The 72,089-nt window shown below is 43.3% G+C and overlaps 1 pseudogene across 1 annotated transcript; it reads right to left on the bottom strand.

The window, feature by feature from the left end:
- Positions 1 to 49,372: 49,372 nt before the first annotated feature.
- On the bottom strand, positions 49,373 to 60,121 carry LOC125515207 (uncharacterized; annotated as a pseudogene). The gene is made up of 13 exons (XR_015609432.1): positions 59,717 to 60,121; positions 59,446 to 59,560; positions 59,265 to 59,367; positions 59,124 to 59,165; positions 57,498 to 57,685; positions 54,937 to 54,958; positions 51,265 to 52,474; positions 51,079 to 51,185; positions 50,784 to 50,987; positions 50,531 to 50,675; positions 50,309 to 50,413; positions 50,132 to 50,234; positions 49,373 to 49,650 (listed from the first exon to the last, which is right to left on the bottom strand). The product of XR_015609432.1 is annotated as an uncharacterized LOC125515207 (transcript).
- Positions 60,122 to 72,089: the final 11,968 nt, after the last annotated feature.

The following is a 72,089-nucleotide window of genomic DNA, read 5'->3' as shown; positions in this document are numbered from 1 at the left end:
TGTCCAAAACAGTAGATAATATAGCATGGAGCAATCAAAAATTATGGATACGTTGGAGACGTATCAAGCATCCCCAAGCTTAATTCCTGCTCGTCCTCGAGTAGGTAAATGATAAAAACAGAATTTTTGATGCGGAGTGCTACTTGGCATAATTTTAATGTAATTATTTTTAATTGTGGTATGACTATTCAGATCCGAATGATTCAAGACAAAAGGTCATATTGACATAAAAATAATAATACTTCAAGCATACTAACAAAGCAATTATGTCTTTTCAAAATAACATGGCTAAAGAAAGTTATCCCTACAAAATCATATAGTCTGGCTATGCTCTATCTTCACCACACAAAATATTTAAATCATGCACAACCCCGATGACAAGCCAAGCAATTGTTTCATACTTTTGACATTCTCAAAACTTTTTCAATTTTCACGCAATACATGAGCGTGAGCCATGGATATAGCACTATAGGTGGAATAGAGTGGTGGTTGTGGAGAAGACAAAAAGGGAGAAGATAGTCTCACATCAACTAGGCGTATCAACGGGCTATGGAGATGCCCATCAATATATATCAATGTGAGTGAGTAGGGATTGCCATGCAACAGATGCACTAGATCTATAGGTATATGAAAGCTCAAAAATAAACTAAGTGGGTGTGCATCCAACTTGCTTGCTCATGAAGACCTAGGGCAATTTGAGGAAGCCCATCATTGGAATATACAAGCCAAGTTCTATAATGAAAGATACCCACTAGTATATGAAAGTGATAACATGAGAGACTCTCTACTATGAAGATCATGGTGCTACTTTGAAGCACAAGTGTGGTAAAAGGATAGTAACATTGTCCCTTCTCTCTTTTTCCCTCATTTTTTTATTTTTTTATTTGGGCCTTTTCCCTTTTTATGGCCTCTTTTCTTTTTTTATTTGGGCTTCTTTGGCCTCTTTTATTTATTTTTCGTCCGGAGTCTCATCCCGACTTGTGGGGGAATCATAGTCTCCATCATCCTTTCCTCAATGGGACAATGCTCTAATAATGATGATCATCACACTTTTATTTTTCTTACAACTCAACAATTACAACTCGATACTTAGAACAAAATATGACTCTATATGAATGCCTCCGGCGGTGTACCGGGATATGCAATGATGCATGAGTGACAAGTATGAAAGAATTATGAATGGTGGCTTTGCCACAAATACTATGTCAACTACATGATCATGCTAAGCAATATGACAATGATGGAGTGTGTCATAAACGGAACGGTGGAAAGTTGCATGGCAATATATCTCGGAATGGCTATGGAAATGCCATAATAGGTAGGTATGGTGGCTGTTTTGAGGAAGGTATATGGTGGGTATATGATACCGGCGAAAGGTGCGTGGTATTTAGAGAGTCTAGCAAAGGTGGAAGGGTGAGAGTGCGTATAATCCATGGACTCAACATTAGTCATAAAGAACTCATATACTTATTGCAAAAATCTACAAGTTATCAAAGCAAAGTATTACGCGCATGCTCCTAGGGGGATGGATTGGTAGGAAAAGACCATCGCTCGTCCCCGACCGCCACTCATAAGGAAGACAATCAATAAATAAATCATGCTCCGACTTCATCACATAACGGTTCACCATACGTGCATGCTACGGGAATCACAAACTTTAACACAAGTATTTCTCAAATTCACAACTACTCAACTAGCATGACTTAATATCACCATCTCCATATCTCAAAACTATTATCAAGTATCAAACTTATCATAGTATTCAACACACTCATAAGAGAGTTTTATTATTGATCTTGCATACCAAGCATATTAGGATTTTAAGCAAATTACCATGATATTAAGACTCTCAAAATAATCTAAGTGAAGCATGAGAGATCAATATTTTCTATAAAACCAATCCACCACCGCGCTCTAAAAGATATAAGTGAAGCACTAGAGCAAAATTATATAACTCAAAAGATATAAGCGAAGCACATAGAGTATTCTAACAAATTACAAATCATATATGGCTCTCTAAAAAGGTGTGTACACCAAGGATGATTGTGGTAAACTAATAAGCAAAGACTAAAATCATACAAGACGCTCCAAGCAAAACACATATCATGTGGTAAATAAAAATATAGCTCCAAGTAAAGTTACCGATAGAAGTAGACGAAAGAGGGGATGCCTTCCGGGGCATCCCCAAGCTTTGGCTTTTAGGTGTTCTTAGATTATCTTGGGGATGCCATGGGCATCCCCAAGGTTAGGATCTTGCCACTCCTTGTTCCATAATCCATCAAATCTTTACCCAAAACTTGAAAACTTCACTACACAAAACTTAAAGTAGAAAATCTCGTGAGCTCCATTAGCGAAAGAAAACAAAAGACCACTTCAAGGTACTGTAATGAACTCGTTATTTATTTATATGGGTGTTATACCTACTTTAGTCCAACTTCTCTATGGTTTATAAACTATTTTACAAGCCATAGATTCATCAAAATAAGCAAACAACACACGAAAAACAGAATCTGTCAAAAACAGAACAGTCTGTAGTAATCTGTAGCTAGCGCAAGATCTGGAACCCAAAAAATTCTAAAATAAACTGCTGGACGTGAGGAATTTATATATTAATCATCTGCAAAAAGAATTAATTAAATAGAACTTTCAAATAAAAATGACAGCAGTTCTCGTGAGCGCTAAAGTTTCTGTTTTTTACAGCAAGTTCAACAAGACTTTCCCGAAGTCTTCCGAACGGTTCTACTTGGAACAAACACAAAAAACACAACCAAAACAGAGGCTAGATAATTTATTTATTACTAAACATGGTCAAAAAGCAAGGAATAAAAATAAAATTGGGTTGCCTCCCAACAAGCACTATCGTTTAACGCCCCTAGCTAGGCATAACAAGCAAGAATAGATCTAGGTATTGCCATCTTTGGTAGGCAATCCATAAGTGACTCTCATAATAAATTCATAAGGTAATTTAATTTTATTTCTAGGAAAGTGTTCCATGCCTTTCCTTAATGGAAATCGGAATATAATATTTCCTTCCTTCATATCAATAATTGCACCAATCGTTCTAAGGAAAGGTCTACCAAGAATAATAGGACATGAAGGATTCCAATCTATGTCAAGAACGATAAAATCTACGGGCACATAATTCCTATTTGCAACAATAAGAACATCATTAATTCTTCCCATAGGTTTCTTAATAGTGGAATCCTCAAGGTGCAACTTTAGAGAGCAATCATCAAAATCACGGAAACCTAACAAATCACACAAAGTCTTTGGAATTGTGGAAACACTAGCACCCAAATCACATAAAGCATAACATTCATGATCTTTAATTTTAATTTTAATAGTTGGTTCCCACTCATCATAAAGTTTTCTAGTGATAGAAACTTCCAATTCAAGTTTTTCTTCATAAGATTGCATCAAGGCATCAACGATATATTTAGTAAACGCTTTATTTTGACTATAAGCGTGAGGAGAATTTAGCACAGATTGCAACAAGGAAATACAATCAATCAAAGAGCAATTTTCATAGTTAAATTCCTTGAAATCCATAATAGTGGGTTTAACAACATCTAGGGTTTTAATTTCATCAATCCCACTTTTATCAAATTTAGCATCAAGATCAAAAGATTCAGAATTCTTGGAACGCCTTCTAGGTAAAGGTGGATCATATTCAGTCCCATCATTATCAAGATTCATATTTCAAAACAAATATTTAATAGGGGACACATCAATAACTTTTAGATCTTCATCATTATTTTCATAGAACTAGAAGAACACGCTTTTATAAAGGCATCTTTCTTTGCACTCATCAATGGAAATTCTCATGGCTTTGAGAGACTCATTGATATCATGCTTAGGTGGAATAGATCTAAGTTTCAAAGAATCAACATCAAGAGCAATTCTATTAACGTTCCTAGCCAAATCATCAATCTTAAGCAATTTTTCTTCAATCATAGCATTAAAATTCTTTTGCGAAGTAATAAATTCTTTAATATTAGAATCAAAATCAGAGGGCATCTTATTATAATTTCCATAAGAATTGTTGTAGGAATTACCATAATTATTAGAGGGATTACTAGGATAAGGCCTAGGATTGAAATTTCCTCTATACGCGTTGTTACCAAAATTGTTCCTACCAACAAAATTCACATCCATAGATTCATTATTATTCTCAATCAAAGTAGACAAGGGCATATCATTAGGATCAGAAGAAACACTCTTATTAGCAAATAATTTCATAAGTTCATCCATCTTTCCACTCAAAACATTAATTTCTTCTATCACATGCACCTTTTTATTAGTAGATCTTTCAGTATGCCATTGAGAATAATTAACCATAATATTATCTAGGAGTTTAGTAGCTTCTCCTAAAGTGATTTCCATAAAAGTGCCTCCCGCGGCCGAATCTAAAAGATTTCTAGAAGCAAAATTCAATCCGGCATAAAAGTTTTGTATAATCATCCATAAATTTAAACCATGAGTAGGGCAATTACGTATCATTAGTCTCATTCTCTCCCAAGCTTGTGCAACATGTTCATGATCAAGTTGCTTAAAGTTCATAATATTTGTTTCTAAGAGAGATGATCTTAGCAGGAGGAAAATACTTAGAGATAAAAGCATCTTTGCACTTATTCCATGAATCAATACTGTTTTTAGGCAAAGACGAAAACCAAGCTTTAGCACGATCTCTAAGAGAAAAAGGAAATAGCTTCAATTTAACAATATCATTTTCCACATCTTTCTTCTTTTACATGTCACACAAATCAACGAAGCTATTTAGATGGGTAGCGGCATCTTCACTAGGAAGGCCGGAGAACGGATCTTTCATAACAAGATTCAGCAAAGCAACATTAATTTCACAAGATTCAACATCGGTAAGAGGAGCAATCGGAGTGCTAATAAAATCATTGCTGTTGGTATTGGTGAAGTAACACAATTTAGTATTATCTTGAGCCATCGTGACAAGCAAGCAAACTAACACACAAGCAAACAAAAAGCAAGCGGACAAAAAGAGGCAAATAGAGGGAGGATAGAGAGAGAGAGAGGGCAAATAAAATGGCAAGGGTGAAGTGGGGGGGGGGAGAGGAAAACGAGAGGCAAATGGCAAATAATGTAATGCTGGAGATAAGGGTATGTGATGGGTACTTGGTATATTGACTTTTGCGTAGACCTCCCCGGCAACGGTGCCAGAAATCCTTCTTGCTACCTCTTTTAGCACTGCATTGGTTTTCCCCGAAGAGGAAGGGATGATGCAGCAAAGTAGCGTAAGTATTTCCGTCAGTTTTTTAGAACCAAGGTATCAATCCAGTAGGAGGCTACTAATACGTCTCCAACATATCTATAATTTCTGATTGCTCCATGCTATATTATCTACTGTTTTGGACTATATTGGGCTTTATTTTCCTCCTTTATATTATTTTTGGGACTAACCTATTAACCGGAGGCCCATCCCAGAATTGCTGTTTTTTTTGCCTATTTTAGTGTTTCGAAGAAACAGAATATCAAATGGAGTCCAAACGGAATAAAATCTTCGGGAACGTGATTTTCTTACCGAACGTGATCCAGGAGACTTGGACCCTGCTCCAAGGAACAAAAGAGGTGGTCACGAGGGTGGGGGCCCCCCCTAGGGCGCGCCCCCTGCCTCGTGGGCCCCTCGTTGCTCCTCCGGCGTACTTCTTCCTCCTATATATACACACGTACCCCCAAACGATCAGAACAGGAGCCAAAAACCTAATTCCACCACCACAACTTTCTGTATCCACGAGATCCCATCTTGGGGCCTGTTGGGGATATTACTACTGGAGGTAAACCGGCCTTATGTAGCCGGGTTTACTCTTTGAAGATTAGAAGCCCATGAAGATGTAAAGATGATGGCGCTTTACGGAGGGCCCAAAGGCGGGTTACAGCCTGTAAATGTAAACCGGCCTAGTCATGCAACTTGTATAGTAAGATAGAGAGAGAGAGAGGCCGAACCGGATACGTTTATGATCCGGCTTCGGGACTCTGTAGCCCGGCGGGCGTCAACCTATGTATATAAAGGGACGACCCGGCCGCGGTTTAGGGACAGACAACAACAACTCGAGAGCCAGACAAAGCGGATTCGCTCCCTGGCCTTCGAAACCCTAGCAATACCAATCACAACTAGACGTAGGCTTTTACCTTCATCGAAGGGGCCGAACTAGTATAAACTCCCATGTCCCCTTGTCCGGTTTAACCCCTTTAAGCTAACCCGTTGCGATGGCTCCACGACTAAGTCCTTTAATGAGGACATCTGCCGTGACAAACCCACGACAGTTGGCGCCCACCGTGGGGCTATCGCACGATGGTTTTGAGTTCTTGAAGGGCAGCTTCGATGGACTTAAGGGATATGCTGTGGGCCGGATGACGAAGAGTCGTCGCGGCAAGCTCTATATCGACAATGCAGGATGGGGTCCCGAGGCTGATTCAATCGAATACGGGTACCGGGTCCCCTTTGGTGGGATTCACGTCTTCATCGGCAAGATCGGCGAACCGGCCCCCGAGCCAGACATCTGCACCGACATCATCGAAACGGCTCGGCGTGCAAGTTCTTCGCTGGTTCAGCCCGAGGCAAGGCATGTTTTCGTAGGTGTCGTCCATGGATCGGGGTACGAGGATGGACCGGTGTCCGATGGAGAAACCGTAGTCCGCTCTGATGACGAGTCTTCTGGAGAGACCGAATCGCTTTACCAGTTGCAGGACGGCCGGATTGAGGGAGGATCCGAGGGCAACAGTATTCCGGATTCCCCCGGCCTGCCAAACCGGGCCGCCATCTTCATGGCCGGCACACAATCGGCGCCTCATTCATCTACCGCCCCAGCAATGCTCTCCGGTTCAACGACGGCCACACCAGCAGGGGCAGGAAGCTCGGCACCACCTCCGGCCCAAGTCTTGTCTGATTTGTTTGACGCTCTGGCAACATTGATGTCCGCGGAGGTGGACGCAGCAACCAGGGATCAGCACAACGCGGAGATTGTAAAAGTGAAAGATTAGATAGCCCAGGCTAAAGCGGACCTGGCAGCAGAGAATGCTAGGATGGCTACGGAGTGGACCGAGTTGGAAGCACAGGCCTATCGGATTAGACTGGATCAGGATGCTTTAGAGGAAGTCATGAGAAGAAGGTATCGATCATGTCTCCCGTCGGTTTATGAGCTGCAAAATCTTTTCAACACGCTAGGGGCAGGAGCTGGTAACCAACCCACGCTAAACAGGGCGGGGGCGCCGGGAGCAGGAGCGCCGGTTCAGCCACGCACGATGGACCTGCCTCGCTAGAACAACGTTGTGCCATCAACGCCGCCCGGGCATTATTCCAACCCATTGGACAACATTGTGGCCGCCGCTTCACGCCTGGCGGCCCTCCCAACCGACGACGAGTCCCCGGTTGCAGTGGAAGCGCATCGGGCCAGGGATCTCCTTCAAACAGCACTAAGTCAACAGCAAGCATATTCACACAGCCGTGAGAGGATTCATTCCACTCCCCGTCCAAGCTGGAGTTATAGCAGACACGTGGAGGATGAACCGGCCGTGTCCAGTAGTGCACGTCGCCGAAATTCGCCACGAGGGAACAACCCGGCCGGGGGAGGTGCTAATGCGCAAGATGTTGTGGACCATGGCCGTGCACGTCAAGAGGCCGAGTTGACAGCTTGACACGGAGCACGGTTGCATACTCCGGTTCACCCCACGGCCTCCGTGGAGCCAAGGGTGATGTTCAGTTCCTTAGGGGTACCGTGTTTAACTCCCGCTTTGCGTAATGTGAGACTGCCCAAAGATTTCAAGGGACCTCGTAAGGTACCGAATTACACCGCCGATTTGCAGCCAGAGGCGTGGGTGGAGAGCTATGAAATGGCAATGGAGATGTTAGATGTGGATGAGGCGGTGTGTGCTAAATATTTCACCATGATGTTGGAAGGAACAGCTCGCACTTGGTTGAAGAGCTTGCCGACCAACTCTGTTGGATCATGGGCTGAATTGAAGCACCGGTTTATCCAAAACTTCAAGGATACGTGTAAGCAGCCAATGTCAATTGTAGATCTGGCCGCTTGTGTCCAAGAGGAAGGGGAGTCCACGACCCATTGGGTCAAACGGGTCTCGAAGATTTTGCATTCATCAGATCGTATCAATGCAGACACCGCAGTGTTAACGTTAGAGGGCAATTGCTGTTTCAAACCGTTAAAACAGAAGTTGGGAAGGCTCAAACATCACTGCAATGACATGTCAACACTCATGGCCGCTTTGGTTAAATATGCCGATTCAGATAATACCAAGGATCCGGATTCAGAGGAGGACAAACCGGAGAAAGGTAAGAAGAATGGCAATGCCAAAGGCCAACAACATAATCCGGCAGGCCATGGAAACGCTGGTAAGCGCAAGGCCGACAGCAGCTTGGACTTTGTCGCAAATACCAACGCGCAGGAGAATGGCCAGCGCCGTAAAGGCAAGCAGCCCCAGAGAGGTGGAGGTCCAGGCAACAATTTGGAGCATTTGTTAAATCAGCCCTGTCCAAAGCATGGATCGAAGGAGAAACCGGCATCACATCTCTGGAAAGATTGTTATATCATGCAGGATTTCAAGAATTCCAATATGTTACAATATGACAACGGCCCGCCCGGCAGTTCAGGAGGAGGTTTCCACGGGCCGGGTTATGGAGGTGGTGGTTCCGGTTCAGGGTTTCCAGGCAACCAAAACGGACACGTCAATCAAGGACACCAAGGCAACCAGGGAGGCTACAACCATCAGGGGAGTCAGCAGCAGCAGCAGTCGGGTTATCAGAGCAATCCCAAACAGCTGAACAATGGGCAATATCATGTCTTCACTACTAGTTTGTGCAAACATGATCAGAAGCTTCACAAAAGGGCAGTCAACTCTGTTGAGCCGGCAGTACCTCAGTATTTACGCTGGTCTGAGCAACCGATTTTGTGGAGTAGAGATGATCACCCGCCCCGGGTTGATAATCCAGGTCATTTGGCCTTGGTGGTAGCCCCTCAAGTCGGGGGATACAAGTTCACTAAAGTGCTCATGGATGGGGGAAGTAGTATCAATATTTTTTATTATGATACGTTCCGCCGTATGGGGTTGACAGATAAGGATCTTAAACCATAAAATACGGTCTTTCATGGTGTGGTGCCTGGTAAGTCTGCATATCCTGTTGGTAAGATAGCTTTGGAGGTAGCTTTTGGGGATGACTACGATTCAAGGTCATAAACTTTGACATTTGAGGTGGTAAAGATCAAAAGTCCGTACCACGCCTTGTTTGGGCAGCCGGTTTATGCTAAGTTTATGGCAAGGCCATGTTATGTTTATCTACAGCTTAAAATGCCAGGTCATAAAGGGACTATCACAGTACATGGAAGTAGAAAGATTGCTTTGGAGTGCGAAGTAGGCGATGCTGCTTATGCGGAGTCGGTTTGTGCCACGGAGGAGTTAAAATTCTATAAGGAGAAAGTTGATCCGGCAGACATGACCTCTTTAAAAAAGCCAACCATGGAACATGATCCAGCGTTGAAGTTCAAATCGGCTACAGACGTTAAAATGGTTGACTTTGTTCTTGGAGATTCATCCAAATAGTTCAGCATCAATGCTAACCTGGATCCCAAATAGGAAGGCGCGCTCATCGAGTTCATCCGTGAGAATTGGGTCATCTTCACATGGAAACCTTCTGACATGCCAGGTGTACCGAGGGAACTCGCTGAGCATACACTCAACATTGATCCTAAATTCAAACCGGTCTGGCAGTTCCTCCGCCGTTTCAACAAAGAGAGACGCAAGACTATAGGTGAAGAGGTAGCCCGTCTGTTGGCTGCTGGGTTTATTGTCGAAGTTTTTCATCCAGAGTGGTTAGCCAATCCGGTGCTGGTTCTGAAGAAAAACGGCACTTGGCACATGCGTGTGGACTACACGGATTTAAACAAGGCTTGCCCTGCAGACCCCTTTGCTCTCCCTCGCATTGATCAGATAATTGATGCTACGGCGGGTTGTGACCGTTTGTGTTTTCTGGATGCTTACTCTGGTTATCATCAGATCAAAATGGCGGTTAAGGACCAGGAGAAAACAGCCTCATAACTCCCTTTGGAGCCTTCTGCTATGTTTCTATGCCCTTTGGACTCAAGAGTGCCCAGGCGACTTACCAGCGGTGTGTTCAGAATTGCCTACATAAACAAATTGGGCGCAATGTTCATGCGTATGTGGATGATATTGTGGTCAAATCCAGAAAGGAGGAGACATTGATAGATGATCTACAGGAAACCTTTGACAACCTCCGGGTTTACAAGATGATGCTCAATCCGGAGAAGTGCGTTTTTGGTGTCCCGGCAGGCAAGCTCTTAGGTTTTCTGGTTTCAAACAGAGGCATTGAGGCTAATCCAGAAAAGATTGCAACAATTACATCCTTGGCTAAACCGGCGTGTATTAACGATGTTCAACGTCTGGCCGGCCGGATTACAGCCTTGAGCCGGTTTATCAGCCGCCTTGGAGAAAAGGCCATCCCTTTATATCAGATGCTCAAGAAAACAGATGACTTTGTCTGGAGTGAGGCAGCGGATAAAGCGTTCGAAGATCTGAAGAGGCAGCTAGTTGAACCGCCCGCGCTTGCAGCGCCAATCGATAAAGAGCCATTATTATTATATGTGGCTGCTAATGCCCGGGATGTTAGCGTAGCCATTGTGGTAGAGCGCAAGGAGCCTGGCAAGGAGTATCCGGTTCAACGGTCGGTTTATTATATCAGTGAGGTGCTCATTGAGTCAAAACCGAGGTATCCACATTGGCAGAAACTGGTGTATGGGGTGTTTATGGCAAGCCGAAAGCTTAAACACTATTTTCAGGGCCATCCCATCACAGTGGTTAGTTCAGCTCCTCTGGGCGACATCATTCAAAACAGAGAGGCAACTGGCCGGGTTGCCAAGTGGGCTATTGAGCTTGGACCTCATGGGCTCAAATATATAGCCCACACGGCGATAAAGTCCCAGGCACTCGTGGATTTCATCAACGATTGGACGGAGTTACAGGCACCTGAAGAGAAACCGGATAATACATATTGGACTATTCATTTTGATGGGTCCAGACAATTGGAGGGCTCGGGGGCTGGAGTCGTATTAACTTCCCCACGAGGTGACAAGTTTTGTTATGTCCTCCGTTTAATGTTCCCTTGTACTAACAATACAACTGAATATGAGGCTTTACTCCACGGGCTTTGGATGGCTAAAGAGATGAATTTGAGCCAGGTTAAGTGCTTCGGCGATTCAGATCTAGTGGCCCAGCAGGTGTCTGGCACTTGGGATTCTAAAGACCCACTCATGGCTGCATATCGGCGAGAGGTAGACGCAGTGGCTGGTCACTTTAAAGGTTACCAGGTGGGCCATATAGACCGGCGGAAGAATGAAGCGATGGACGCTTTAAGTCGTCTTGGTTCCCAACGTAAACCGGTTCCGCCCAATGTCTTTCTTGATGTGTTGCACAATCCGTCAGTCAAAGTACCAACTGAAGAAGATTTGGCTATTCCTGATCCAGAGGCTCAGTTGGTGGCAGCTTTGCATGCCATACCGGATTGCACGATCCCATATCTGGATTACATGAACCAGGGCGAGTTACCAGATGAGGAATGTTGGCCCGACAGATAATCCGGCGTTCCAAATCCATGACCATACTCAACGGGGAGTTACATCGTTACCGTGTTTCAAGAGCAATTCAGCGCTGTGTTTCTCCTTAAGAAGGTCGTGAGATTTTGCGAGAAATCCATGAAGGGGATTGTGGTCACCACGCCGGTTCAAAGTCGTTGGTTTCCAAAGCTTTTCTCCACGGTTTTTACTGGTTGACGGTGCATGCTGATGCGGAGGATTTAGTCAAGAGATGTGATGGATGTCAAAAATTTGCCCGCCGTGCGCACGTTCCAGCTCAAGAGTTGCGGATGATTCCAATTACGTGGCCGTTTGCAACTTGGGGGCTTGATATGGTTGGACCCTTCAAGCGCTCTAAGGACAAGAAGACCCACCTGTTAGTAGCAGTTGATAAATTCACTAAATGGCTGGAGGCAGAGCCAGTCAGCAAGTGTGATGCAGCCACGGCGGTTCAGTTCATCAAAAAGGTGATATTCCGATTTGGTTTTCCACACAGTATTATAACAGATAATGGCACTAATCTTTCCAAAGGGGAGATGGAAGAATTCTGTCAACGTGAGCACATCCGGCTTGATCTAGCATCAGTGGCTCACCCCCAATCTAATGGTAAAGCGGAAAGGGCAAATCAAGAGATTCTAAGGGGTATCAAACCAAGGCTTATGGTTCCCTTAAAGCGGACGCCGGGTTGTTGGGTTGAGGAATTACCTTCTGTGTTATGGAGCATCAACACCACACCCAATAGGTCTACGGGTTACACACCTTTCTTCATGGTGTATGGGGCGGAGGCAGTTCTTCCTAGTGACATCCGTCACGATTCGCCCCGTGTTGCAGCTTATGTTGTGGCTGATAATGAGAAGGCACGTCAGGATTCTCTGGACCTGTTGGATGAAGACTGTGATCTTGCAGCAGCACGTTCGGCGATTTATCAACAAGATCTTCGACGTTATCACAGCCACCGGGTTAAAACTAGAACCTTTCAAGAAGGTGATTTGGTGCTCCGGCTCATCCAGGATTAGACTGATATGCACAAGTTATCCCCCCCTTGGGAAGGACCTTTTGTGGTCAGCAAAAACCTGCACAACGGATCTTACTACCTCATTGATGTTGGAGAGCATGAAGACTCACGTCAATCGGAGGAGACAAAGCGGCCATGGAACATAGCTCTCCTTCGGCCTTATTATACTTGAAGCCATAGGCTCTTCATCTGTACATATTTATCACAGTGTATATATCATATAATAAACCAGAGCCTCCATTATAAGCGGGGTATCTGTTCTTTCTTATATCATGTGTGTGCTTTTTCACGATGACTAACAAAGCGGAGTCTTTGTTAAACCGGCTTTAGCAGCTGCATGGAGATAAAGAAAATCACTAGGGGGCTTGGTCATGTTTGAACCTCAGCTACACCTCTTGATAGGCATTTTAAGCCATACAAGGAAAATTTGTGGAGCCAAAGAGAGTGTTGTACATAGTGCAGACTCAAACATAGGCACACACTGAGCATCACTCGCAAAGTTACTTGGGGGATCTTTTTTGCAAAACAACAAAGAGTTTGAAAGGACCCTCGTAATTGGCTATCAAGCCACGACTTGGAAGCCTGGTGTATTCACCTAAAAACCCGGGTTAGCCTGCCTTCATCAAGTAAGCCACTCCTATCCAGGTAATCCTGGTATGACCCATCGAACGTTTGACAAGTCAATCTTTTACAGACCCTGAACTTGTCATAGTTAAAACGATGATTGGTTAATTGGAGGCCCATCTTAAAAGGCTTTGATAAATGGTTTAACTCAGAGGCCTGGCAGCCCATGAAAAGCCTCGATTTGGAGCCTGGCAGCTCGTAAAAAGCCTCACATATTTTCCTATTTGAATTTTGTTTGTTGAAAATCATAAGTATTTTTTGATAAACCGGCGTCCTTGACCCAGCTTGCTTTCCAACTACCAGTTGTTGGCACATGATCAATTATAAACCGGTGGTCATTGACCCGGTCTGGTTTGACTAAGTCACCAGTGTTATAAAGAAAATCCGGTAGTTATACCTGTCTGGTTTGATATATATACCGACATTATGAAGATAATATTATCAAACGTATCGGGTTGGTGTTAAACACCTTTGTTGTATACACGTTTGGTCAATCAATGAGGTATGTTCTGTACATTATTTTTTGTACAAACACTTGATTATTCAGCTAAAGTACTATATACTTCTTGGATATTATGACATGTCTAGCGGTAAACCGCTAGACACTTTTAAGTTTTTTGGACCCAGGAAGGCAAGTCATCATAGGCTATGCATAAAATATATCCTAAAGGGCGGCACAGATTGTCACAAAGCGTTATGAAACATGCTCGATGGCATGGTAGATAAACAAAGTTTCAGCTATCCTATTACATGAAGCTTCAAAGCGGCTCAAACACTGCCATGGTTTTTCACAGTAGCCATATAAACCGGCGATCGGATCAGGACTCTTCATCACGACGGTTTGACGGTTGCGGATCAGTTGGTGTAGGCACTTCTTCATCCCTCCCCAGCCGCTGGAAATCAGTCGTTGACCAATCGATTCCGGTTAAAGCTTGGAACACTGGTTCCTCATGCATAAGATCATAAGGGTTAATATCAGGGGCATAAGTGTGCTTACGAATCGGAGGCACAAGTTCTTCGACTTCATGGATATCGGCCGGCTGTCTTTTCCCTTCTGCATCATAAAACGGTTGAAAATGGGACAAATCGGTGTCCTCAGCCAATTTGCTGGCCGCTGGCCGCATCTGTTTGGTCAGCCGCCGAAGATCATCATTGTCAAAGTTTGAACCGTCTTCTTTAACGCCTGTATATCCTTTAATGATATCCTCCGCTTCAAGGTCCGGAATCCAGGCCTTGGCTCGAATAAGGGCGGTTAATGCTCCTGCTCTTGCAGCGGCTCTCTTCAACTCGACAATACGCGCTGGTAACATGCCCAGCTTCTCAAGGGTCTCCTTAATCAAAGTTGGCGCCGATTTGTTATAAGCTGCCGTACTGATGGCTCGCTGAGACCCAGAGTATAGCTGCTCAACCAATGTATATGCCGCTTTGAGCTTCATCCGCATATCTGCACTAAGATGAGTGATCCAAGTTCCTGCCAAAGATTTTATCAACATTTTGGTCAGTTTTAAGATTCATTGACTGGCGCAACATAAAAAGCAGACACTTACCAAAGATAGCAGAGGTCATAGCATTGATTTGGTGCTTCAAACTGGCTAGTTCTTCAACCACCGGTTTCAGGGCTTCCTCGGCATCTACAGCTCTTTTGGTTAAACCGGCTTTTTCGGTTTCCCATTCAGCACGATCTTGGTTGAAGGATTCTTTCAGCTTTTCCATTCCAGCCAGGGCCTGGGTCAGCTCTTCTTTGGCTTTTGCAGCTTCGGCTTGTTGAGACTTCACATTTTCTTGCAAATCAGAGTTTTGGGCATCTTTGCTTCTCAGTTCAGCTTGCAACATTGAAGGTATATTCAACAAAACAACATATTTATGCACTAAGTATAAAGCATATAACAAGTTATCCACTTCATACTTGGGGGCTAATGCCTATTTGCTCTCAAATACTAAACTCTATACAAGTCTCTAGAACAATGCAAGCATTATCCTTGACACTTGGGGGCTAATGTACGTTTGTTCTAAACCGACGGTGTGGATTAAAAACCGGATTAACTTGCCAAGTTAAACCGGCCTTTGGGGGCTATGCTGCATAAAGTTATCTAATTTTTTCAAACATGAGTCTTATCTATAATTGAGGACACGCCTTTACAAGGATCAATGATGGGATGCTTGAAGTGTTACAAAGACCCGGTTTATGATTAAGTCATAAAACGGCTCTTGGGGGCTACTTGGAATAGTATTTCAGCTATTAATCAATGTACAAGGGAGAAGAATTTACCTCATATCATTCTTTCATCAAATTCACCAAACCGGCTTCATAATCCCGGTTTGAGTGCAGACGGTTCAAGAAGCCGGAATGAAGCTCATCAGCGTTAAGATGAGCATAGTTTGATAAGTGGCTGCTCCATTTACCTTTATCCCTGGCAATTTGCTCTTCTTTGGCACGATGCTGAGCCAACATGACGGGATGACCAGGAGAGCTGTGGCCTATTCCAGTAATAATAACGTCATCACCTTGGCCTTCAGGATTTTTGGTGGATGATGATGGAATTTCAGTGTTTTTCATTGGACTAGCCCGGTTTGGTTCTGCCGGTTCAGTATCAGGGGCGGCAGGCTCAGCATCTGTTGGTCCGTTGGTATGTTGGCCGTCAAGGGGCGGATCATCAAAAGTTGTTTTAGGATGGAGGCCTTCCGATTCACCAGTCTGTTCCGGTTCACCTCTTGGTTCTTCTTCTTCGCCGACAGGGTCTTCTGGCGGATTGGTGACCCGAGCTTTCTTTCTAGGTCTGGCTTTGGCCCTGCAAACAGAATAAAAAAGGATTAACATCCTGTTCAAAAGATGTAGGGCGCATTGAAAGGAAAGGTTTTTCATAACTCACCCGGCCACAGTTTTCAAAGGGGGGAGTTGAGTTGCTGTCGATTCACCAAAAGAGGAAGGAGGTGTCACCTGGTAATTTGAATCGGACGGATTAAGAGGCTGTCTGAAATAACCTGCCTTGGGGTAAGAATGGTCAGAAGTAGGAGAGACCTCAGACCGGCGCTTCCGAACCGGAGTATTAGGTAAACCGGCAGAGGTGACCTGTTGGCCACTGTACCGGGTTGTCCGGCGAGCTTCATGCTGTTGAGTCTTCAAAATAAATGTTGGATCCAAGTGAGCAAGAGGATGAGAAAAGCTTACTTTCCGGATTGCTTGGCGAGTTTTTTGTGTTGGCATAGAGTCTGAACCGGAGGAAAGGGTAATTACCTCTATGTCATCAGCCTGACTAGCTTCTACCTCCTCCTGAGGAAGATCATTGTTAACAAGATGCATAAAAAGAGAGCCAAGTGAGTCAAGTTCTACCTCAACTTCTGGGTCATCAGTATCGTCATCAAGCTACATATTAATCCGGTCAGCCGTTTTCCGCTTTGACATCCGCTTTATGGCTTTGGTCTTCGGGCGGGTTGGCTTGACCACTTTGTCTCAAGTTGGCTTTGCTGCTTTCTCTATGGATTTCCGTTTCTAGAAGGGATCATCACCACATATATATATATATATATATATATGAAGAAGAAGGGTTACAGATTGTATAAGTTAAAGATATTAGAGATGAAGAAGAAGTGTAATACTTACAGCAGGCGGTTTGTTCTTGGCATAGAAGGGACTCAGACCGGTTTGACTACAGACCAGTTCCGATTCATTCAGAATTTTCTTTACACCTTCAGTAACTTCTTCCTCAGATAATTGGATATTGCAGTGGCGTTGAGGATCGTCAACTTCACCGCTATATTCGCACATTAAACCGGGGCGCCGACTTAGTGGCAAGATGCTCCAGGATATCCAACAGCGCACAAAATCCACGCATGTTAAACCGTTTGCCATAAAGGCCCGGAGCTTGGCGATTTGAGGAGCATATTTTTCCCTTTCTGAAGAGCTCAGGCGTTGTGGCATTGGGTGAGTGTTGGATAGTCTATGATCACGAAAGCCGGGGAGGGGATTTTCATCCTCAGGCGAAGTGTCTCTGCAATAAAACCATGTTTGGTTCCATTCCTTTGGGTGGCTATGATGTTTGGCATGAGGAAATTCCACTTCTTTCCGCTTTTGAATTGAGACACCACCAAGCTCTGTGTTCGGGCCATTTACAAACTCTGTGCGCTGGTTTAAGTGAAAGAAATCCCGGAACAGTTCTGCAGTTGGTTCTTCTTGTAAATAGACTTCACAGAAGACTTGGAAGTTGCATAAGTTGGAGACTGAGTTGGGACCAATATCTTGTGGATGCAGTTGGAAGCTGGCAAGCACATCTCGATAAAATTTTGACCCTGGCGGTTTGAAACCACGGCCTATATGGTCCACAAAGACTACTACCTCGCCTTGCCTTGGGGTTGGAGGATTCTCTGTTCCTGGAACTCGCCTTTTGATCTCAGTTTTCTTAGGCAAAGAGCCGATGCTAACCATCTCATTCAATTGAGCCTCGGTAACCCGGGAACGAGCCCAGTTGCAGGCGGTGAATTGTTTGGCCATTGCAAAGCGAGCAAACTAAAAATGAAAGGCCGGTTTATAAATTACGCATGGTTATACACAAGAGACAAGGGAGTAAGAAACATACTGATATGATAAATGGTACAACCCGAAGACTAGTGTAATGAGAGAAAAAGGTAATTCTAGCACAGGATTGATCAGACACTGTTAAACCGGAGCATAATTATGAAGGTAAAATACTCTTTCGGTTTATCAGAGGGCTAATGGCAAAGACTACTTATACAAAGTTAAACCGCTTATATTGGTGCGAGGAGAAACGGATCTCACAGGAACATAGAAACAGATCTCACTGTGATGTATAAAACTTTCGAATCTAAAGCTAAGACAGAAAAGCAAAAATAATTGGATCTTGAAGGGGTGCAGAACTGAAGCAATTTTTGACAGACTAGATTAGTTCTTTGCGCATAAAGATTTGTGATGACCATGGTAGGTAAGCTACGGCAAGAGATGCGTCAGGTATGAAGTGTCCATCTATATATTAAAGGAAGAACAAGGAAGAACAGCACTGATGAACTTCGGAAGAACTGCGAAGAATCTCGAAACCCTAGAACAGATCTATGGTGAAAAAAGCAGAGAGCTTACCGGAGCTGGTGAGGAAGCAGAAGGGCGCCGCAGTATTCTGGTGCGTTCAGGGTGATGCAGCAGCCAAGGTCGGAGCAGAGGCGACGGTCGACGGTGGCGGCGGAGCTCCAGAGCCTGAGCGGCGCGAGGAAGACGACGCGAAGAGGCACAGGGGGGAAAATGGTGAAAATGACCCCTCAGTCCTATTTATAAGGCGAAGTGATAAAATGGCAAGTACGGGAATCGAGGAGCCCAAAAAATGGATAAGTGAATAAAGGTGTCGCCTCGATGACTGGATATATATTAAATGAAGGAAATCTCCGACATCAACGGATGGATGACGTCGGGGCAGTTTATTGTAACCTTGAAGTATGACGTCACGGCGGTTTACAAGATCAAAAATGAAGATAAGAGAGAAGATTTTTTGTAAGTGTGGAAGATTGACGTGAACAAGTTCAAACCAATTTGGGGCCTAATGTTGGGGATATTACTACTGGAGGTAAACCGGCCTTATGTAGCCGGGTTGACTCTTTGAAGATTAGAAGCCCATGAAGATGTAAAGATGATGGCGCTTTACGGAGGGCCCAAAGGCGGGTTACAGCCTGTAAATGTAAACCGGCCTAGTCATGTAACTTGTATAGTAAGATAGAGAGAGAGGGGCTGAACCGGATACGTTTATGATCCGGCTTCGGGACTCTGTAGCCCGGCGGGCGTCAACCTATGTATATAAAGGGACGACCCGGCCGCGGTTTAGGGACAGACAACAACAACTCGAGAGCCAGACAAAGTGGATTTGCTCCCTGGCCTTCGAAACCCTAGCAATACCAATCACAACTAGATGTAGGCTTTTACCTTCATCGAAGGGGCCGAACTAGTATAAACTCCCGTGTCCCCTTGTCCGGTTTTACCCCTTTAAGCTAACCCGTTGCGATGGCTCCACGACTAAGTCCTTTCATGAGGACATCTGCCATGACAAACCCACGACAGTGCCTGTTCCGGAGCTCCGCCGGAAGAGGGCCGTCATCACGGAGGGCTTCTACATCATCCTAGCCTCTCCGATGAAGTGTGAGTAGTTTACCTCAGACCTTCGGGTCCATAGTTAGTAGCTAGATGGCTTCTTCTCTCTCTTTGAATCTCAATACAAAGTTCTCCCCCTCTCTTGTAGAGATCTATTCGATGTAATCTTCTTTTTACGGTGTGTTTGTTGAGACCGATGAATTGTGGGTTTATGATCAAGTCTATCTATGAATAATATCTGAATCTTCTCTGAATTCTTTTATGTATGATTGGTTATCTTTGCAAGTCTCTTCGAATTATCCGTTTTGTTTGGCCAACTAGATTGGTAGTTCTTGCCATGGGAGAAGTGCTTAGCTTTGGGTTCGATCTTGCGGTGACCTTACCCAGTGACAGAAGGGGCAGCAAGGCACGTATTGCATCATTGCCATCGAGGATAACAAGATGGGGTTTATTTCATATTGCATGAATTTATGTCTCTACATCATGTCATCTTGCTTAAGGCGTTACTCTGTTTTTAACTTAATACTCTAGATGCATGCTGGATAGCGGTCGATGAGTGGAGTAATAGTAGTAGATGCAGAATCGTTTCGATCTACTTGTCACGGACGTGACGCCTATATACATGATCATGCCTAGATATTCTCATAACTATGCTCAATTCTATCAATTGCTCAACAGTAATTTGTTCACCCACCGTAGAATACTTATGCTCTTGAGAGAAGCCACTAGTGAAACGTATGGCCCCCGGATCTATTCTCATCATATCAATCTACATCACTTTAATCTTGCTTTGCTTTTTTACTTTGCTTTTACTTTTTTACTTTGCATCTTTATACCAAAAATACTAAAAATATTATATCTATCAGATCTCACTCTCGTAAGTGACCATGAAGGGGTTGACAACCCCTAATCGCGTTGGTTGCGAGTAGCTATCGTTTTGTGCAGGTACGAGGGACTTGAGCGTGGCCTCCTACTGGATTGATACCTTGGTTCTCAAAAACTGAGGGAAATACTTACGCTACTCTGCTGCATCATCCCTTGCTCTTCGGGGAAAACCAACGCAAGCTCAAGACGTAGCAAGAAGGATTTCTGGCGCCGTTGCCGGGGTCTACGCAAAAAGTCAACATACCAAGTACCCATCAAAATCCCTATCTCTCGCATTACATTATTTTCCATTTGCCTCTCGTTTTCCTCTCCCCCCAATTCACCCTTGCCGTTTTATTCGCCCTCTCTCTCTATCCTCCCTCTCTATTTGCCTCTTTTTTCCCGCTTGCCTTTTTGTTTGCTCGTGTGTTAGATTGCTTGTTTGTCGTGATGGCTCAAGATACTACTAAATTGTGTGAGTTCACCAATACCAATAATAATGATTTCCTGCGCACTCCGATTGCTCCTCTTACCGATGCTGAATCTTGTGAAATTAATACTGCTTTGTTGAATCTTGTTATGAAAGATCAATTCGCCGGCCTTCCTAGTGAAGATGCCGCTACTCATCTGAATAGCTTCGTTGATTTATGTGATATGCAAAAGAAAAAAGATGTCAATAATGATGTCCTTAAATTGAAGCTATTTCCTTTTTCGCTTAGAGATCGTGCTAAAGCTTGGTTTTCGTCTTTGCCTAAGAATAGTATTGATTCATGGAACAAGTGCAAAGATGCTTTTATCTCTAAGTATTTTCCTCCCGCTAAGATCATCTCTCTTAGGAACGATATTATGAACTTTAAACAACTTGATCATGAACATGTTGCACAAGCTTGGGAGAGAATGAAATTAATGATACGTAATTGCCCTACTCATGGTTTGAATTTATGGATGATTATACAAAATTTTTATGCCGGATTGAATTTTGCTTCTAGAAATCTTTTAGATTCGGCCGCGGGAGGCACTTTTGTGGAAATCACTTTAGGAGATTCTACTAAACTCCTAGATAATATTATGGTTAATTATTCTCAATGGCATACTGAAAGAACTTCTAATAAAAAAGTGCATGCGATAGAAGAAATCAATGTGTTGAGTGGAAAGATGGATGAACTTATGAAATTATTTGCTACTAAGAGTGTTTCTTCTGATCCTAATGATATGCCTTTGTCTACTTTGATTGAGAATAACAATGAATCTATGGATGTGAATTTTGTTGGTAGGAATAATTTTGGTAACAACGCTTATAGAGGGAATTTTAATCCTAGGCCATATCCTAGTAATCCTTCTAATAATTATGGGAATTCCTACAACAACTCTTATGGAAATTATAATAAGATGCCCTCTTAATTTGAGAATAGTGTTAAAGAGTTTATGAATTCACAAAAGAATTTTAATGCTTTGCTCAAGGAGAAATTGCTTAAAGTTGATGATTTGGCTAGAAACTTTGATAGAATTTCTCTTGAGGTTGATTCTTTAAAGCTTAGATCTATTCCTCCTAAGCATCATATCAATGAGATCTCAAAGCCATGAGAATTTCCATTGATGAGTGCAAGGAAAGAACTGCTAGGATGCGTGCTTCCAAAGATGCCTTTATTAAAGAGTGTTCCTCCAATTCCTATGAAAATCAAGATGAAGATCTAAAAGTTATTGATGTGTCTCCTATTAAATCTTTATTTTGCAATACTAATCTTGATGAACCTGAATATGATCTTCCTTTACCTAGAATGCGTTCTAAAATTCGGAGTATTTAGATCTTAATGATCAAATTGATGAAACTGGGATTGAAAGAAATAAAAATCTAGATGTTGCTAAACCCACTATATTGGATTTAAAGGAATTTAATTATGAAAGTTGCTCTTTAATCGATTGTATTTCCTTGTTGCAATCCGTGCTAAATTCTCCACATGCTTATAGTCAAAATAAAGCCTTCACCGAACATATTGTTGATGCCTTGATGCAATCTTATGAAGAAAAACTTGAGTTGAGAGTTTCTATCCCTAGAAAACTCTATGATGAGTGGGAACCAACTATTAAAATTAAAATTAAAGATCATGAGTTTTATGCTTTGTGTGATTTGGGTGCTAGTGTCTCTACTATTCCCAAGACTTTGTGTGATTTGCTAGATTTCCGTAATTTTGATGATTGCTCTCTAAACTTGCATCTTGTGGATTCCACCATTAAGAAACCTATGGGAAGGATTAATGATGTTATTATTGTTGCAAATAGGAATTATTTTCCCATAGATTTCATTGTTCTTGATATAGATTTCAATCCTTCTTGCCCTATTATTCTTGGTAGACCTTTTCTTAGAACGGTTGGTGTGATTATTGATATGAAGGAAGGGAATATTATATTTCAATTTCCATTAAAAAAGGGCATGGAACACTTTCCTAGAAAGAAAATAAAATTACCATATGAAACTATCATGAGAGCCACTTATGGATTGCCGACCAAAGATGGCAATACCTAGATCTATCCTCGCTTTTATGCCTAGCTAGGGGCGTTAAACGATAGCGCTTGTTGGGAGGCAACCCAATTTTATTTTTATTCCTTGCTTTTTGCTCCTGCTTAGTAATAAATAAATTATTTAGCCTCTGTTTTGGTTGTGTTTTTTGTGTTTAATTAGTGTTCGTGCCAAGTAGAACCGTTGGGAAGACTTGGGGAAAGTCTTGTTGAACTTGCTGTAAAAAACAGAAACTTTAGCGCTCACGGGAACTTCTGTCAATTTTATTTGAAGAGTGATATTTAGTTAATTCTTTTTGCAGATAATTAATATATATATTCCTCACGTCCAGAAATTTATTTTAGAATTTTTGGGGTTCCAGATCTTGTGCTATCTACAGATTACTACAGACTGTTCTGTTTTTGACAGATTCTGTTTTTCTTGTGTTGTTTGCTTATTTTGATGAATCTATGGCTAGTAAAATAGTTTATAATACACAGAGAAGTTGGAATACAGTAGGTTTAACACCAATATAAATAAAGAATGAGTTAATTACAGTACCTTGAAGTGGTCTTTTGTTTTCTTTCGCTAACAGAGCTCACGAGTTTTCTATTTTGAGTTTTGTGTTGTGAAGTTTTCAAGTTTTGGGTGAATTCTTTTGATGGATCATGGAACAAGGAGTGGAAAGAGCCTAAGCTTGGGGATGCCCATGGCACCCCAAATATAATCCAAGGACACCAAAATTTCAAAGCTTGGGGATGCCCCGGAAGGCATCCCCTCTTTCGTCCACTTCCATCGGTAATTTACTTGGAGCTATATTTTTATTCACCAACATGATATGTGTTTTGCTTGGAGCGTCTTGTATTATTTGTGTCTTTGTGTCTTAGTATGCCACAATCATCCTTGCTGTACACACCTTTTGAGAGAGCCATACATGAATTAAAATTTGATAGAATACTCTATGTGCTTCACTTATATCTTTTGAGCTAAGTAGTTTTGCTCTATGTGCTGCACTTAGATCTTTTAGAGCACGGTGGTGAATTTGTTTTAAAGAAACTATTGATCTCTCGTGCTTCACTTAAATTATTTTGAGAGTCTCTTAAATAGCATGGTAATTTGCTTAATAATAATATGCTTGGTATTCAATATTTGTGAAACTTTCTTTTGAGTGTGTTGAATACTAAGAAAAGATTGAAGCATGATAATTGTTTTGAGATATGGAGGTGATAATATTAAAGTCATGCTAGTTGAGTAGTTGTGAATTTAAAGAATACTTGTGTTAAAGTTTGTGATTCCCGTAGCATGCACGTATGGTGAACTGTTATGTGACAAAGTCGGAGCATGATTTATTTATTGATTGTCTTCCTTATGAGTGGCGGTCGGGGACGAGCGATGGTCTTTTCCTACCAATCTATCCCCCTAGGAGCATGCGCATAATACTTTGCTTTGATAAATTCTAGATTTTTGCAATAAGTATATGAGTTATTTATTACTAATGTTGAGTCCATGGATTATACGCACTCTCACCCTTCCACCTTTGCTAGCCTCTCTAATACCGCGCACCTTTCGCCGGTATCATACACCTACCATATACCTTCCTCAAAACAGCCACCAAACCTACCTATTATGGCATTTCCATAGCCATTCCGAGATATATTGCCATGCAACTTTCCACCATCTAGTTCGTCATGACACATTCATCATTGTCATATTGCTTAGCATGATCATGTAGTTGACATAGTATTTGTGGAAAAGCCACCGTTCATAATTTCTTCATACTTGTCACTCTTGATTCATTGCATATCCCGGTACACTGCCGGAGGCATCCATATAGAGTCATACTTGGTTTTAGAATCGAGTTGTAATCATTGAATTGTAAATAAATAGAAGTGTGATGATCATCATTCAATAGAGCATTGTCCCAATAGAAAAAGGCCAAAGAAAAAAAGAAGGCCCAAAAAAAAGGGGCAATGCTACTATCCTTTTTCCACACTTGTGCTTCAAAGTAGCACCATGATATAGCAAGTCTCATATATTGTGCTTCAAAGTAGCACCATGTTCTTCATATAGAGAGTCTCATATGTTGTCACTTTCATATACTAGTGGGAATTTTACATTATAGAACTTGGCTTGTATATTCCAGTGATGGGCTTCCTCAGAATTACCCTAGGTCTTCGTGAGCAAGCAAGTTGGATGCACACTCACTTAGTTTCTTTTTTAGCTTTCATACATTTATAGCTCTAGTGCATCCGTTGCATGGCAATCCCTACTCACTCACATTGATATCTATTGATGGGCATCTCCATAGCCCGTTGATATGCCTAGTTGATGTGAGACTATCTTCCCCTCCTTTTTGTCTTCTCCAAAACCACCATTCTATTCCACCTATAGTGCTATATCCATGGCTCACGCTCATGTATTGCGTGAAGATTGAAAAAGTTTTGAAAAATTTAGAGTATGAAACAATTGCTTGGCTTGTCATCGGGGTTGTGCATGATTTAAATACTTTGTGTGGTGAAGATGGAGCATAGCCAGACTATATGATTTTGTAGGGATAACTTTCTTTGGCCATGTTATTTTGAGAAGACATAATTGCTTTGTTAGTATGCTTTATGTATTATTATTTTTATGTCAATATAAACTTTTGTCTTGAATCTTTCTAATCTGAATATTCATACCACAATTAAGAAGATTTGCATTGAAATTATGCCAAGTAGCACTCCGCATCAAAAATTCTCTTTTTATCATTTACCTACTCAAGGACGAGCAGGAATTAAGCTTGGGGATGCCTGATACGTCTCCAACGTATCTATAATTTTTGATAGCTCCATGCTATATTATCTACTGTTTTGGACTATATTGGGCTTTATTTTCCACTTTTATATTATTTTTGGGACTAACCTATTAACCGGAGGCCCAGCCCAGAATTACTGTTTTTTACCTATTTCAGTGTTTCGAAGAAACGGAATAGCAAACGGAGTCCAAACGGAATAAAATCTTTGGGAACGTGATTTTCTCACCGAACGTGATACAGGAGACTTGGACCCTGCTCCAAGGAACAAAAGAGGCGGTCATGAGGGGGGGAGCGCCCCCTAGGGCGCACCCCCTGCCTCGTGGGCCCCTCGTTGCTCCTCCGGCGTACTTCTTCCTCCTATATATACACACGTACCCCCAAACGATCAGAACAGGAGCCAAAAACCTAATTCCACCGCCGCAACTTTCTGTATCCACGAGATCCCATCTTGGGGCCTGTTCCGGAGCTCCGCCGGAAGAGGGCTGTCATCACGGAGGGCTTATACATCATCCTATCCTCTCCGATGAACTGTGAGTAGTTTACCTCAGACCTTCGGGTCCATAGTTAGTAGCTAGATGGCTTCTTCTCTCTCTTTGAATCTCAATACAAAGTTCTCCCCCTCTCTTGTGGAGATCTATTCGATGTAATCTTCTTTTTGCGGTGTGTTTGTTGAGATGAATTGTGGGTTTATGATCAAGTCTATCTATGAATAATATTTGAATCTTCTCTGAATTCTTTTATGTATGATTGGTTATCTTTGCAAGTCTCTTCGAATTATCCGTTTGGTTTGGCCAACTAGATTGGTAGTTCTTGCCATGGGAGAAGTGCTTAGCTTTGGGTTCGATCTTGCGGTGTCCTTACCCAGTGACAGAAGGGGCAGCAAGGCACGTATTGCATCGTTGCCATCGAGGATAACAAGATGGGGTTTATTTCATATTGCATGAATTTATCTCTCTACATCATGTCATCTTGGTTAAGGCGTTACTCTGTTTTTAACTTAATACTCTAGATGCATGCTGGATAGCGGTCGATGAGTGGAGTAATAGTAGTAGATGCAGAATCGTTTCGATCTACTTGTCACGGACGTGATGCCTATATACATGATCATGCCTAGATATTCTCATAACTATGCTCAATTCTGTCAATTGCTCAACAGTAATTTGTTCACCCACCATAGAATACTTATGCTCTTGAGAGAAGCCACTAGTGAAACCTATGGCCCCCGGGTCTATTCTCATCATATCAATCTGCATCACTTTAATCTTGCTTTGCTTTTTTACTTTGCTTTTACTTTTTTACTTTGCATCTTTATACCAAAAATACCAAAAATATTATATCTATCAGATCTCACTCTCGTAAGTGACGGTGAAGGGATTGACAACCCCTAATCGCGTTGGTTGCGAGTAGCTATCGTTTTGTGCAGGTACGAGGGACTTGAGCGTGGCCTCCTACTGGATTGATACCTTGGTTCTCAAAAACTGAGGGAAATACTTACGCTACTCTCCTGCATCATCCCTTCCTCTTCGGGGAAAACCAACGCAAGCTCAAGACGTAGCAGCTATGCGCGAGTCCCTCGCACCTGCACACAACAAATAAATCTTCGCAACCAATGCAAATAGGGGTTGTCAATCCCTATAGGGCCACTTACGAGAGTGAGATCTGATAGATATGATAAGATAATATTTTTGGTATTTTTATGATAAAGATGCAAAGTAAAATAAAGGAAAACTAAATGGCAAAGTAAATAACTAAGTAGTATGAGATTGATATGATAAAGATAGACCCGGGGGCCATAGGTTTCACTAGTGGCTTCTCTCGAGAGCATAAATATTCTACGATGGGTGAACAAATTACTATTGAGCAATTGACAGAATTGAGCATAGTTATGAGAATATCTAGGTATGATCATGTATATAGGCATCACGTCCGAGACAAGTAGACCGACTCCTTCCTGCATCTACTACTATTACTCCACTCATCGACCGCTATCCAGCATGCATCTAGAGTATTAAGTTAAAAACAGAGTAACGCCTTAAGCAAGATGACATGATGTAGAGGGATAGACTCATGCAATATGAAGAAAACCCCATCTTGTTATCCTCGATGGAAACAATACAATACATGCCTTGCTGCCCTTACTGTCACCGGGAAAGGACACCGCAAGATTGAACCCAAAGCTAAGCACTTCTCCCATTGCAAGAAAGATCAATCTAGTAGGCCAAACCAAACCGATAATTCGAAGAGACTTGCAAAGATAACCAATCATACATAAAAGAATTCAGAGAAGATTCAAATATTATTCATAGATAGACTTGATCATAAACCCACAATTCATCGGTCTCAACAAACACACCGCAAAAAGAAGATTACATCGAATAGAGCTCCACAAGAGAGGGGGAGAACATTGTATTGAGATCCAAAAAGAGAAAAGAAGCCATCTAGCTACTAACTATGGACCCGTAGGTCTGAAGTAAACTACTCACACTTCATCAAAGAGGCTATGGTGTTGATGTATAAGCCCTCCGTGATCGGTGCCCCCTCCGGTGGAGCTCCGGAACAGGCCCCAAGATGGGATCTCGTGGATACAGAAAGTTACGGCGGTGGAATTAGGGTTTTGGCTCCGTATCTGATCGTTTGGTGGTACGTGGGTATATATAGGAGGAAGAAGTACGTCGGTGGAGCAACAGGGGGCCCATGAGGATGGAGGGCGCGCCTGGGGGGGGGGGGGGGGTAAGCGCGCCCCCCTACCTCGTGGCCTCCTATTACGTGGCTTGAGTAGGGTCCAAGTCTCCTGAGTTGTATTCGATGAGAAAATCACGTTCCCGAAGGTTTCATTCCATTTGGGCTCCGTTTGATATTCCTTTTCTTCAAAACCCTAAAACAGGCAAAAAACAACAATTTTGGGTTGGGCCTCCGGTTAATAGGTTAGTCCCAAAAATAATATAGAAGTGGATAATAAAGCCCAATAATGTCCAAAATAGTAGATAATATAGCATGGAGCAATCAAAAATTATAGATACGTTGGAGACGTATCAGATGACATGATGTAGAGGGATAAAGTCAAGCAATATGATATAAACCCTATCTTTTTATCCTCGATGGAAACAATACAATATGTGCCTTGCTGCCACTACTGTCACTGGGAAAGGACACTGCAAGATTGAAACCAAAGCTAAGCACTTCTCCCATTGCAACAAAGATCAATCTAGTAGGCCAAACTAAACCGATAATTCGAAGAGACTTGCAAAGATATCAAATCATGCATATAAGAATTCATAGAAGAACCAAATAATATTCATAGATAATCTTGTTCATAAACCCACAATTCATCGGTTCTCGGCAAACACACCGCAAAAGAGCATTACATCGAATAGATCTCCAAGAACATCGAGGAGAACTTTGTATTGAGAATCAAAGAGAGAGATAAGAAGCCATCTAGCTAATCACTATGGACCCTAAGGTCCATGGTAAACTACTCACGCTTCATCGGAGAGGCTATGGTGTTGGTGTACAAGCCATCCGTGATCGATTCCCCCTCCGGCAGATCGCCGGAAGAGGCCCCAAGATGGGATCTCACGGGTACAGAAGGTTGCAGCAGTGGAAAAGTGGTTTCATGGCTCTCTGCGATCGATCTAGGGTATAAGAGTATATATAGGTGGAAGAAGTATGTCGGTGGAGCTACGAGGGGCCCATGAGGGTGGGGGCGCGCCTACCCCCTGGGCACACCCTCCTGCCTCGTGGCCGCCTCGTGGTGTTCCAGACTTCAACTTCAAGTCTTCTGGTTTGCTTTCGGTCCAAGAAAGATCAATGCGAAGGTTTCATTCCGTTTGGACTCCATTTGGTATTCCTTTTCTGCTAAACTCTAAAATAGGCAAAAAAAACATAAACTGGCACTGGGCCTCCGGTTAATAGGTTAGTCCCAAAAATAATATAAAAGAGCATATTAAAGCCCATTAAACACCCGGAACAGATAATATAATAGCATGGAACAATAAAAAAATTATAGATACGTTGGAGACATATCAAGCATCCCCAAGCTTATTTCCTGCTCGTCCTCGAGTAGGTAAATGATAAAAATAGAATTTTTGATGTGGAATGCTACCTAAAATAATTATCAATGTAATTTTCTTTATTGTGGCATGAATGTTCAGATCTGAAAGATTCAAGACAAAAGTTTAATATTGACATAAAAATAAGAATACTTCAAGCATACTAACAAAGTAATCATGTCTTCTCAAAATAACATGGCCAAAGAAAGTTCATCCCTACAAAATCATATAGTTTGGCTATGCTCCATCTTCGTCACACAAAGTATTCAAATCATGCACAACCCCAATGACAAGACAAGCAATTGCTTCATACTTTAGTATTATCAAACTTTTTTCAATTTTCACGCAATACATGAGCGTGAGCCATGGACATAGCACTATAGGTGGAATAGAATGGTGGTTGTGGAGAAGAGAAAAAGGAGGAAGATGGTCTCACATCAACTAGGCATATTAATGGGCTATGGAGATGCCCATCAATAGATATCAATGTGAGTGAGTAGGGATTGCCATGCAACGGATGCACTAGAGCTATAAATGTATTGAAATCTCAACAAAAGAAACTAAGTGGGTGTGCATCCGACTTGCTTGCTCACGAAGACCTAGGGCATTTTGAGGAAGCCCATTGTTGGAATATACAAGCCAAGTTCTATAACGAAAATTCCCACTAGTTTACGAAAGTGACAAAATAAGAGACTCTCTGTCATGAGGATCATGGTGCTACTTTGAAGCACAAGTGTGGAAAAAAGGATACTAGCATTGTCCCTTCTCTCTTTTTCTCTCATTTTTGGGCCATCTCTTTTTTTTATTTGGCCTTGCCTCTCTTTTTTCCTTTTTTTATTTCCTCACACGGGACAATGCTCTAATAATGATGATCATCACACTTCTATTTATTTACAACTCAAGGATTACAACTCGATACTTAGAACAATATATGACTCTATATGAATGCCTTCAGCGGTGTACCGGGATGTGCAATGAATCAAGAGTGACATATATGAAAATATTATGAATGGTGGCTTTGCCACAAATACAATGTCAACTACATGATCATGCAAAGCAATATGACAATGATGAAGCGTGTCATAATAAACTGAACGGTGGAAAGTTGCATGGCAATATATCTTGGAATGGCTATGGAAATGCCATAATAGGTAGGTATGGTGGTGTTTTGAGGAAGGTAAATGGTGGGTTTATGGTACCGGCGAAAGTTGCGCGGTACGAGAGAGGCTAGCAATGGTGGAAGGGTGATAGTGCTTATAATCCATGGACTCAACATTAGTCATAAAGAGCTCACATACTTATTACAAAAATCTACAAGTCATCAAAACCAAGCACTACGCGCATGCTCCTAGGGGGATAGATTGGTAGGAAAAGACCATCGCTCGTCCCCGACCGCCACTCATAAGGAAGACAATCAAAGAAACACCTCATGCTTCAAATTTGTTACACAACGGCTACCATACGAGCATGCTACGGGACTTGCAAACCTCAAAACAAGTATTTCTCAAATTCACAACTACTCAACTAGCATGACTCTAATATCACCATCTTCATATCTCAAAACAATCATAAGGAATCAAACTTCTCATAGTATTCAATGCACTTTATATGGAAGTTTTTATTATACCCATCTTGGATGCCCATCATATTAGGACTAGTTTTATAGCCAAAGCAAATTACCATGTTGTTATAAAGGACTCTCAAAATAATATAAGTGAAGCATGAGAGATCAATAATTTCTATAAAATAAAACCACCACCGTTCTCTAAAAAGATATAAGTGAAGCACTAGAGCAAAATTATCTAGCTCAAAAGATATAAGTGAAGCGCATAGAGTATTCTTAAATTCCGATTCATGCATGTCTCTCCCAAAAGGTGTGTACAGAAAGGATGATTGTGGTAAACTAAAAAGAAAAGACACAAATCGTACAAGATGCTCCAAGCAAAACACATATCATGTGGTGAATAAAAACATAGCATCAAGTAAAGTTACTGATAGACGAAGACGAAAGAGGGGATGCCTTCCGAGGCATCCCCAAGCTTAGGATTTTGGTTGTCCTTGAATTTTACCTTGGGGTGCCTTGGGCATCCCAAAGCTTAGGCTCTTGCCACTCCTTGTTCCAAAATCCATCAAATCTTTCCCCAAAAGCTTGAAAACTTCAAAACACAAAACTTCAACAGAAAATCTCATGAGCTCCGTTAGTATAAGAAAATAAACCACCACTTTAAGGTACTGTAATGAAGTCATTCTTTAGTTATATTGGTGTAAAACCTACTGTATTACAACTTCTCTATGGTTCATACTGTTGGGGAACGTTGCAGAAAACAAAAATTTTCCTACTCGTTTCACCAAGATCATCTAGGAGTTCATCTAGCAACGAGTCATTGGATGCATCTACATACCTTTGTAGATCGCGCACGGAAGCGTTCAAAAAAACGGGGATGATGTAGTCGAACACAACGTGATCCAAATCACCGATGACCAAGCGCCGAACGGACGGCACCTCCACGTTCAACACACGTACGGGACGGGAGACGTCTCCTCCTTCTTGATCCAACAAGGGGGAAGGAGAGGTTGATGAAGATCCAGCAGCACGACGGCGTGGTGGTGGATGCAGGGCGTCACAGTAGCAGGGCTTCGCCTATACTACACGAGAAAGACGTAACGGGGAGAGAGGGAGGCGCCAGGGGCTGGTGTATGAAGTCCCTCCTCTCCCCCACTATATATAGGAGGGCCAAGGGGGGTGGTGCGCAGCCTAGGAGATCCAATCTCCTATGGCCGGCGGCCAAGGGGAGGTTTCCCTCCCCCCCCCCCCAAGGCACCTAGAGGTGCCTTCCACCACTTGGACTCCTCCCCCATGGAAACCCTAGGCGCATGGGCCTAGTAGGGCTGGTGCCCTTGGCCCATGTAGGCCAAGGCGCACCCCCTACAGTCCATGTGGCCCCCGGGACAGGTGGCCCCACCCGGTGGGCCCCCGGGACCCCTCCGGTGGTCCCGGTACAATACCGATGACCCCGAAACTTGTCCCGATGCCCGAAACAGCACTTCCTATATATAATTCTTTACCTCCGGACCATTCCGGAACTCCTCGTGACGTCCGGGATCTCATCCGGGACTCCAAACAACATTCGGGTTCCTGCATATACATATCTTCACAACCCTAGCGTCACCGAACCTTAAGTGTGTAGACCCTACGGGTTCGGGAGACAAGCAGACATGACCGAGACGACTCTCCGGTCAATAACCAACAGCGGGATCTGGATACCCATGTTGGCTCCCACATGCTCCACGATGATCTCATCGGATGAACCACGATGTCGAGGATTCAATCAACCCCGTATGCAATTCCCTTTGTCAATCGATATGTTACTTGCCCGAGATTCGATCGTCGGTATCCCAATACCTCGTTCAATCTCGTTACCGGCAAGTCACTTTACTCGTACCGTAATGCATGATCCCGTGACCAGACACTTGGTCACTTTGAGCTCATTATGATGATGCATTACCGAGTGGGCCCAGTGATACCTCTCCGTCATACGGAGTGACAAATCCCAGTCTTGATCCATGTCAACCCAACAGACACTTTTGGATATACCCGTAGTCTACCTTTATAGTCACCCAGTTACGTTGTGACGTTTGGCATACCCAAAGCACTCCTACGGTATCCGGGAGTTACACGATCTCATGGTCTAAGGAAAAGATACTTTGACATTGGAAAACTCTAGCAAACGAACTATACAATCTTGTGCTATGTTTAGGATTGGGTCTAGTCCATCACATCATTCTCCTAATGATGTGATCTCGTTATCAATGACATCCAATGTCCATAGTCAGGAAACCATGACTATCTGTTGATCAACGAGCTAGTCAACTAGAGGCTTACTAGGGACATGTTGGTGTCTGTTATTCACACATGTATTACGATTTCCGGATAATACAATTATAGCATGAATAAAGACAATTATCATGAACAAGGAAATATAATAATAATGCCTTTTATTATTGCCTCTAGGGCATATTTCCAACAGTATCCCACTTGCACTAGAGTCAATAATCCAGTTACATTGTGATGAATCGAACACCCATGGAATTCTGGTGTTGATCATGTTTTGTTCTAGGGAGAGGTTTAGTCAACGGATCTGCTACATTCAGGTCCGTATGTACTTTACAAATCTCTATGTCTCCATTTTGAACATTTTCACGAATGGAGTTGAAGCGACGCTTGATGTGCCTTGTCTTCTTGTGAAACCTGGGCTCCTTGGCAAGTGCAATAGCTCCAGTGTTGTCACAAAAGAGTTTGATTGGCCCCGACGCATTGGGTATGACTCCTAGGTCGGTGATGAACTCCTTCACCCATATTGCTTCATGTGCTGCCTCCGAGGCTGCCATGTACTCCGCTTCACATGTAGATCCCGCCACGATGCTCTGCTTGCAGCTGCACCAGCTCACTGCTCCACCATTCAACATATACACGTATCCGGTTTGTGACTTAGAGTCATCCAGATCTGTGTCGAAGCTAGCGTCGACGTAACCCTTTACGACGAGCTCTTCGTCACCTCCATAAACGAGAAACATTTCCTTAGTCCTTTTCAGGTACTTCAGGATATTCTTGACCGCTGTCCAGTGTTCCTTGCCGGGATTACTTTGGTACCTTCCTACCAAACTTACGGCAAGGTTTACATCAGGTCTGGTACACAGCATGGCATACATAATAGAACCTATGGCTGATGCATAGGGGATGACGCTCATCTCTTCTATATCTTCTGCCGTGGTCGGACATTGAGCTGAGCTCAATTTCACACCTTGTAACACAGGTAAGAACCCCTTCTTAGAATGATCCATATTGAACTTCTTCAATATCTTATCAAGGTATGTGCTTTGTGAAAGACCTATGAGGCGTTTTGATCTATCTCTATAGATTTTGATGCCTAATATATAAGCAGCTTCTCCAAGGTCCTTCATTGAAAAACTCTTATTCAAGTAGGCCTTGATGCTGTCCAAGAGTTCTATATCATTTCCCATCAACAGTATGTCATCTACATATAATATGAGAAATGCTACAGAGCTCCCACTCACTTTCTTGTAAACGCAGGCTTCTCCATAAGTCTGTGTAAACCCAAACGCTTTGATCATCTCATCAAAGCGAATGTTCCAACTCCGAGATGCTTGCACCAGCCCATAAATCGAGCGTTGGAGCTTGCACACCTTGTCAGCATTCTTAGGATCGACAAAACCTTCCGGCTGCATCATATACAATTCTTCCTTAAGGAAACCATTAAGGAATGCTGTTTTGACGTCCATTTGTCATATCTCATAATCGTAGAATGCGGCAATTGCTAACATGATTCGGACGGACTTTAGCTTCGCTACCGGTGAGAAAGTCTCATCGTAGTCAACCCCTTGAACTTGTCGATAACCCTTAGCGACTCGCCGAGCTTTATAGATGGTCACATTACCATCCGCGTCTGTCTTCTTCTTAAAGATCCATTTATTCTCTATGGCTCGCCGTTCAACGGGCAAGTCGGTCAAAGTCCATACTTCATTTTCATACATGGATCCTATCTCGGATTTCATGGCTTCTAGCCGTTTGTCGGAATCCGGGCCCGCAATCGCTTCTTCATAGTTCGAAGGTTCACTGTTGTCTAACAACATGATTTCCAAGACAGGGTTGCCATACCACTCTGGTGCGGAACGTGTCCTTGTGGACCTTCGAATTTCAGTAGGAGCTTGATCAGAAGTATCTTGATCATTATCATTAACTTCCTCTCTAGTCGGTGCAGGCACCTCAGGAACATTTTCTTGAGTTGCGCCATTTATCGGTTCAAGAGGTAATACCTCATCAAGCTCTACTTTCCTCCCACTTACTTCTCTCGAGAGAAACTCTTTCTCTAGAAAGGACCCATTCTTGGCAACAAAGACCTTGCCTTCGGATCTGAGGTAGAAGGTGTACCCAATAGTTTCTTTTGGGTATCCTATGAAGACGCATTTTTCCGACTTGGGTTCGAGCTTTTTAGGTTGAAGTTTCTTGACATAAGCATCGCATCCCCAAACTTTTAGAAACGACAGCTTAGGTTTCTTTCCAAACCATAATTCATACGGTGTCGTCTCAACGGATTTCGACGGAGCCCTATTTAAAGTGAATGCGGCAGTCTCTAAAGCATAGCCCCAAAAAGATAGCGGTAAATCAGTAAGAGACATCATAGACCGCACCATATCCAATAGAGTGCGATTACGACGTTCGGACACACCGTTACGTTGAGGTGTTCCAGGCGGCGTGAGTTGTGAAACTATTCCACATTTTCTTAAGTGTGTACCAAATTCGTGACTCAAGTATTCTCCTCCACGATCTGATCGTAGAAACTTGATTTTCCTGTCACGTTGATTCTCAACCTCACTCTGAAATTCCTTGAACTTTTCAAAGGTTTCAGACTTGTGTTTCATTAAGTAGACATACCCATATCTACTTAAGTCATCAGTGAGGGTGAGAACATAACGATAGCCACCGCGAGCCTCAACACTCATTGGACCGCACACATCAGTATGTATGATTTCCAATAAGTCGGTTGCTCGCTCCATTGTTCCTGAGAACGGAGTCTTGGTCATTTTACCCATAAGGCATGGTTCGCATGTGTCAAATGATTCATAATCAAGAGACTCTAAAAGTCCATCTGCATGGAGCTTCTTCATGCGTTTGACACCTATGTGACCAAGGCGGCAGTGCCACAAGTATGTGGAACTATCATTATCAACCTTACATCTTTTGGTACTCACATTATGAACATGTGTAGCATTACGTTCGAGACTCATTAAGAATAAACCATTCACCATAGGAGCATGACCATAAAACATATCTCTCATATAAATGGAACAACCATTATTCTCAGATTTAAATGAGTAGCCATCTCGAATTAAACGAGATCCCGATACAATGTTCATGCTCAAAGCTGGCACTAAATAACAATTATTTAGGTTTAAAACTAATCCCGTAGGTAAATGTAGAGGCAGCGTGCCGACGGCGATCACATCGACCTTGGAACCATTCCCGACGCGCATCGTCACCTCGTCCTTTGCCAGTCTCCGTTTATTCCGCAGCTCCTGCTGTGAGTTACAAATATGAGCAACGACACCGGTATCAAATACCCAGGAGTCACTACGAGTACTGGTAAGGTACACATCAATTACATGTATATCAAATATACCTTTGGTGTTGCCGGCCTTCTTGTCCGTTAAGTACTTGGGGCAGTCCCGTTTCCAGTGACCCTTCCCTTTGCAATAAAAGCACTCTGTCTCAGGCTTGGGTCCATTCTTTGGCTTCTTCCCGGCAGCTTGCTTGCCGGGCGCGGCAACTTCCTTGCCGTCCTTCTTGGAGTTCTTTTTACCCTTGCCTTTCTTGAACTTAGTGGTTTTATTGACCATCAACGCTTGATGTTCCTTCTTCACTTCTACCTCCGCTGATTTCAGCATCGAGAATAACTCAGGAATGGTCTTTTGCATCCCCTGCATGTTGAAGTTCATCACAAAGCTCTTGTAGCTTGGTGGAAGCGACTGGAGGATTCTGTCAATGACCGCATCATCCGGGAGAGAGTATGTGCTCACTGACAGAACTATTTTCCTCCATCTTACAGCTGAAGAACTTATCGGAGACTTCATATCTCTCGATCCGGGCATGAGCTTGAAAAACCATTTTCAGCTCTTCGAACATCTCATATGCTCCATGTCTCTCAAAATGCTTTTGGAGCCCCGGCTCTAAGCTGTAAAGCATGCCGCACTGAACAAGGGAGTAGTCGTCAACACGTCTCTTCCAAGCGTTCATAACGTCTTGGTTCTGTGGGACAGGAGGATCACCTAGCGGTGCTTGTAGGACATAATCTTTCTTGGCAGCTATGAGGATGATCCTCAGGTTCCGGACCCAGTCCGTATAGTTGCTGCCATCGTCTTTCAGCTTTGTTTTCTCTAGGAACGCGTTGAAGTTGAGGACTACGTGGGCCATTTGATCTACAAGACATAGTGTAAAATATTTTAGACTAAGTTCATGATAATTAAGTTCATCTAATCAAATTATTAATGAACTCCCACTTAGATTAGACATCCCTCTAGTCATCTAAGTATTACATGATCCGAGTTGACTAGGCCGTGTCCGATCATCACGTGAGACGGACTAGTCAACGTCGGTGAACATCTTCATGTTGATCGTATCTTCTATACGACTCATGCTCGACCTTTCGGTCTTCTGTGTTCCGAGGCCATGTCTGTACATGCTAGGCTCGTCAAGTTAACCCTAAGTGTTCTGCATGTGTTCCGAGGCCATGTCTGTACATGCTAGGCTCGTCAACACCCGTTGTATGTGAACGTAAGGATCCATCACACCCGATCATCACGGCGTGCTTAGAAACGACGAACTTTAGGAACGGTGCACAGTTAGGGGAGAACACTTCTTGAAATTGTTATGAGGGATCATCTTATTTACTACCGTCGTTCTAAGTAAACAAGATGCAAAACATGATAAACATCACATGTAATCAAATAATTAACGTGACATGATATGGCCAATATCACATAGCTCCTTTGATCTCCATCTTGGGGCTCCATGATCATCTTGTCACCGGCTTGACACCATGATCTCCATCATCATGATCTCCATCATCGTGTCTCCATGAAGTTGCTCGCCAACTATTACTTCTACTACTATGGCTAATGCGTTTAGCAATAAAGTAAAGTAATTTACATGGCGTTTCTTGATGACACGCAGGTCATATAAAAGAATAAAGACAACTCCTATGGCTCCTGCCGGTTGTCATACTCATCGACATGCAAGTCGTGATTCCTATTACAATAGCATGAACATCTCATACATCACATATAGACCATTCATCATTCATCACAACTTTGGCCATATCATATCACAAACCACTTGCTGCAAAAACAAGTTAGACGTCCTCTAATTGTTGTTGCAAGTTTTACGTGGCTGAATTAGGGTTCTAGCAAGAACGTCTTCTTACCTACGTTAAAGCCACAACGTGATTTGTCAACTTCTATTTACCCTTCATAAGGACCCTGTTCATCGAATCCGCTCCAACTAAAGTGGGAGAGACAGACACCCGCCAGCCACCTTATGCAACTAGTGCATGTTAGTCGGTGGAACCGGTCTCACGTAAGCGTACGTGTAAGGTTGGTCCGGGCCGCTTCATCCCACAATACCGCTGAAGCAAGAAAAGACTAGTAATGGCAAGAAAGTTGACAAATCTACGCCCACAACTAATTGTGTTCTACTCGCGCAAGAAGAACTACGCATAGACCTAGCTCTGATACCACTGTTGGGGAACGTTGCAGAAAACAAAAATTTTCCTACTCGTTTCACCAAGATCATCTAGGAGTTCATCTAGCAACGAGTCATTGGATGCATCTACATACCTTTGTAGATCGCGCACGGAAGCGTTCAAAAAAACGGGGATGATGTAGTCGAACACAACGTGATCCAAATCACCGATGACCAAGCGCCGAACGGACGGCACCTCCGCGTTCAACACACGTACGGGATGGGAGACGTCTCCTCCTTCTTGATCCAGCAAGGGGGAAGGAGAGGTTGATGAAGATCCAGCAGCACGACGGCGTGGTGGTGGATGCAGGGCGTCACAGTAGCAGGGCTTCGCCTATACTACACGAGAAAGACGTAACGGGGAGAGAGAGAGGCGCCAGGGGCTGGTGTATGAAGTCCCTCCTCTCCCCCACTATATATAGGAGGGCCAAGGGGGGGTGGTGCGCAGCCTAGGAGATCCAATCTCCTATGGCCGGCGGCCAAGGGGAGGTTTCCCTCCCCCCAAGGCACCTAGAGGTGCCTTCCACCACTTGGACTCCTCCCCCATGGAAACCCTAGGCGCATGGGCCTAGTAGGGCTGGTGCCCTTGGCCCATGTAGGCCAAGGCGCACCCCCTACAGCCCATGTGGCCCCCCGGGACAGGTGGCCCCACCCGGTGGGCCCCCGGGACCCCTCCGGTGGTCCCGATACAATACCGATGACCCCGAAACTTGTCCCGATGCCCGAAACAGACTTCCTATATATAATTCTTTACCTCCGGACCATTCCGGAACTCCTCGTGACGTCCAGGATCTCATCCGGGACTCCGAACAATATTCGGGTTCCTGCATATACATATCTTCACAACCCTAGCGTCACCGAACCTTAAGTGTGTAGACCCTACGGGTTCGGGAGACAAGCAGACATGACCGAGACGACTCTCCGGTCAATAACCAACAGCGGGATCTGGATACCCATGTTGGCTCCCACATGCTCCACGATGATCTCATCGGATGAACCACGATGTTGAGGATTCAATCAACCCCGTATGCAATTCCCTTTGTCAATCGATATGTTACTTGCCCGAGATTCGATCATCGGTATCCCAATACCTCGTTCAATCTCGTTACCGGCAAGTCACTTTACTCGTACCGTAATGCATGATCCCGTGACCAGACACTTGGTCACTTTGAGCTCATTATGATGATGCATTACCGAGTGGGCCCAGTGATACCTCTCCATCATACGGAGTGACAAATCCCAGTCTTGATCCATGTCAACCCAACAGACACTTTTGGAGATACCCGTAGTCTACCTTTATAGTCACCCAGTTACATTGTGACGTTTGGCATACCCAAAGCACTCCTACGGTATCCGGGAGTTACACGATCTCATGGTCTAAGGAAAAGATACTTTGACATTGGAAAACTCTAGCAAACGAACTATACGATCTTGTGCTATGTTTAGGATTGGGTCTAGTCCATCACATCATTCTCCTAATGATGTGATCTCGTTATCAATGACATCCAATGTCCATAGTCAGGAAACCATGACTATCTGTTGATCAACGAGCTAGTCAACTAGAGGCTTACTAGGGACATGTTGGTGTCTGTTATTCACACATGTATTACGATTTCCGGATAATACAATTATAGCATGAATAAAGACAATTATCATGAACAAGGAAATATAATAATAATGCCTTTTATTATTGCCTCTAGGGCATATTTCCAACACATACCCCCTGATACTAGCCATAGATGCATCAAAATAAGCAAACAACACACGAAAAACAGAATCTGTCAAAAACAGAATAGTCTGTAGCAATATGGAGGTTTCGAATACTTCTGTAACTCCGAAAATTCTGAACAATTAGGATGTCCAGGATAAAAGGCATATTGATCTACTGCAGTTGGAATTGGTATTTTATCACTCTCTTGTAAAAAAAATTATTTTCGTTAGCGCATACTTTCTGTTTTCATCAGCAAGATCAAACAACAATCACCCAAGAAGATCCTGAAGGCTTCACTTGGCACGAACACTAATTAAAACATAAAAAACACAATCATAACAGGATCTAGATGAATTATTTATTACTAAACAGGAACAAAAAGCAAAGAACAAAAATAAAATTGGGTTGCCTCCCAACAAGCGCTATCGTTTAACGCCCCTAGCTAGGCATGGAAAACAGGAATAGATTTAGGCATTGTCATCTTTGGTATGCAATCCTTAAGTGGCTCTCATAATAGATTCATAAGGATAATTAATTTTCTTCTTAGGAAAGTGTTCTATGCCTTTCCTTAATGGAAATTGGAATATAATATTTCCTTCTTTCATGTCAATAATTGCACCAATCGTTCTAAGGAAATGTCTACCAAGAATAATAGGACATGTAGGATTGCAATCTATATCAAGAACAATGAAATCTACGGGAACATAATTCCTATTTGCAACAATAAGAACATCATTAATCCTTCCCATATGTTTCTTAATGGTGGAATCCGCAAGATGAAAATTTAAAGAACAATCATCAAATTCACGAAAACCTAGCACATCACACAAAGTTTCTGGAATCGTGGAAACACTAGCACCCAAATCACACAAAGCATATCATTTATAATCTTTAATCTTAATTTTAATAGTAGGTTCCCACTCATCATAAAGTTTTCTAGGGATAGAAACTTCTAGTTCAAGTTTTTCTTCATATGATTGCATTAAAGCATCAACAATATGTTTAGTAAAAACTTTATTTTGATTATAAGCATGAGGAGAATTTAACACGGATTGCAACAAGGAAATACAATCTATCAAAGAGCAATTATCATAATTAAATTCCTTGAAGTCCAAAATAGTGGGTTCATTGCTATGTAAAGTTTTGACCTCTTCAATCCCACTTTTATTAATTTTTGCATCAAGATCTAAAAAGTCCAAATCATTGGGACGCCTTTTAACAAAAGTTGACTCATCTCCAGACCCATCTTTATCAAGATTGATATTGGAAAACAAAGATTTAATAGGAGTCACATCAATCACTTTTAGATCTTCATCATTATTATCATGTAGATCTTCAGGTTTAGCGGTCATCTTATTAACTAAGGTGGCTTGCTTATCCGAAATTTGGCCCACTAAATTTTCAAGATGAGCAAACTGAGATTTCAAACCATAAAATTCTTTAGACATATCATCGAGCTCTTTATTCATGTACTCCATAAAACTCTTTTGTTCTTTAAACTCGTTTCTGAAGAAATTATTATGCTCAAATTGTAAAGACATAAAGGTTCTAACGTTCTTTTAAATTTCTTCCAACCTTCTAAGGTGAGGATTAACGCCTTTTAGCAAAGCCATCAAAGCAAACAGACACACCAGAAGCAAGCGAAAAAGAGACGAACGGAAAAGGGCAAAGAAAAGGCAAAGGTTTTCAAAAATCGTTTTAGAAGTGGGGGAGAGGAAAACGAGAGGCGAATGGCAAATAATGTAATGCGAGGGAGAAGAGTTTATGATGGGTACTTGGTATGTCTTGACTTGGCGTAGATCTCCCCGGCAATGGCGCCAGAAATCCTTCTTGCTACCTCTTGAGCATGCGTTGGTTTTCCATTGAAGAGGAAAGGGTGATGCAACAAAGTAGCGTAAGTATTTCCCTCAATTTTTGAGAACCAAGGTATCAATCCAGTAGGAGACAACACACAAGTCACCTAGTACCTACACAAACAATAAAGAACCTTGCAACCAATGCGATAAAGGGGTTGTCAATCCCTTCACGGTCACTCGTAAAAGTGAGATCTGATAAAGATAGTAAAGTAAATATTTTTGGTATTTTTGTTGTATAGATTGGAAAGTAAAGATTGGAAAATAGTAAATGAGATGCAATGTAAATAAAAGAGATGCAATATAATAAGAAAGAGACCCGAGGGACATAGGTTTCACTAGTGGCTTCTCTCAAGATAGCATGTATTATGGTGGGTGAACAAATTACTGTCGAGCAATTGATAGAAAAGCGCATAGTTATGAGAATATCTAAGGCAATGATCATGAATATAGGCATCACGTCTGTGTCAAGTAGATCAAAACGATTCTGCATCTACTACTATTACTCCACACATCGACCGCTATCCAGCATGCAACTAGAGTATTAAGTTCATAAGAACAGAGTAACGCTTTAAGCAAGATGACATGATGTAGAGGGATAAACTCAAGAAATATGATATAAACCCCATCTCTTTATCCTTGATGGTAACAATACAATATGTGCCTCGCTACCCCTACTGTCACTGGGAAAGGACACCGCAAGATTGAACCCAAAGCTAAGCACTTCTCCCATTGCAAGAAAGATCAATCTAGTAGGCCAAACTAAACCGATAATTCGAAGAGACTTGCAAAGATATCAAATCATGCATATAAGAATTCAGAGAAGAACCAAATAATATTCATAGATAATCTTGTTCATAAACCCACAATTCATCGAATCTTGGCAAACACACTGCAAAAGAGTATTACATTGAATAGATCTCCAAGAACATTGAGGAGAACTTTGTATTGAGAATCAAAGAGAGATAAGAAGCCATCTAGCTAATAACTATGGATCTGAAGGTCTATGGTAAACTGCTCAAGCTTCATCGGAGAGGCTATGGTGTTGATGTAGAAGCCCTTCGTGATTGATTCCCCCTCCGGTAGATCGCCGGAAGAGGCCCCAAGATGGGATCTCACGGGTATAGAAGGTTGCGGTGGTGGAGAAGTGGTGTTGTGGCTCTCTGCGCTCGATCTAGGGTATAAGAGTATATATAGGCGGAAGAAGTACGTCGGTGGAGCTATGAGGGGCCCATGAGGGTGGGGGCGCGCCTACCCCCTGGGCACGCCCTCCTACCTCGTGGCCGCCTCATGGCGTTCCATTCATCAACTCCAAGTCTTCTGGTTTGCTTTCAGTCCAATAAAGATCATCGTGAAGGTTTCATTCCATTTGGTATTCCTTTTCTGCGAAACTCTAAAATAAGGAAAAAAACAAAAACTGGCACTGGGCCTCCGGTTAATAGATTAGTCCCAAAAAGTAATATAAAAGAGCATATTAAAGCCCATTAAACATCTAGAACAAATAATATAATATCAAAGAACAATAAAAAATTATAGATACGTTGGATACGTATCAGATAGTCCATGGTTGATTTATAGAATGCTCATTGCACTTCACTTATATCTTTTGAGTGTGGCTTTATAGAATGCTTCATGTGCTTCACTTATATCATTTGAAGTTTGAATTGCCTGTTTCTCTTCATATAGAAAACTGATGTTTGAAGAATTCTCTTTTTCTTCACTTATATTTATTAGAGCATGATCTTTTATAGAAAGAATTAAACTCTCATGCTTCACTTATATCTATTTAGAGAGCCAAAAGGAATTGGTCAATTGCATGGTTAGTCATAAAATCCTACATAAAGCTTATGGATCGCTGAATATGATATGTTTGATTCCTTGCAATAGTTTTGCGATATAGAGATGATAATATTTGGGAGGTACTAGTAAACGGTTGTGTTTAATAGGAATATTGGTGTTAAGATTTGTGTCGGTGTCAAAACCGGCAGATCTCGGGTAGGGGTCCCGAACTGTGCGTCTAAGGATTGATGGTAACAGGAGACAAGGGACACGATGTTTTACCCAGGTTCGGGCCCTCTTGATGGAGGTAATACCCTACGTCCTGCTCGATTGACTTTGATGAGTATAGGGGTTACAAGAGTTGACCTACCACGAGATCATAATGGCTAAACCCTAATTGTCTAGCCTATATGATTATGATTATCCTTGCCTCTACGGACTAAACCCTCTGGTTTATATAGACACCAGAGGGACCTAGGGTTGTACAGAGTCAGTTTACAGAGAAAGGAATCTTCACATCCGAAGGCCAAGCTTTCCATCCATGGAAAGGAGAGTCCCATCCGGACACGGGAGGAAGTCTTCTATCTTGTATCTTCATGGCCCATTAGTCCGGCCCTACGTCACATAGCCCGGACACTCGAGGACCCCTTAATACAGGACTCCCTCAGTAGCCCCTGAACCAGGCTTCAATGACGATGTGTCCGGCGTGCAGATTGTCTTCGGCATTGCAAGGCGGGTTCCTCCTCCGAATACTCCAAAGTATTCCTTGAACACAGAAAACGTGTCCGGCTTTGCGAAGCAGACACCAGATACAACCACAACAAGGTATAATATTTAACAAGTCCCATTTACTGATGACTTTGGTGGCGAGACATTACGTCCCTTGCCTGGTTATTATTTTGAACTGTCTTTTCAGCCTCTCGCTCCATGCTACGAGGCGCAGTCTTTATTGGCACATCTTGTCAAAGCTGAGATAGTGCCCGCTTATCATAGGATTCTTATCAATATGTGTGTGGGTAATCCAACCGTGTCGTTTGCACGATCCCTTGGGAATAGGCGAGCTTTAAGGCCCGTGAGGAGGCGTTCGATATTCATCGCCTTTATAAAGGGGTTCAGACCCATCTTTCTCCCCCATGCCTACCTCTTCCTCAGCCTTTCCAACCCCGAGCTCTAGCGCCCAGGTCTCGATTTCTTTCATTGCTACCAAGCCTTCTAGTCATGTCCGAATCTAGCTCCCAAGGCAGGTGGACGGCTTCCTCGGTCACCGAGGAAGATATCGCGAAGCTCCGGGAGGCGAGGTACCTGACTGCGAAAATCCCCCACAGGCTCCCTGCAAAGGGGCAGGTTATCCCCACACCAAAATCTGGCGAGAGGGTTGTATTCATCCCTCACTTCCTCCGCGGGCTAGGGTTCACTCTCCACCCTATCGTTCACGGCCTTATGTTCTATTATGGGCTAGATTTTCACGACCTAGCCCCGGACTCCTTTCTCCACATCTCGGCATTCATCATTATGTGTGAAGCCTTTCTCCGCACCCCCCACACTTCGGCCTATGGCTCAAGACCTTCAGTGTGAAGCCGAAGATAATCGACGGGGAGTAGGCGGAGTGCGGTGGCACTACGGTGAGCAAGCTCGCCAATACTGTCTGGCCAAAGGGAAGCTTCTTGGAAACCTCCAACTTATGGCAGCGGGAGTGGTTTTACATCACCGGACCTCGTGGTACCAAATGGGCAGCCATGCCTGCATTTCGATCTGACCCTCCATTGCGACTCGCGTCGTGGATTAATAAAGGGCTTGGCTGGGGATCAACTGATGAAGTGCAGACGCTGCAAAGTCGTATCCAGAGCATCCTCGAAAAGGACACCAGCCTCATTAACGTGATCTAGGTGATGCTAGTCCGCCGGGTTCTCCCGTGTCAGCGACGGCCTCTCCGCATGTGGGAGTTCAATCCGAAGGGCCGCGGACTTTTTAGCAATTCTTCAACACAACGCACAGAGGGATGTGGAAACTATTCTTCAAGACTCGAAAGCAGTGGCTGGACACATCTGAGGACATCGGCCTCGACTGCAACCATCAGGATACTCCGGTAAGTACCCAACTCTTGAACGCAATTCGATTAATTATCCCACAATGATGTACTGAGAAACCTACCTTCAACCAGGGCTGGATAAAGAAGGCGGAGCGAATCAGGTGTTCGGCTCCACTTCCCGAAGACTCAGCTGATCCTGTGTTACTGAGGATGCTGGCCCCGGCGGAGTATCAAATGCTGACGAGGGAGGACAAGAAGAAGAGCAAGAGGGCTGAAGGTGGCCTCCGCTTTGAAGGTGTACTGGACGCTACATCCGGGGAAACTGAAGCTCCCTCTCCCGAAGACGAAGACAAAGGGGAAGAAGAAGAAAGGGATATCCCTTCACCCCACGGGAAGAAAAGGACCGCCCCCGAAGACTTGGAGGTGGAGGCACCCAAGAGAGGGAAAATATCCTTGTCAGATTGTTCGGGTTCGAAGGACGATGTTGATTGTAATGCCCGGATAATTAAGCTACAGTAATCACATGTTAATGGTGCCGAGTCATCGCAATTATTGTTGCTAATCTTACTTTGGTTCAAATACGTATCAAATTCAACTTCCAAAACAAGTCAAATTCTTATTCCTTCAATTAGTAAAACAAAAATGTTTGCTGAGTTGCAAATTTTCACTAACTAATTATCATGTAGAAATCAACATCATTTGGCTCACCATTTAGTCCCTAGGGAAATATAAATTGGTCCAACAGCATATTAATTGACCTATTCAATTTTTAAAATTGCCTGAACATTTCCGTTGGTTCTAAAACTTTTTATGCAACACCACAATGTTGTTCTCGAATTGTGTGCCAAATTTCAAGTTTGACTAAATTCATTTTTTTGTCACTCAAATAAATATGAATAGTGGCTGAATGAAATACATAAAAAGAAAGAAAAGGAGCAGGAAACTAGTGTGCACTTGGGCTCTATGGCTACATGAGGCCCAACCCAACTCCCCCCATCTTATCTCCTTCCCCTGTTCATCCATGGCGCCGTGCCGTTGCCCGCGGGTCCATGGCCGGACCGGCCACGTGCCAACCATCCCAACCCTCCCAGCACTACTTGAGGCCGCACCCCCTCTTGGTCAAACCCTAGCTCCCCCAGTTCCCCCACCCCCGTCTCGATCTCTCCTCCCTCGCTCGAGGCCGAACCACACGTCGCCATGTATCCGTCGATCCCGCGGCCACCGTGCTCCCCGGCGCTTGGGAGGATGTCGAGGAGCTTCCTCGTCGCCGACTCCTTCGTCTACGGGCCTTGAATCAAGCAGGACCACACCATACGCTCAGCATCGAGCCGGTTCCCCATTGCGGCCGCCGCCTCCCGTCGACGAGCTCAACGCATCCGGCTACCCCCGCGCTCCCCGACCTCGTCCACGAGCACCGCAGTGAGCCTCTCCGCCGATTCCCCCCTTCCTGTCCTCGATCTATCGTCGTAGACGTTGTAGGCCGCCATCACCGTCGTGCTCGAACCCCCCTGTGTACGCGTACATGCGTGTGTGCGGCTCCTACTCCTGCGTTGTTGCTGCGGCGTGCGGCTGCTTCCCTCGCTCGCAAGCCCTCTTTCCGCACCCACGTACCGCCGTCCCTAGCCGTGCTCGCCTGCGCCGGGGTCACATATGCCTCTTCCCGGCTGCGTCAGCACCGCCCCGTGCCATCTGCTGCTGCGCTCGCCGCCTGCGTCCGGGCTTGCCGCCCGTGAGCCCGCGGCCCCTGCTGCTATGTTGCGTAGCTGCCGCTACTACTTCTTGTGCTGCTGTCGCGTCGCTGCCTAACCCTGCTGCTGCCGCATCCTAGCGTCGCCGCTCCTGTGCCGCTGCTTGCCCCGCTCGCCCCCTGCTTCTCGCCCCGCGCCGCTGCCACCGGCGACCGCTGCCCCCCACCGCCCCTGTGCTCCAGGGCAAGGCCGCGTGCGCGCGCGTCCGTGCTGGAGGCCGCGCCCCCGCCCTACTGCTCCGGCTGGCCGCGGATGGCCATGGCCTCGCCCTCGCTGCTCCCGTCGTCGTGTGCTGCCGGCCGCAGCCGCCGCTACCGCAGCTCACCCGAGCTCCGGCGCGCGCCCTTGGCCATGCGCCTGCTCGCGCCTGCTGCTGCTCAGCCACCCGTGCCCGCGCGGCTCCTCCCTCGCACCTGCCCCGGCCGGACCGCCGCCGCTGCCTCCGCCCGCCGCTAGGGCCGGCAGCCGCGCCCCAACCACCCCTCCTCGTCGGCTTCGCCTTCCCCCCGCTCGCGGCTGCGCCAGCCGGCCGGCCTCGCCGTGCCTCTCGTAGCCGGCGCGCACAGTGCTTCGGCCCGACCTCGGTGTCGATGGCTACCAGGCCCCTGGACTTTTGATTAGGCGCTAACCCATCACTAATTAAAAGGTTAGGTTAGTTTTACTAAAAGGTGACACTAACAGATGGGCCCCACATGCTAACTAAGTTTTCTAAAAAAATTAAAGACACTGCTAATAGTGGAGTCAATGACAGGTGGGTCCCTCCTGGTCAGTGGACCAGTCAACAGTCCACTGTTGACTGCTAACTAGGTAGTCAACGTGGCCCCACCTGTCGTCCTCTGTAGCCACTGCTGGGTACACTTCTCTGTGTGCACTTAGCATTTTCAATTTATTTTCGAATTAGAATATAATTCCAGAAATTACAGAATATTGTTTAAACTTCGAAAATTAATATAAAATAATCCGTAACTCGAATGAAAAAGTTTTATACATGAAAGTTGCTCAGAACGACGAAAAGAATCCAAATACGCGGTCCTTTCATCTATCACTAGTGGTTGGGGCCCGCCAATGGCGGGCCTCTTGAGGTGTTCCTATGCGGCCCTATCTTGACTCAGCACATTTTCTGTCTTGTTTGATCCCTAATCTCAACTCATGTAACCTTTCTTTACATGTCTAAGAGAAACACCGATCCTGCTAATCGATGGGACAAAGCTTATCAGGTTGCTACAAGTTTACAGCCAATTGGTCATTATTGTATGATTGGGTGCACACATCATTTGATTGGAACACTTCCCCAAGAAAATTCAAGAGTAAGGTTAGACCTTATCTAGTCAAGAATAAAATGACATCAATATCAACATATTCACTTTGCACCTCAAGGCAGTGGGAGAGGTTAACGCAGATCATAATGAAAAGATGTATGAGCAGGACGAAGACACTTGTTTTATAGTCTTGACATATATGAGGATATACCATAAGTTACATGTAAAAAGTAGCAATGGGCTTATAATATAGTTTCTAGAATAATCTTCAATGAGAAATAAACTTGGTAGGATAAACAATGAATTTATGATCTTTAAGCTTTAGCCGACACATCAGTCTTTACAACCTTAAAATATACTGATCTAAAATATTCATAGCTTGAAAGAGCAAGTAGATTTCCTACAAAAAAATAAATAGAAAATAGTTAGGCTCGGTGACTGGTGAGTGGACAGACACATTAGTGTGGTCAAAAAGAACAACAACATTTTAACATGCCTACAAAAAACAGAAAATACGGGAGGACACTGTAATATCATGCAAAGAAAAAATCACCTCAGACACTTCTCCCTTTTTAGGAGAACTGTATCAAACACCTGAGTTGTACAAACCAAAAATACGAAATTAGCAACTCTCGGTACTTCCTTCACATTTAGTTATATGAGTTCCATCATTTACAACCTGCAATATTTAACTCTTGCTAGTCCTTAGAGCTAGAAGTACACATATTAGATTGGGAAGATCACATTCAGTTAGTCCAAATTAATCAATGAACTACTCAACTAAGTTTGCTTGTGTGCACAATAATATGCACCCATCAATGATCTGGCTATGCAAACAACTATAATTTATAATTTTCTAGGATCCTCGGGTCTGAGTATACCTTCACTAAACTGCTGCTCAGGTTGGTCACCTCGGATCACATCAGTGCCTACAGCACTTTCAATAACAGACTTGCTAAAACTTCTTACTACTGGCACGCTTTCCTGCAAAGTAGGTTCGATCAAAGAGCATCAAGGGAGAGTGAGTACCTAAAAATTCTGAAGATCTAGAACGTAACCTCCTGCAGGCGGCACGCCGGACGAAAGGGGGCAAGGCTGCTGGATCAAAATCTGGACGTCCTCTGTCATCCTCTAGTCAGACTACTCAACTTATTTTCATAGACCTGAATTAAATTTTAGAAAAATGAAATTTCATGATTACATAGATGAGATGGTCTAGAAGTAGGGCACTGGAAGAAAGGGGAAGGAAAATATCAGGAAGAAGAGAGGAGGGTGTGTACCTGCGTCAACAACACAGTCAAGTATACGGAGAAAAGGTCCGCCGTGCACTTGCCTCAACACGACAATTAATCGAAAGAACTATCCTCTGCACCTGTAGCGCTCAGTCCTGTAGATAGTCTAGTATTTAAAACAACTCCATTCTAACTGCAAGAATACACATTGTCGCTAGTGAGCAGAACCATGGCTCCACATCCATACTGATCTTATTGACATTTAAATATAAACATGGATAGTTAGAACCACACAAAGTACCTGCAGTAGTTCAGGCTGCATATCGAGCACTTAAGTACCAATCTGGTCAGCGATTACAGTGGCACACATTGATGATGCTCAGTGTTGGTGGTTCAGTTCTAGCATATGCACAGAGAAATGAAATCACCTTATAGCATCTAACATGTATTCGTTGTGGTACTGTATCCTCTTATCATCTTGAAGACATATTTCAACCTATCATGCCTGCCATATATAAGTAGTTAATTATCACTGACAATTTATTTAAGGGCAAAAATCTTATCGGCAGGGAACTATACAATCTTCAGCGACTTACCATTCTTAGTAATGAACACAGGCGGATTTCCATACTTCTTCTTAACATGTTTCACCAGACTGAACATTCCCTAGGGAACTAACTATGTGCAGCAAACTCAATGCTGCCTGAAAGTAGACAAATATTTGTGTATTATCAATTGAACATGTGATTAAATAAGATAGCAAACAAAAGTTTAGAGAAAACCTGAAGCTGCAAGTATATCGTTTTTCCTATTCTCTTTCCATGCCTGTAAGCTGCATAGCACATGGAGAAATCAGTAATATTGACACTGGATTATGGGGATTATCATATGTTTTTTCATCATGACTGAAGGAGATGAGATGACTGCAGCATCCGTTGAAGCATCATTCATGACAAGTTTTCTGACGTGCATCCCGTCGTTCCTAGCATATAATGTTGTGTAGTGGTTTATGCCTATCAACAAAAGTTAGATCAAATTGAGTGTGTTTGCATACAGATTCTGAATATTCAGAAAGGGTGTTACATACTATCCAAGATTTTGCTGTCCAGCTTAATCTTATACTGGTGGCAATAAAAAGAAAAGCACCAAAGGATTAGTACCAGAAGTAAGTTCCTATGTTTATCATATCTACTTTTACAAAGTTAGGATGCCTATTCCTTATATGAACTGATACTTGAACTTTGTATCTGACACTGAGTACGTAAGAGCTCAATTTCAGCGATGTACATTCAGTAATGTGTATAAATGTCATGCAAATACAATTGTATTCAGTAATGCTATGAAAATGTCAATTTTTTTTGCATGGAAAATGTAAGCAGAACACCTTCTACTTCTAATCTTTGTATGGAAGTGCATGATAAAATCAACAACACCTACAAGTAAAACTGGGCGTGCCTTATCCATATGCTGCACCAAGCTCTGCATCTCCAACCTCAACTACAAGACAATGTCTCCAAGGTAAAAAGGACCATCCTACTTCTATAAGTTTGCCCACGAAAATAATATATTTTGTACAGTTTAGCGCAAGGAGAGAGGAGCAGGGAAATACCAGTGGCGGCAGCGGTGGTGGCGCGATCTTGGCGGAGTATACCCCGGCGGCAGCGGTGGTGGCGCGATCTTGGCGGAGTATACCCCGGCGGCAGCGGGAGTCGACGCAACTGGAGTCGATCTGCGGTGGAGGAGGGAATCTAAGGGACGACGACGGTGTCCGCTTCAAACTGGAACCTATAGGCGCATGGCACAATGAAAAGCAACCAATCAATATCACTGGATGGCTGGATGTAAGACAGGACGAAGGGTGGATTCTGGGTCTAGTTATACGACTTAAATTAAATCAACAATGCCGCCATCTACTCAGTTTGCCTAGTTCACAAATTCTATTTCGGTGAATGGCTCCCCCGCGTGAAGCTTGAGGGCAACATCACCAACAACCTGCACACAAAGGCAGAGCAAAATTCAGTACGAGAGGAAATGGTAAATGGTCACACAAGTCAGCCAGCTTTAATTCTTTTGCGTCGAAGATTTCAATGATAATACACACAGTTAATGATGATGGTGGTGACTTCCTTTATTAAGAATGAAATGATAATGCACATGACACGCCTATCTAAGCAGGGGTTGAATGAGGTGTCCTTCAGTTCAAAGTAATTCTAGGATATCGAAAAAGGAAGCAACAATCCACAAGGAAAATCATCAGTTTATGCGCAAAGAGAAAGAGGAGGTTGCTAAGTGGATAATATCAATAAAGAATAAACCATTTTGTTTAAGCATATATGTTCTTGTTTACTGATGCTTTTAGTCATGAGAAAAAAAGTTCTTCCAACAGAATACTGCCTTTTCATACCAGGCCTGTGGCCAGGAAAGCTGATCATCCAAATTGGCACTGTGATGTTTAAACAGTGTGCTCATGAAGCCAATGAGGTAGTGTAACACCCCGGATGTAACTTTCCCAATTTGTACTCCAACTCTTGCCGTTTCCGGCGTTAAGTTATATTTATTTTCTCGGGTTCGGGTCTTTGTCTCCGTGTGTTGTTGTCTTTGTCATGCATCTCATATCATGTCATCATGCGCATTGCATTTGCATACGTGTTCATCTCATGCATTCGAGCATTTTCCCCGTTGTCCGTTTTGCATTCCGGTGCTTCGTTCTCCTCCGGTGGTCATTTCTAGCTTTCTTTCGTGTGTGGGGATTAAACATTTCCGAATTGGACCGAGACTTGTCATGCGGCCTTGGTTTACTACTGGTAGACCGCCTGTCAAGTTTCGTATCATTTGGACTTCGTTTGATACTCCAACGGTTAACCGAGGGACCGAAAAGGCCTCGTGAGTGTTGCAGCCCAACACCCCTCCAATTTGGCCCAAAACCCACCAAACTCTGCTCCATGTCCTAGAGCGTTCGATCACGATCGCGTGACCGAAAACCGCACCTCATTTGGACTCTCCTAGCTCCACTTATGCCTATAAATAGACCCCTCCGTTTTCTTCTTCTTCCCCCCGAAACCCTAGATCCGCCACCTCGCGCGCGCCGGACACAAGTCCCACCGACGGACTTTGTCCGCCCCGACGTCCGCCGACACGTGGCGCCCCCTCATTCGCCCCGCGCCTCAGGCCCACATCGCCGCCGCCACCAGCCCGCGGGGCCCGGGACGGGCCCCCCCGGCCCACGCGCGCCCCCGCGCCTCCCTCCACACCGCGCCGCCGCCTACTCCACCTCCGGTGGCCGGCGCCGCCGCGGGCCACCACCGCGCCGCCACGGCCGCCTCTCCGCCGCCCGGCCCGGCCGCTCCACGCCGACCCCGCCGCCGCACCGCGCCACCTCGCCGCCGTCCGGCCCCGCCGCTGGGAGCACGCCGGCGCCGCCCCGGTCTCCCCCCCCCCTCGGAGAGCTCGAGCTCCGGCTACCACCACCACCTCCGGCGCCGGCCATCATCGTTTTTCGCGCCGATGAACAGTGCATGAACAGTGCCACATCCAGATCTAAAACCCGACGGTTGACTTTTCCCTCCAAACCCTAATTTTTTATGCCTACTTTGACTGGCCGTATCTCCGCATCCGTAGCTCCGTTTTGGACATATAGTATATCAAAATGTTCGTATCGACGAGTACATCATTTCATTCCATTACATCATTTTTATTTGAGTGCATCTTGATGCCCGAAATGCTGCTAGAAGGAGGCTTCGTGAGTTAATTGTCAGATCTGCTAGTTCATCTTAGACTTTTGTCATTTTTTCCATGATTATTATGTGCATGCTATGCCTGTGAGTCCTTCATATGTTTTGTTAAGGATTTTGTCATCTATCCATAGGTGCAACCCATGCATTTTTAGGATGTGTGTGGTGACTTGTGCAAGCTTGCGAAGTGAGGCACCCGGTAATTCTGTTTTCAGGGACTTAGTAGTTTTCACTAAGTCTGGGTTTATTTAGTTCATGATGCCATATGTTCAGCTTCTTTCCTAGTGATCCGTGCCTCTTTTGAGGATGATCAGTAAAGGAGTTTTGTTAATAATGTTATGCTCTATCCATCCATGCCTTAGTTTGCAATTATGGAGCCCCCTAGCTTGAGTCAATCTAGCTCTACTTTTGCTTCGTTGTGAATCTGGATAGATCGTCAACTCGTTTGCGATTTTGCCGGCGTTGTTGTAGTTGATCCGTGCATGCTATGCCATTGTTCTTGCCATGTCTACCTTGTATTTTGTGCCTTCTTAAAGGATGTATGCTTGTCTTGCCATGACTTGCACCGTGGTGAGTGCATCGAGCTCGTTTACATGCCTTCGTGAGTTATATTTCAGCATGTCTCAGTTTTCACTAAGTCTGAAAACTGATTATGTTTTAGCTATGTTCGCGTGCTTATTAGTATATTTTTTGATCCCTTTTGGCCCCAGGTAACTTAGGGACTTTTGTTAAGCTTGTTGAGTAGCTCCATTCCATGTTCTTACTTGTCTTAATCGGGTCATGTATCATGTTGTTTTGCTGCTCCGAAGAGGGCTTCGTGATCTGAAATTTCAGACAAGTGTTAATTTCACTGTCTGAAATCTGTTTTGCATTTGCATTTTTGCGATGCTTGTTTGAACCTCATAATGGATGAATTGGCCATGGCTCAGTGCTAGTCTTTTGTTAAGCATCTTGTGTGCATCCCTGCCATGCATTTTGTTGTCATGTTTGGTGGCTGTAGCATGTTCATTTCATTGTATTTAAATGCCTACTTGCTGTAAATTGCAGACCGGTGTCATTCCTAAAACGCTTGCCATTTCCAAACCGTAACTCCGATTCCGATGATCTTTATATCGTTTTCAAGTGATTTCATCTCATCTTTCCAGTGGCACCCTTGGAATTCCAAGTTGAGGCCAGGTTCATGCATTTCCTGTCATATCTTGCATTTTGCATCCCGCATCGCATCCCGCATAGCATATCATCTTTGCATCGTGTTGTTTGAGTTTGCACGTGGTTGATTGTATCCTTGTTGCTTGTTTGTCTTGTTTGGGTAGAGCCGGGAGACGAGTTCGCTAACGAGGAGCCCGTTGAGTTTGCTTTTGAGGATCCAGTCAACTCTGACAGCTGTGCAGGCAAGATGATCATACCCTCGAAATCACTACTATCTTTGTTATACTAGTTTGCTCGCTCTTTTGCTATGCCATTGCTACGATGCCTACCACTTGCTTGAAAGCCTCCTAAATTGCCATGTCAACCTCTAACCCACCATTATCCTAGCAAACCGTTGATTGGCTATGTTACCGCTTTGCTCAGCCCCCTCTTATAGCGTTGCTAGTTGCAGGTGAAGATTGGAGGCCGTTCCTTGTTGGAACATCATTTATTTACTTGTTGGGATATCACTATATTGCTATATTATCTTAACGCATCTATATACTTGGTAAAGGGTGGAAGGTTCGGCCTCTCGCCTAGTGTTTTGTTCCACTCTTGCCGCCCTAGTTCCTGTCATATCGGTGTTATGTTCCCGGATTTTGCGTTCCTTACGCGGTTGGGTTATAATGGGAACCCCTTGATATTTCGCCTTGATTAAAGCTTGTCCAGCAATGCCCAACCTTGATTTTACCATTTGCCACCTAGCCTTTTCTTTCCCTTGGGTTCTGCAGACTCAAGGGTCATCTTATTTTAACCCCCCCGGGCCAGTGCTCCTCTGAGTGTTGGTCCACCTGTCAGCTACCGGTGGCCACCAGGGACAACTCTGGGCTGGCCTACCCGTACCTAGGACAATCTGAGTGTGCCCTGAGAAAGAGATATGTGCAGCTCCTATCGGGATTTGTCGGCACATTCGGGCGGTGTTGCTGGTCTTGTTTTAACCTGTCGAAGTGTCTTGAGTTACCGAGATACCGAGTCTGATAGGAACGTCTTGGGAGGAGGTCTATTCCTTCGTTGACCGTGAGAGCTTGTCATGGGCTAAGTTGGGACTCCCCTGCAGGGATTGAACTTTCGAAAGCCGTGCCCGCGGTTATGGGCAGATGGGAATTTGTTAATGTCCGGTTGTAGATAACTTGAACCTTAATTAATTAAAATGAATCAACTGAGTATGTTACCGTGATGGCCTCTTCTCGGCGGGGTCCGGGAAGTGGACACGGTGTTGGAGTAATGTTTGCGCAGGTTGCCCTCTAGCTTCTCGCTCGTGCTTTGCCCCCTCTTCTCGCTCTCTTTTGCGAATAAGTTAGCCACCATACTTGCTAGTCGCTTGCTGCAGCTCCACTCATATTTTACCTTGCCATACCTATAAGCTTAAATAGTCTTGATCGCGAGGGTGCGAGATTGCTGAGTCCCTGTGGCTCACAGATACTATAACTCCAGATGCAGGTCCAGGTGATTCCGCCCCAGGTGACGAGTACGAGCTTAAGTGGGAGTTCGACGAGGACTCTCAGTGTTACTACGTGTCTTTTTCTGATGATCAGTAGTGGTGCCCAGTTGGGGGTGATTGGGACCGTGTCGCATGTTGGGTTCTCTTCTATTTTGGCACCGTAGTCGGGCCATGAGTGTTTTGGATGATGTAATGTTATTTATGTTCTTGATTGACGTGGCGAGTGTAAGCCAACTATATTCTCCCCTTTTATTATTATTACATGAAATGTTGTGAAGATTGCCTAACTTGCGACATATGCCTTCAATGCGATTATGTCTCCAAGTCGTGCCTCGACACGTGGGAGCTATAGTCGCATCAAGGGTGTTACAGGTAGCTCATAAATCATATGATTCTAGTGCTAGTTTTGTTTGGAAAGATGATCCACCAGACGTATTATAGAGGCTAATGTAATTGATGCTACCTAATGATATTAAAACGTCACAGTTGGCTCAAAAATAAATAAATAAATGTGGCGCTTCTGAATCTAGTTCTTTTAACACAAATAGTATAATGTCAGTATAGGAGTTGTCAAGATATAACTACTAGCGACAACTACATGATTGGTAAATGAGAACCAACTCTGTGTATTGCAAAGAAACAAGTGCAAACCAACTCTGTGATTCCTGCAACATGTGGTGTTATAATAACATTTAGGAATTTCAGAATTGGATCCTCTGGATCGAATGGCTCCGTCCAAGCAACATCAATGCCTAAACCACCTAAATGACCTGACTCAAGGTGATTAAACACACCCGTGTAGTCCCGTAGGCGCCCTCTGGCAATATTGATGAGATATGATGCCTACAAGAACATGGCAGTTATTGAGAATGGGAGTTCTGCTGTCAGGTGCATACTTCACAGTTTTCCAAAAATCAAAAACAGATCCTATATGTAGATTGCAAAATAATATATGCACTCTGTAAGTTTTTGTCATGAAATATGTCCATTTATGTGTGTGCAAGGAGAGAAATACTAAAATATCAACTCTATGCCACGAACCTTAGTTCATGATGGATAATACCGCCAGCCCGGTACGGCTAGGTTGATAGTGGAGGACAGGCTCGAAGATAAGGCTGATTATTTCTTGTTTCATTAATATATATTCTAAGAGGATCTTCTTTACATAGAGCCAAACAATAAAAAACAGGATATCTTATTTCTGCTGGCGTAAGGGCCAGGTTACAAGATATCTTCCTAATTTAAATAGTTAAAACATCCCATAATTTGTGCCGATTGGGGTCGGTTATGCCTGTCACATGTGTTTCTGCAGCAAGTTTTTTTTCCGATACCGGTTTTCTTTTTTGGAATGGGCCGGAAGAACCGAATTGCGATAAATCTCGGAAATCTCAGAATTATTCTGTCTGAACGTATTCAAACAAATTCTTGATATTTTTTTTGCGTCACAATATGTAATTTTAACCTGGCACACACACATACTCTCACGTATTCCACTGGTCACCTCGCACATGCCTTTTTTCCGTGTGGGGTGTGGGTTTTAACCCTCGCTGCTGCACTATTTTGCTATGCACCATTTACAGCTGAAGAAGCTGCAAACATTGATGGGACAATAGGGGAATCCCCAAGACCTCCAAGGGTGTAAGTTATGGACCTCACCACCACAGGAGGCAGTGAGTTGTGATAACATATGCATAAAGAGCCTATTTGACAGTCTTAGCATTTGAATTCATTTTTTTTTTCAAAAAAGTCGAACCGTTACACTGTTTCTTGGGGGTCAGCGAAAGCTCTGGTCGGTTACCACTCGGAAAAAACCTTGATCTGCAGTGGTGCACACACACGGCACCCTTTTTACGGGGAACATACGATGCTTTTTTTTTGCGGGGAACACACGAGGCTATATGTATGCATTTCTTTATAGACTTTACCAAAAGAGCTGTACATACAGTATCATTCCATGTACGTCTATGAATATTCTTGATATCTTTTCCTTTTGAAAACTTGGAGCAGCACGCTTGTTCTTTGAAACAAGAACATATGCTCCTGGGATCACTTTGGCATTTTCTGATGGTTATTCCAATGAATACACCAGCACAATCTGATCCTCCAACACTATTCTAAGATTAATGTTTCCTCATATACAAATTTTCTTCTTACAGGATAAATCAAGAATGATGGCTTATTTATTCCGTAAAATAAATAAATCTCAGAAGAAGATTTAAGAAATGAGAAGATGTAAATCTCCTACGATGCAGACAAGTATATTGGAGAAAAATACATGTACCCTTTTCAAAGCTGACAGGAACTTGTGATCCACAATCCCAACCTATAAATATTTATAGCTTAGTAACCGCCTAACTGAAGTCAAATAGAGATATTACTGGCAGAATTTTTATTAAATAAATGAACAAAGAGAAGAATTAACTGATTCATTGTTTAACGTCATGCAAGTTATAACTATGTCAGCTTCTTGAACGAGTTCGTACATATCTTCTGGACCACCTTTCTTGTCAACCACCCATCAAGATCTGCAATAGCAATATTTTGAGAGAGGAAGATAACACAACATCTAATAAGGGAATGATACTGCAACTACTGCAGCTTACCACAAGACACTGTATTTGATGACCAGTTTCTTTTTGTAGCAAGAATTTTCACTCCAAATGGTCTTAGTCTCTTGGCAATTTCCATGCCAATGGCTCCGAACCCCAGGATAAGTATCTAGCATAGTAAATGCAAGTTTCTACTCAAATGGGATTTTTCTTGTGGAAAGTAGATAAAAGTAACAGTATCTAGCACAGTAAATACAAGTTTCTATTCAAATGGGATCTTTCTTGTGGAAAGTAGATAAAAGTAACTTATACACGAAAAGCATACTGTTTTCCCGAATATTGCTTCTCCAACTGGAAGGCCCAAGTCCTTCTGAATGACAGCAGTATCCATTTCCTTCTACAAATTATGGCCAAAGTCCAAAACATGAATATTCCATTACAACTGACAGAAGTAACTTATATTTATTAAACTAAAAAAACTTATCTTCCAAATGATGGAAGCTACAAAGGTAGCTTATTTAACAAAAAACTGAGTGAATATTCGGTACAAATATATGCAACATGATGAACCATGGCTTGAAATCAGTGTCCGATTGCCTAAATTGTTGGATATTGTACTAAGTAGGATCCAGGTGAAACAGAAACCATGTTTAATAGGCTCATCATGTATTTTTTATCCCAAATTTCTGCAGCTTGCAGGCCCTTTTATCAAATCCAGCGACTGCCGCATCAGGAGCTCAAACTGGAACCTACAGGCGCATGGCACAATGAAAAGCAACCAATCAATATCACTGGATGGCTGGATGCAACACAGGACGAAGGGTGGATGGCAGGGAGGGAGGGAGCAACGCGATACCTCGAGCAAGAAGGGGTTGGGGCCGGGGAGGGGGGAGGTCGAGGGAGCGCGCGAAGCGCGCAGAGCTGAGCAGCCTCTCACCGTAGCAGGAGAGGTCCATGCCGCCGCCCTGGATGATGAGCAGGAAGACGAGCAGCAAGGGCCCGGACTCGAAGAGCCCGCCGCCGCACTCCTCTTCCTCACCTTGGACAGTGGCCGCGATGTCGACCTGAGTCTGGCAAATCGACAGATCAGACGAAAGTGGTCCCACCGTGCTCGGGAGCGGCGTCGCGGCCCTCCTTCCGCTACCGTACTCGGGGAAGAAAGGGAGGGGTGAGGAAGCTGGTGTTCGGGCCGGTGCTGGCACTACAGCGAGGAGCCGGTGGTGGAGGCGGCGGAGCTCGGGGCGGGGATAGAGGCGGCGTACTGTGGTGCCGGGCGGCGGAGGAGCTGGGGCAGTGGCGGCGGCAGCCTAGGGAAGGGAGGAAAGGGGAGGTTGCGTGTACAAAGAGAGAAAGAAAAGAAGGCATCGACGTCCTACGCTTTTTTACTTTTTTCTCTCTCGCTAGCACAGTAAAATTGACGAGGTGGAATGGGCGAAGGAGGTGCCTTTGATGCGCACCTTATTGTTTTGGATATGCTCCTAGCATGCTAAACATGGAACTGTCCCCTCTCTTTTGTCTGTCCGGAAAAAGCCAGACGCCGGGAAAACCCCTCCGGATGTTTTCCCTCTTCGTCTGCAATGTGTAGTACTGCGTTAGAGCACTCCTAGCGTACCTTACTGCCATGTTGTGCTTTCTGTTGCATTTGTTTGCTCTGTATTTACTATTTCTTCCCCCTCTTCTCTCCGATAGACCCCAAGACCGATGCGCCCCTGTGATCGACTACGTCGACGACACTTCTTCTTTTTCAGCAGAGCTTCCAGGCAAGCAAACCCCTCTTGAACATTCCGATATCGCCCATTTCTTTCCCTCTCATGCCTGCATTAGAACTGCTACTACTTTATGTATGATCCTACTCTGATGCATAGCCTGTTTTTGTTACCTGCTTTCATACCTTACCTGCTTATCCTAATCTGCTTAGTATAGATTGGTTAATCCATCAGTGACCCCACCTTGTCCCAGTTGCTTCGCTTTATGTTCAATGACTCGATCAACGTGATCGACGTCCAGGCCCCGACACTGCACATCATCCCCCCTAGTTGTACGACTCTGCAGAGTTACCATCGAGTGCCGAGGGTGGAACCTCTTACATCACTCCTGATGAGATCTGTGTATTGTAGCTATACGGTCGAGATCATCGAGGGTGATTTCCTCCTTAACCACTTCCGTTATGGCTCTGTCGTGCAACCCCTCAAGTGTGAACCTCGAGTGTGGATCCTCTTACGTTCACCTTGATGATAACATCGAGTGGAATTCACCGGGGGTGATTTCTCGGGTTTTCCCCTTGGTGTTAGACACACAGTTACTATGGTTACTATGACTTTACACTGAACCATGTTACTAAAGACGGGTCGACCCTGAGGGGTACCCGCGCGAGCTTATTTGCGAGTGATGTGGAGTCGGGTTGACCTGAAAGATGCCCGCGAGATTCTTACGAGGCATGGTCGGGCATTCTTAGCCCTTGCTGCAAGTCCTTGAGACGGGGCGACGGGGTCACATCTTTCGTGAGTCTCTGCTTGTTAACGCACGTTCCTAATCCACTACAATTTGGTTATTTGATCCAAGGGGCCGCTGGCCTGATAGCACTAACCATCACGTGGGCAATGTATGGGCGTTCTGCGTCGTATGCATTAGCCGAAGCTTAATAGACGTCAGCAACTGAGCGGCGCGCGTCGGGTTGGACTGGTAAGCTCTTGCCTTTTTAAGGAGGTAGTTAGGTCTGCTCACCGGCCGCCCACGCAACATGCAGGAGTTCCCAAGGCGATGGCCCAAGACCCCTGGGGGCATAGGTTTAGTCCGGCGTGCTTGACCTCTATTAAGTCTAGGTCAGGTTGCGGCGTATTGTTTGGCTGTAACATCCCAATTCTCGGAATGTTTGTTTTTTTAAAGAAAAAGTTTTCCAAAAATCAGGGTGAGAAAATTTCATTTGTTTTATTTGTTAACCAAGCTTAAATTGGAATTCTATAATTTAATGGATTTAATTTTAACTAATGTGAACCTAAATTAAAATTTGTGTTTAGTTCATTTCTTTTACTCGGATATTATTTTCTTGTCTTGGGCATATTATAATATGCACCTTTGAATATTCTTCGGTGCTTTTGATATTTGTTCGAGTTTCTTTTCCTTCTCTAGATTTTCCTAAAGAGGAAAATCATTTTTTTCTTTCAAAATCTAGGCCAAATTCCCTTGATCCAACATCTTTCTCTCTTCCCTGGGCATGCAACCTACGTTACTTTTCCATCAAAACTGAATGGCCTAGCCAATCTGTTTTTCTTTCTCTTTCTTAAATTCATTTGTTTTGTCTCACCCGAATGGGAAAGCCCATTTGTTTTAATTCTATATGATGGGCCGCAGCTGACCTCTGTCTCTCTCCATTTTTCTCCTCCTGTTCCAGCTCATGGGCCAGCCCATCTCTCCCAGTGAGCGAGCGTCTCCTCTCTCTCTTCTTTGTACCTACATGTGAGAAAACATACATGAAAAGAAACGACCAACAACCAAGCGTTTTGCCTCCTACCTTCCTCCTTAATTCCCTCTTCTTGACTTTTCCCTTGCCTTATCTCTCTCCACTTGCCATCTTCCAAGCGCCAGTCTCAACTGCTTCGTCTCCTCCTCCACTCACTTACACGCACACCACTACAGAAGGAAGCGTACAACCATGAAGAAACCTCCTCTCTAATTCCCTTCAACTCCCCATCGTTTCCAGACCGACTAGTACATATAGGTGCGCCTCCACCTCTCTCTCCGAATGGTGCTCCATGGACGCCGGTGCTCGTTCCCGGTGACGTAGACCATCTCCATTAGCACCCTTGCGCCCTATGGTTCATCTCCACACCATGAATCCATTCAGAGAAGAAAGAACGCGTTCCGTCAACTACATGCAAAGAATTCAGCATGTTCGTCTACACTGTTCATCGAGTTCGTTGGATCGATTCGTCACGCTCGGTGAGTTTCTGTCCAATTACTTTTGCACATGCACTAAACCATGTTCAATCTATCTCCTTGACATCCTAGTTCGACCTATTTCTCTTGTTGGCCGCGTCAACCACGCCATGTCCATGAATCGGAGTCCATCCAACGGCATCCACATATTTCTTCAGTTTTTATTCATCGTATGACTTCCTTCCTAATAGAGGAAATATTCTCTATGGCCATAGAAGCCCGTTGGTAGAATAATCTTGCTTGTTGGGTCAATTGATTTTAGTTTAGGTTTTATCTAGTCGTTCTTGTTAAGTGTAACACTAGTTTTTAATATAGTTCTATATGATTTTGTGTAGATAATTCCGTGCATCATGTAGTAGTGAGATACACCTTTGTATTAGTTCTTATGTATTACTACCATGTGGAGTATTTGATCGGTCAACTTTTCTTGTTAGTATGTTATTTTATTATGTTCGTGATATGCCTACGAGTGTATGTTATTTGTCTTATAATTTTAGTGCGACGTAGGACTTGTTAGATTTATTTCTTTCACCGATTATAGTTATTCAAAAAATTGTTCAACGTGTTATTTCATGTTGATATTTTTCTCTCTTGTGGTATATAGTTATGATATGCATATGTGCATGTTTTTGCAAACTATTACCATGCGTAGGTTTATGTAGAATTACTGTAACCTCTGTGTGATTATGCAATACCTAATGTCTTGATTATTTCATTTTTTTAGAATGAATATATGTTAGATATTGATTATATATTCATTTTCGTCCATGCCGCACGTTTGTTTTGTTTGCAAATATGCCATGTCTACGAAAGATGTTTATATTCTTTTAGTACGTGCTGTTGCATAATATTCTTTATTGTAGATGGCGAATGACATGCATTATTGTTTGGATATGAGTACATTGTAGTTCATAGCATAGAATATTATTGGCTAGTTGTTCCTTTTATTTTATACATGTGTGTTATACAAGATTGCATGGATAGTTGCTCATGAAATCATTTAGTTTTGTATTGCTATATATAATTTATTCTTGCAAAATAGAATTTAGTTTATTTCATCTTGGTAACTATCATGTGTGTCCATTTACCTTAGTTTATTACCATGCCATGTTAGCACTTGCTCAAAGTCCTACTCATGTTTTGATTGTATGTGTTATATCATTTCTACTTTATATTGTATGACCAATCATATGGTTAATATTTGCTTGGTAGAAGTACATGTTAGTAGTTTATGATCTCATATATTTTAATTAAGTAGGATTCTTGCTTCAATATCGTGCCATGATATTGTGATTGTTTAACTAGATGGCAGAGAGAGAGAGAGAGAGTATGTATTCATGTATTAGATCATGCTTAGTTGTGTACTTTAGGTACTTGCTAGTGTTGGATGAGCTAAATATAGATACATGCCACTTTCTTACTCATGCGAGTATAACACATGTTGAATTGGTAGATGCCATGATCTAGTTATTTACTTGCCTAAATGCGGTATGTTATGACCATATGCTTATATGACATAACTAGTATGTGTGCTCTTGCCATTCTGGATATTCATGGTAGTTGATATCAACTAAGCTATCCCATTGATGTGGGTTGTATTCTATATATTAGTATCATATTTTGGTATCTCGTGTGATGATCATCCATGCTTAGCATCATATCTGGTCTATCTTACTGTCGCATTTGTGGTATGCGAAATTCTAGACATCAAGTCATGCTAGTCATCTTTCATGTGTTATTATATTCCATGTGGTATATGTTGGGGAACGTAGTAATTTCAAAAATTTCCTACGCACACGCAAGATCATGGTGATGCATAGCAACGAGAGGGGAGAGTGTTGTCCACGTACCCTCGTAGACTGAAAGCGGAGGCGTTATAACAACGCGGTTGATGTAGTCGTACGTCTTCACGGCCCGACCGATCAAGCACCGAAACTACGGCACCTCCGAGTTCTAGCACACGTTCAGCTCGATGACGATCCCCGGACTCCGATCCAGCAAAGTGTCGGGGAAGAGTTCCGTCAGCACGACGGCATGGTGACGATCTTGATGTTCTACCGTCGCAGGCTTCGCCTAAGCACCGCTACAATATTATCGAGGAGTATGGTGGAGGGGGGCACCGCACACGGCTAAGAGAACGATCACGAAGATCAACTTGTGTGTCTATGGGGTGCCCCCTGCCCCCGTATATAAAGGAGTGGAGGAGGGGAGGGCCGGCCCTCTCTATGGCGCGCCCTAGGGGAGTCCTACTCTCACCGGGAGTAGGATTCCCCCTTTCCTAGTCCAACTAGGAGTCCTTCCATGTAATAGGAGTAGGAGACAAGGAAGGGGAAGAGGGAAGAGAAGGAAGGAGGGGGTACCGCCCCTCCCCCTAGTCCAATTCGGACTAGTCAATGGGGGGGCGCGCGGCCTGCCTCTCCCTCTCCCCTAAAGCCCAATAAGGCCCATATACTTGTTCCCCCGTATTCCCGTAACTCCCTGGTACTCCGAAAAATACCCGAACCACTCGGAACCTTTCCGATGTCCGAATATAGTCGTCCAATATATCGATCTTTACGTCTCGACCATTTCGAGACTCCTCGTCATGTCCCCGATCTCATCCGGGACTCCGAACTCCTTCGGTACATCAAAACTCATAAACTCATAATATAACTGTCATCGAAACCTTAAGCGTCCGGACCCTACGGGTTCGAGAACAATGTAGACATGACCGAGACACGTCTCTAGTCAATAACCAATAGCGGAACCTGGATGCTCATATTGGCTCCTACATATTCTACGAAGATCTTTATCGGTCAGACCGCATAACAACATACATTGTTCCATTTGTCATCGGTATGTTACTTGCCCGAGATTCAATCGTCGGTATCTCAATACCTAGTTCAATCTCGTTACCGGCAAGTCTCTTTACTGGTTTTGTAATACATCATCTCGCAACTAACTCATTAGTTGCAATGCTTGCAAGGCTTATGTGATGTGCATTACCGAGAGGGCCCAGAGATACCTCTCCGACAATTGGAGTGACAAATCCTAATCTTGAAATATGCCAATCCAACATGTACCTTTGGAGACACCTGTAGAGCTCCTTTATAATCACCCAGTTACGTTGTGACGTTTGGTAGCACACAAAGTGTTCCTCCGGCAAACGGGAGTTGCATAATCTCATAGTCATAGGAACATGTATAAGTCATGAAGAAAGCAATAGCAACATACTAAACGATCGGGTGCTAAGCTAATGGAATGGGTCATGTCAATCACATCATTCTCCTAATGATGTGATCTCGTTAATCAAATGACAACACATGTCTATGGTTAGGAAACATAACCATCTTTGATTAACGAGCTAGTCAAGTAGAGGCATACTAGTGACACTTTGTGTGTCTATGTATTCACACATGTATTATGTTTCCGGTTAATACAATTCTAGCATGAATAGTAAACATTTATCATGAAATAAGGAAATAAATAATAACTTTATTATTGCCACTAGGGCATATTTCCTTCAGTCTCCCACTTGCACTAGAGTCAATAATCTAGTTCACATTGCCATGTGATTTAACACCAATAGTTCACATCATTATGTGATTAACACCCATAGTTCACATCGTCATGTGACCAACACTCAAAGGGTTTACTAGAGTCAGTAATCTAGTTCACATCTATATGTGATTAACACCCGAAGAGTACTAAGGTGTGATCATGTTTTGCTTGTGAGAGAAGCTTAGTCAACGAGTCTACCAAAATTCAGATCCGTATTTATTTTGCAAATTTCTATGTCTACAATGCTCTGCACGGGGCTACTTTAGGTAATTTCTCCCACTTTCAATATGTATCCAGATGAAGACTTAGAGTCATCCGAATTAGTGCCAAAAACTTGTATCGACATAATCCTTTTACGACGAACCTTTTGTCACCTCCATAATCGAGAAACATATCCTTGTTCCACTAAGGATAATTTTGACCGATGTCAAGTGATCTACTCCTAGATCACTATTGTACTCCCTTGCCAAAAACAATGTAGGGTATACAATAGATCTGGTACATAGCATGGCATACTTTATAGAACCTATGGCTGAGGCATAGGGAATGACTTTCATTCTCTTTCTATCTTCTGCCATGGTCGGGTTTTGAGTCTTACTCAATTTCACACCTTGTAACACAGGCAAGAACTCTTTCTTTGACTGTTCCATTTTGAACTACTTCAAAATCTTTTCAAGGTATGTACTCATTGAAAAAAACTTATCAAGCGTCTTGATCTATCTCTATAGATCTTGATGCTCAATATGTAAGCAGCTTCACCGAGGTCTTTCTTTGAAAAACTCCTTTCAAACACTTCTTTATGCTTTACAGAATAATTCTACATTATTTCCGATCAACAATATGTCACTCACATATACTTACCAGAAATGCTGTAGTGCTCCCACTCACTTTCTTGTAAAGACAGGCTTCACCGCAAGTCTGTATAAAACTATATGCTTTGATCAACTCATCAAAGCGTATATTCCAACTCCGAGATGCTTGTACTAGTCCATAGATGGATCGCTGGAGCTTGCACATTTTGTTAACACCTTTAGGATTGACAAAACCTTCTGGTTGCATCATATACAACTCTTCTTTAAGAAATCCATTAAGGATTGCAGTTTTGTTATCCATTTGCCAGATTTCATAAAATGCGGCAATTGCTAACATGATTCAGACAGACTTTAAGCCTCGATACGAGTGAGAAAATCTCATCATAGTCAACACCTTGAACTTTGTCAAAAACCTTTTGGACAAGTCTAGCTTTGTAGATAGTAACACTACTATCAGCGTCCGTCTTCCTCTTGAAGATCCATTTAATCTCAATGGCTTGCCGATCATCGGGCAAGTCAACCAAAGTCCATACTTTGTTCTCATACATGGATCCCATCTCAGATTTCATGGCCTCAAGCCATTTTGCGGAATCTGGGCTCATCATCGCTTTCTCATAGTTCGTAGATTCATCATGGTCAAGTAACATGACCTCCAGAACAGGATTACCATACCACACTGGTGCAGATCTTACTCTGGTTGACCTACGAGGTTCAGTAGTAACTTGATCTGAAGTTTCATGATCAATATCATTAGCTTCCTCACTAATTGGTGTAGGTGTCACAGGAACCAGTTTCTGTGATGAACTACTTTCCAATAAGGGAGCAGGTACAGTTACCTCATCAAGTTCTACTTTTCTCTCACTCACTTCTTTCGAGAGAAACTCCATCTCTGGAAAGGATCCATTCTCAGCAACGAATATCTTGCCTTCGGATCTGTGATAGAAGGTATACCCAACATTTTCTTTTGGGTATCCTATGAAGACGCACTTCTCCGATTTGGGTTTGAGCTTATCAGGATGAAACTTTTTCATATAAGCATCGCAACCCCAAACTTTAAGAAATGACAACTTTGGTTTCTTGCCAAACCACAGTTCATACGGTGCCGTCTCAACGGATTTAGATGGTGCCCTTTTTAACGTGAATGCAGCTATCTCCAATGCATAACCCCAAAACTATAGTGGTAAATCGGTAAGAAGCATCATAGATTGCACTATATCCAATAAAGTACGGTTATGACGTTCGGACACACCATTATGCTGTGGTGTTCCAGGTGGCATGAATTTGTGAAACTATTCCACATTGTTTTAATTTAAGACCAAACTCGTAACTCAAATATTCGTCTCCGCGATCAGATCGTGGAAACCTTATCTTCTTGTCATGATGATTTTCCACTTCACTCTGAAATTCTTTGAACTGTTCAAATGTTTCAGACTTATGTTTCATCAAGTAGATATACCCATATCTACTTAAATCATCTATGAAGGTCAAAAAATAACGATACCCGCCACGAGCCTCAACACTCATCGGATCACATACATTAGTATGTTTTATTTCCAATAAGTCAGTTGCTCGCTCCATTGTTCTGGAGAACGGCGTTTTAGTCATCTTGCCCATGAGGCATGGTTCACAAGCATCAAGTGATTCATAATCAAGTGATTCCAAAAACCCATCAGCATGGAGTTTCTTCATGCGCTTTACACCAATATGACCTAAACGGCAGTGCCACAAATAAGTTGCACTATCATTATTAACTTTGCATATTTTGGTTTCAATATTATGAATATGTGTATCACTACGATCGAGATCCAACGAACCATTTTCATTGGGTGTGTAACCATATAAGGTTTTATTCATGTAAACAGAACAACAATTTATTCTCTTACTTAAATGAATAACCGTATTGCAGTAAACATGATCAAATCATATTTATGCTCAACGCAAACACCAAATAACACTTATTTAGGTTCAACACTAATCCCGAAAGTATAGGGAGTATGCGATGATGATCATATCAATTTTGGAACTACTTCAAACACACATCGTCACCTTACCCTTAACTAGTCTCTGTTCATTTTGCAACTCCCGATTCAAGTTACTAATCTTAGCAACTGAACTAGTACCAAATACTGAGGGGTTGCTATAAACACTAGTAAAGTACACATCAATAACATGTATATCAAATATACCTTTGTTTACTTTGCCATCCTTTCTTATCCGCCAAATACTTGGGTAGTTCCGCTTCCAGTGACCAGTCCCTTTGCAGTAGAAGCACTTAGTCTCAGGCTTAAGACTAGACTTGGGCTTCTTCACTTGAACAGCAACTTGCTTGCTGTTCTTCTTGAAGTTCCCCTTTTTTTCCTTTTGCCCTTTTCTTGAAACTAGTGGTCTTGTGTACCATCAACACTTGATGTTTTTCTTGATTTCTACCTTCGTCGATTTTAGCATCACGAAGAGCTTGGGAATCGTTTCCGTTATCCCTTGCATATTATAGTTCATCATGAAGTTCTACTAACTTGGTGATGGTGACTAGAGAATTCTGTCAATCACTATTTTATCTGGAAGATTAACTCCCACTTGAGTCAAGCGATTGTAGTACCAAGACAATCTGAGCACATGCTCACTAGTTGAGCGATTCTCCTCCATCTTTTAGCTATAGAACTTGTTGGAGACTTCATATCTCTCAACTCGGGTATTTGCTTGAAATATTAACTTCAACTCCTAGAACATCTCATATGGTCCATGATGTTCAAAATGTCTTTGAAGTCGTGATTCTAAGCCGTTAAGCATGGTGCACTAAACTATCAAGTAGTCATCATATTGAGCTAGCCAAACGTTCATAACGTCTGCATCTGCTCCTGCAATAGGTCTGTCACCTAGCGGTGCATCAAGGACATAATTCTTCTGTGCAGCAATGAGGATAAACCTCAGATCATGGATCCAATCCGCATCATTGCTACTAACATCTTTCAACTTAGTTTTCTCTAGGAACATATCAAAATAAACACAGGGAAGCAACAATGCGAGCTATTGATCTACAACATGATTTGCAAAATACTACCAGGAATAAGTTCATGATAAATTTAAGTTCAATTAATCATATTACTTACGAACTCCCACTTAGACATCCCTCTAATCATCTAAGTGATCACGTGATCCAAATCAACTAAACCATGTCCGATCATCACGTGAGATGGAGTATTTTTCAATGGTGAACATCACTATGTTGATCATATCTACTATATGATTCACGCTCGACCTTTCGTTCTCCAGTGTGCCGAGGCCATATCTGTATATGCTAGGCTCGTCAAGTTTAACCTGAGTATTCTACGTGTGCAACTGTTTTGCACCCGTTGTATTTGAACGTAGAGCCTATCACACCCGATCATCACGTGGTGTCTCAGCACGAAGAACTTTCGCAACGGTGCATACTCAGGGAGAGCACTTATACCTTAAAATTTAGTGAGAGATCATCTTGTAAAGCTACTGTCGAACTAAGCAAAATAAGATGTATAAAAGATAAACATCATATGCAATCAAAATATGTGACATGATATGGCCATGATCATCTTGCGCCTTTGATCTCCATCTCCAAAGTACTGTCATGATCTCTATCGTCACCGGCATAACACCATGATCTCCATCATCTTGATCTATATCAATGTGTCGTTACATGGTCGTCTCACCAACAATTGCTCTTGCAACTATTGCTATCGCATAGCGATAAAGTAAAGCAATTATTTGGCGCTTACATCTTATGTAATAGAGAGACAACCATAAGGATTTTGCCAGTTGCCGATAGCTTCAATAAAAACATGATCATCTCATACAACAACTTATATCTCATCACGTCCTGACCATATCACATCACAACATGCCCTGCAAAAACAAGTTAGACGTCCTCTACTTTGTTGTTGCAAGTTTTACGTGGCTGCTATGGGCTTAGCAAGAACCAATCTTACCTACGCATCAAAACCACAACGATAGTTTGTCAAGTTGGTGTTGTTTTAACCTTCGCAAGGATCGGGCGTAGCCACACTCGGTTCAACTAAAGTTGGAGAAACTGACACCCGCCAGCCACCTGTGTGCAAAGCACGTCGGTAGAACCAGTCTCGCGTAAGCGTACGCGTAATGTCGGTCCGGGCCACTTCATCCAACAATACCGCCGAACCAAAGTATGACATGTTGGTAAGCAGTATGACTTATATCGCCCACAACTCACTTGTGTTCTACTCGTGCAAATAACATCAACACATAAAACCTAGGCTCGGATGCCACTGTTGGGGAACGTAGTAATTTCAAAAATTTCCTACGCACACGCAAGATCATGGTGATGCATAGCAACGAGAGGGGAGAGTGTTGTCCACGTACCCTCGTAGAATGAAAGCGGAAGCGTTATAACAACGCGGTTGA

Source organism: Triticum urartu, chromosome 6A (genome assembly GCF_056163025.1).
Source record: "Triticum urartu cultivar PI428250 chromosome 6A, HENAU_Tu73, whole genome shotgun sequence".
NCBI classification, from domain to species: domain Eukaryota; kingdom Viridiplantae; phylum Streptophyta; class Magnoliopsida; order Poales; family Poaceae; genus Triticum; species Triticum urartu.
The sequence above is the reverse complement of the archived record's forward strand: the minus strand, read 5'-3'. Positions and strand labels throughout refer to the sequence as shown.